General features: G+C 39.3%; 2 protein-coding genes and 1 long non-coding RNA gene across 4 annotated transcripts in view; 2 read left to right on the forward strand and 1 right to left on the reverse strand.

Moving 5' to 3' along the window:
* Nucleotides 1-2043: 2043 nt before the first annotated feature.
* On the reverse strand, nucleotides 2044-3739 carry LOC116253513 (uncharacterized). The gene is made up of 3 exons (XR_004172450.2): nucleotides 3296-3739; nucleotides 2946-3054; nucleotides 2044-2362 (listed from the first exon to the last, which is right to left on the reverse strand). It is a non-coding gene; the product is annotated as an uncharacterized LOC116253513 (long non-coding RNA).
* Nucleotides 3740-12394: 8655 nt separating this feature from the next.
* Nucleotides 12395-48108, forward strand: LOC116252857 (calcium-transporting ATPase 10, plasma membrane-type-like). 2 transcript variants are annotated; one of them, XM_031627453.2, is made up of 7 exons: nucleotides 12395-13056; nucleotides 43697-43751; nucleotides 43839-45790; nucleotides 45910-46068; nucleotides 46682-46853; nucleotides 46946-47244; nucleotides 47569-48108. In XM_031627453.2, exons 1-7 carry the CDS (start codon nucleotides 12880-12882, stop codon nucleotides 47806-47808), a joined length of 3054 nt encoding a protein of 1017 aa, XP_031483313.1. In that variant the 5' UTR covers nucleotides 12395-12879; the 3' UTR covers nucleotides 47809-48108. The 2 variants fall into 2 exon arrangements, with proteins under 2 accessions (XP_031483313.1, XP_031483312.1); XM_031627452.2 differs by lacking the exon at nucleotides 12395-13056 and adding an exon at nucleotides 26188-26844.
* Nucleotides 48109-71563: 23455 nt separating this feature from the next.
* Nucleotides 71564-72089, forward strand: part of LOC116252561 (uncharacterized) — a 2319-nt gene continuing 1793 nt past the window's right edge. The window contains exon 1 of the mRNA XM_031626909.1: nucleotides 71564-72089. This exon is cut by the window's right edge and continues 697 nt beyond it. Within this exon, the coding sequence (XP_031482769.1) occupies nucleotides 71564-72089 (526 nt within the window).

Here is a 72089-nt window from a genome sequence, read left to right on the forward strand (position 1 = left end):
ATGCCATTTGGCTGTTCAACCTAGCTTCTCCCGCATGTAAGTCCTTCATCGTTTCATGCCCTTGAAGTAGTGACACTACACCAAGATATGAAGGAACTAGCGGCTTGAGGATAGAAATAATGAACGACTCATATCCTGGTCTGAGACCATTAACAAGCCAAAAAACTTTGTCGTCATCCTCAAGAGGCTTCCCAATCACTGGAAGTTCATCACATATAGCTTTGAAACCAGTAACATATTCAGTCACAAGTTTATCTTGTTTGCGGTGGAGTTGTAGCTTTCTTTTCAGCATGATTTCTCTGTCCTTTGATTCATGAGTGAATGCTCTTGTCAAGGTTTTCCATACTTGTTCAGAGGTTTCAAGTCTCACGGCAAGTCCAAGGACTTTTTCTGTGAAAGACCAGTGAGCCATCCTCTTAGAAGGCAGTCTGATTTTTTCCAAGCAGAATAATCAAGGTTTGGTTGTCTCACGGTTTCACCATTCTCAAAGGATTCAATGGTAGAATATGGGGTGAAAATCGTTCCATCAATAAACCCAAGCAGATCTTGCCTTTCTTTGAGACCAAGAATTTGTGTTTTCCACAACAAGAAATTCTTGTGTGACAGTTTGATTGAAACAAAATTAGCCACATTCATAGTGGAGGGATTGGGGTACTTAGCTCCCGAATTTGTTGCAAATGTCGACATGTTGAAGACCTGCAACACTTGTAAATTTTGTATCTCTTCACAGGATTGTCCAAAAAATATGCAAATTTGTCCAAAAGTATTAGACACTTGCCCGAATATAACGCCACCTAGCTCGATCTCTCGCAATGGGGGTACAGTAGCTGCGGCACTTGTAAAATGCCGGCTTCTCCGGTGAAAGCTTTTACACCTCTGATCCAATGAAAAAAGAAGAAAGAAGAAAAAGATGACTCAAAAAATTACCGTGGTTTGGAAAAATCCTACTCTACGATTCAGTCATCAATTCTTTTATGATCTGGTTTACAAAATCCTACTCCACGATTCAGTCATCAATTCTTTTATGATCTGGTTTACAAAATCCTACTCCACGATTCAGTCATCAATTCTTTTATGATCTGGTTTCCTTTGTAAATCACTACTTTATACACGGTATTGATGAATTCGAATTTGAATTCGACTCAACAATTTTTATCGATTTACAATGTGTGTCCTTGAGCTTCGCCTCCTTGACTTTCTCTTTTGGTTTTAAACAAGAGAAACCGACGTCATCCTGCTCCATTTTTGTTGCTCGTCTAATTTGATTTGTTTCTATTTTGATTTCTCCTGTTTTGCTTGAATGGTGAGCTGTTGCTTGAGTCTCTCAGCTGATTTGATTTCCCTCTAAATTGGTGGTGCCTGAATTGTTGGAGTTATGAGTCGTTGAAGCTGAGTCGTTGTTTATGCCTGATTTGGTGGAATTGTGAATCGTTGAAGGTGGTGCTGCGTTATCATTAAGCATGTCTGACGATTGAAACAAGCAGCCATTCACATTTGTTATCCATAGTTGGACATCTATGGGCAATGGGCTTTCATATGATCCCTACTTATTATATTGCTTGTGAAATCCTTGTATCTCTACTGTACCTCTCTTCTCTGATGCCAATTTCACCTTGATCCAGAGGTAGCATTGATGGTAAGTGAGTAGATCCAAATACCTTTAGGCTTTAAAACAGGTGATGATTGTGAATGAGCTTCATGTCCTGGCTCATTGTGAGACCTTGGTCATTTGCTTCATCCGCTAGTTAAGGGTAACATCCACAGCCATCGAATGGGCATCGAAGGAAATGGAATGCTTGCAACTGATCATTCAAAAAATAAATGGCTCAACTCCACTACGTGAGAATGACACAGGTGTATTAGGAAACCATGTGGAACCCAAGTTTCCACGTCAGTTAAGAGTTAAAAGGCGTTTTGGGCAATGTAGTGTGTGAATAATGCTGTTGGGTAGCCGTTGCTCATCCAAGGAGCAGGTACGCCTTTGACTCTTAACATTATTAAAACATTATGCTAAATTTTATTTCTCGTAACAATGCATTAGGATTTGCCTCCCACAAGATTCTATCGCTGTTAGTAGAAATGAGAGGGGGGATGCTGATGGTCTTAACCAGCCAACAATACTCATTATAGAGTCCTCACTACCTAAAACATCCTTGACAAAGAGCCAAATTTTACCAAATAACTTGGATTTGCCAGAGATTTCAAGAAATAGAGGATCTCCAACCCATCAATCAGTCCAAAATCAGGTTGCTTCCATCTAACTTTTTGTTTTAGCACCAATCATGCTCGGAGAATTGCTGCCCAGAAGTTCTCTTACCACCTTTGGCCGTCCAATGGAATGCAATAGCTCTTCAAAGGACTTCTGCAAAAGAAGCACACGTATTTAAAGGAAATAGACCTCATTTGCCAACCAAGCAAATAATCAAGGTTCTAGTCTCTTGTGTGGATTGAATAAATAACCTTAGTGGCTTATGATTAGGCAACCAATGGAACACCACACTAATCGTGCAGTCTCATCTTCAATTCGAGCTTCAATCAAGCACGTATAGCTCAAGTGGTTGTTACTTTGGCATGTAGTAACAGCACACATAAAAGTATCAATTCTAGAATATCACCAACAATACGAGAATAAGACCATCTCCATTCACTCGAAGGAATTTCACAATACGAAAATAAGGCCATGCATTCAGTCATAGGAGCTTATAGATTCTTGAATTCATTCTCCAATTCCCAAAATCCGCACAAGCAAAACCAGTTGCATATGGGTCGGGTCCCAAGTCTTCCAACGCATGCATTACATTGAAGCCTTTTCTTGCTCATATGCAAAATAACCAATCCATCCATCTCTTCTAGTAGAATGCATGCAGTATTGGTCATGGCTACATGCGGATAATACCCTTGACCTCTTCAATTCTAACAACTTTGAAATGAGGGAATGGAAATACCTTGTTCGCTATTGTCGCTAACTCTCCCATCTACAGCAGATAGCATAAGGTTTTCCCCCACAATGAAGTGAATGAGAGTCCCTCTTTGATCACCACTGACAAACAGCTCCTGCTCAATTCAAGTAAGAACACAAACAAACAATTCGCCTTCCAAATAAATTTTGCAGTGAAATATGTCTTGCAAACATTTCTGTCAGGAATTGATGGCAAGAATTCAAATATCCACCACATGGACCCAAGAAATCAGATATCCATCATAATTTCGACCTCCTTCTGGAACCATTTGTAAACTTATGTGTAATTGCAGCTAATCTTGCATGGTGAAAAGCATGCCCGTTCACTTTGCTTACCTTGTGAAACCTGTCCATTAAAATGGAGACCATTAGTCACAACTGGATTTGCATTTTCAAACGTTACCCAGTCTGCCACGAGCTCCGAAAGTCTCACTTTGCCTTCATTGGTCACTTTCTTCCCTTTCCTTATGGAGTTCTTTTAGATCTCGAGTTTTTTTGTCCTTTGGCCACTTTTTTCAGATCCTGGTGTTCAACCATTAATCACGATACAAGACACCCATCTTCACAATCAAGTCGAACTTTCTTGATCCCTTCACAGTTTTTTTTTCCTTTTTTTGGTACAAAGCAGGTTCCTCGTGTTCGCAAGATGTCTCTGCGTTTTAGGCTCCTCTTTATGATTCCCTTCTTCGGGAATGATGGTTTGTAAGAAAACGTGGTTTAAGAAATTGAATCTTGTTGGAGTTCAAAAGGAGTTGAACTGTTGAAGAATGGAAAGCTATCTGAACGAGAACTTTGGTGAAGTGAGGTCGAAGAACTCGTCTGAGGAGGTGCTCAGACGATGGAGACGGGTATGCGGGATCGTGAAGAACCGCAAACGGCGATTTCGGTTCACCGCGAACCTGCCCAAGAGATCGGAAGCAGAGGCCATGCGGAGAACCAATCATCTATGCTCTCTCTCTCTCTCTCTCTTTCTCTCCCTCTCTCTTATATGCAGTTCTTGGGCTTCCTTCGATCGTGGAGAATCGTGATGAGAGGAGAGAGGCGAAACTTCTAAATGCTGTTATATTCTGCCACTTTAAAACTCGTTTTCCCTTTCATCATATTCCTCACTTTCTTGGCTGATCAGGGATCATGTACAACTCAAGGATTCGACGACATCGGTATGAATAATAAATACCTTCTTGCTTCAGAATCCCAAATAATCTTCAACATTCTCTGTCTATCAAATTGAACAGAAAATTATCTCATTTGGGAAGATCACTTTACTCCCATATTGATCTCATAGTCTTTGTTGATGGTGGCAGACCTACACCACCAAAGCATAAACTAGGTGGCACTACCCAGCTCAATAAAGTAGTATTGAATGGTTGCCTCGTGACCAACTTTTATCGAGTTGGATCAAATCTTCATCGAAACCCCTTCACATTGGGTTAAAATCTTCTGCTGAACTTTGGAAGGCTCAAAAGCTGCTTACTTAGATGTAGAATGGTGCAACTAAAATCCCAACTTTAAGATTTGAAGGGGACTAGCTCTATGGATGCTTACATTAGCATCAAAGAAATCAGTAGTACCACTACCACTTTTGCGGGGTAAATTTCTCCACGTTTGATGCACTCAACAGCAAACAAGAAAAATTTAACGCGGCCATACGAATTTTAACCGCTCCACCGTTTTTCCCCCTGCAATCAAACGGGGCCTCAAATATCGAGAAATCTCCATGCTGAATTCTCGGCTTTCAACACTAGCATTGAAACTTGGAAGGAGTGAATTTTTGCTTATTCAGACAGCAAATTTCAGAGAAGTTGCATATCAAAATCTTGATCAACTTCAACCAGCTGCCGACATTGCCTCAAATCAAAATAATTTCAATCGATCTCAGAATTTTAGAGGTCATGAAAGTGGAATTATAAGAATAAAAGAGGAGGGCGAAGGAACGACTCTCAAAATGGTGATCAGCCAGTTTGTCAAGTTTGTGAAAAAATTGGCCATATTGACAAGAATTGCCGGTCATATAGTAATCTTTTGAAAGAGAAAAACAAAGGTCCTACAGGCTACAGCCTGTCAGCCAGTTCAAATCAAAGCATAGACAGTGCATGCTGGTGCCCAGATTCAGGTGCTAAGCACCAGGTACCAATTATATCAACAGTCTTTATATTACAACCCATACGAAGGAGACGACAGTTTGAAAATTGGATGCGGGTCAGGTCTGTATATCTCTAATGCTGGATCTGCACAAATTAATTCTTCTTTGAAGTTAAATGTTATTTTAAATGTTCCTGAAATCACTAAAAACTTGATGTCAAGTTCATTGTTTGGCAACAGAAAATGATGTGCGTTTTAGAATTTCATCCTCATACTTTGTGTATCAAGGATTGGATGACAGCGAAAGTTCTTTATCAATGAACAAGCACTTATGGGCTCTACAATATCTTTTTGGATCGTGCAAGCAAGGAAGCATTGACTACTAAGAAGGACTATTTAGAAGATTGACACAAGAGATTGGGGACTTCAACTCTTAACGTTGTTAGGCATATATTAAGTTCTTTTGACATATTCATTACAGGGGTAAAGTTTGCAATATTTGTGAATCTTGTCAAGAAGGAAAAAAAAATCATAGACTCCCTTTTAATTTAAGTATAAGTGATGTTTAGGCACCTCTTGAATTGATTTATTCAGATCTATGGGGCCTAGTATCTATTGAAGGTTTGCATGGACATAGATATTATGTTGTTTTTGTTGATATTTTTTCCAAGTATATATGTGCTTATAATGGATCTAGATCTCGTGAATTGGATTTTAGACTTTCAAATTTGAATTTGGATCTAATTGATTTCGATTTAGAAAATTGACTCTTCATTTGGATAGTGCATTCAGAGCATCTGATTTGAATTTCAAGTAACTTGGATCATGAATTTGGATCTTACATAGAATTGGATTCTGATTTAGATTTTGAACATTATATATATAACTTTGGATCTTAGGTCTTGTAGTTTGGATCATAATTTCAGACCCTATAGGATTAGACCTTAATTTAAATTTTGGATTTCAGATCTTAAATTTTAGATTTCAGAACCACATTATTTGGATCAAGATCTTAGATATTATAAGTTTGGATTTCAGAATCAAACTCAAATCTCCACCTAAGTTGATCCCTTAGATCCAAAACCCCCCAAGTTCAAACCCTCATATTTAGATATATGGATTGGATCATAAAGTATAAATTTAGAATTTTCTTAAATTAGATCATGAATTTACATTTGGATCAAGATATTTTGGATTACAAATTATAGTCCTCTTTAGGTCCATGTCCTAAAACTTCAGAAACCGATCTCAAGTGTATCTGGACTTAGTTTGCATGCATTCATATTAGTTAGAGAAATTGTTACATAGATCTATAATGATACAAATTATCAACTGCATCCTTAAGATCAAAAAGTGTTTTATTTTAGTTCATGCACTCCAATTTTTGATGTTCTGGTTAGCTCTTCGAAAATCTCATGATTTTCAAATTTCTTGTATGACCAGTAATAACAGTTTGCTTATTGCTACTAGCACCTCCACTTAGAATGAACACATATCCTATAGTAGGTTTCTTACTATCGAGGCATCCTACTAAGTTTGCATCTGAGAAACCAATTAATTCAAGGTGGTCCATCTTATAATATCTCAATATCTAGTCTTTGTGCCTTGCAAATATATCATGATTCTCTTGACTATCTTCCAATGAGTCATGCCTTTGTTAAACCACTCCAATAGCAAAGAAACATCTGGCCTAGTAAGTTTGTCATACTACTGGCTACCAAATGTTGATGCATATGAAATGCGTTACTCATCTGTCTTTTCATATTTATCATGTATACAATCATGTTGGTTAATTTATCTCCTTTAGCTCTAGGGGTAAAGTATGAGAGCAATTGTCCATTCAATTTATTTAATATTTTCTTCAGTATTTTTATATTTTCTATCCCACAATTTTTTAAACTCAAGGATTTGCAATGTATTCAACCCAACCAAACCATCTTCAATAAACTTAGCTTTATCTATTTCACAAATATGTAGTGAATGAGATTGATAGTACAATTTATATCCATTGGTTGTTCTAGGATCAAAGGCCTTTATGTATAGAATATATAGTTTAGCTTCAACAGGACATTCTCATATATGCATATAAAATAGAAAAGGTCTCTTACTTGTCCACAATCCTTATAGATTTTTTGGTACAATTTTGGTAAGGATCTTATTCAAAATATGTATTTCTACCTTAAAAGCTTCACTCCACAAATGAACCAAAAAAGCAAAGAAATCTAACATTGCTCTAACCATTTTCGTTTAGCATATGATTTCTCCTTTTTGCTTTGTCATTCTTATAGGTACTAACATGCATAGTATATTAAGGTATAATATCTTATTTTTTGAAAATCACTAGTAGCATTTCATTTGTCTCATCTCAGCAAGTCTACCGTAATAGTCACCACCCTTATTTGATACGACTATCTTGATTACTTCATTGGTTTGTTTATCTACTTTTTTCTTAGACTCTTTTAAAACTGACATATGTCTGATTTCTTATTAAGTAGAGACATATATACCATAAATAGTTATCCATAATGTGACAAAATACTTTTCACCTATATAAAATAGAGTTAAGGGTCAATGAACGTCTATATAGACTACCTTTAATCTCTTATTACTTCTCTTAACACTCTTTATATGTATTGGTTTGTTTTGCCTTTATGCAATCCATACATGAGTAGACCTGGGCATCGGGCGGGGCCGGGCTGGCCCGGCCCGTTTAGTCATTGTCGTTAATGGCCCGTATTTGAATCGGGTCGGCCCGCTACCCGGCCCGACTATTAATGGGCCGGGCCAGGTATCGGGCCGGGCTTCGTTAACCTCGTCCGAGGCCCGACCCGGCCCGTTTTGTTTTCTGCCGGGCTGGGCCGCGATACCTACTGGTGGAGGAGGCGGATGAGGGGTGCGCAAACTGCATCCGTGAGCGGTCAGGAGGCGGAATCCATTGGCGCTGGGGGAGGTTGCAGAAGCTGCTGCTGCTAATGGAGAAGATAATGAAGATAGGGAATAGGAGGAAGAGGATGCGACTGATGACATTGGAATTAGGGGGAGACTCCAAGGTCCCTGAGGCGGTGGAGGAGGGCGATGCTGCTCCATGGTGCCTTTGCATCTGATGATGGAGGCTGCTGCCATCCATTGGCTTTTCCACCGCCGATGATGCTGATGATACGAATCCCTCTCTCACGTTTGCTTATGATGGGGATGGATTGGGCAAAAGGAAAGGAGAACCACCGGATGGGGTTTGGGGCTACCTACTGCAACGAAAAGTGCCTCCCAACGGAAAGGAAAACCATCGGTGGTGGACCGGAGGTCGACTGTGACAAACCAGCAGTGCGATGACGGTGACGGTGCAGACCAGCAGTGCGACGGCGGCGACGACGGTGGATCACATGGTGCAGACCAGCGCAGGCAGCGGCTCTCTCCCTTTCAAATGAAAAGGGAAAGACTCGAGTTATTTCGACCTTGGTCGAAATGGCTATCGGGCTCCAATGGGCCCAACGGGCCCTAACTTCTAACCGGGACCCAGCCCGTTTTAATGTCGGGCCGGGCCGGGCGCAACTGGCGGGAGCCCGAAGAGCGCAAAGCTCTACCCGGACCCGAGCCCATTCCGGGCCGGGTACCGGGTACCCGCCGACGACCCGGCCCGGCGCCCAGGCCTATACATGAGCCATCATCTATAACTTTTAAAGATTTTAAAAGCTCTTTATTGATAAGCTTCTTTACTCTCTTTTCAATTATAAGGCTTAGTATGTGTTGTCAGAGCATATAAAAGTTGTCATTTATGATATCACATTTATTGTAAGTGAAGTGTTAATTTAAAAACCAATGTTTCTTGATCCTTTGCATTTAAGTTATATAAACCATCGTGTAAAAGAGCATAACCAACTTCACAATATATATATATATATATATATATATATATTGGTATTTACAACCTTCAAACAAAATCCAAGTCTATCTAATCCTTGATACAAATTTGAGATTTCTACCATATGATGGTATAAAAATATCATGAAAATTTAAAATAAAACCAATATCAAGTCCAACTTGGCATGTTCCAACAACCTTTACACATAATTGTATCTTGTTCCCTAAAAAGATGATCCTTTCTTGCAATGTTGTTTCCCCTTTTACTAAGGAAGCCCTAAAAGCATTAGCAATATGTATCATAGCACCTGAGTCAATTTACTAGTTATTACAGAAACATGTAATAAATTACATTCATGAGAAATAAATGAGAAATTACCTTTCTTCTATAACTATTTTTTGTATTCATGCAATCCATCTTTCTATGTCTATTCTTCTTACAGAAGATGCGCTTTACATGTTAGTTTGAGAAGTACCTTCTCTTGATGACTTCTTTTTTACATGCTTTTTGATAACTTTTTTTTTATGTCCATACGTGTCAGAGTCCTGGTGAGAAGCCAAATGTGTCCCTTGCACCTTAGTCTCTCATATTGTTCAACACACTTGGATAATAGTTTATTAACTGTCTATTGAGTATCATTGTAGTAGATTTTAAATGGAACACACTTCATAGTAGAGAGGCCAAAATGAAATGCACCAAGAAAGAGATATATTGTCAAAGCCACGTTAGTTGTGTCGCTATATTCTTTATTTCCATAATATGTGGATGAAATATTATTCCAACTGGTGTGTCATAGATATCAATTTAGACATCGGAGTACTGGCTCGGGCTTTATTGGAGCTGAAAAATTGCACCTCTACATTGTGGGATTTCACCTCGTATGCTCTTTATGGCTCTAGATTGCAAAAGCAACAACTAAGTCGATTAGAGCACTCTCACTTTTCAAAGAACACTTTTTCCACATATATACTTTGTTATGTAAGAGTTGTAGGTTCCTTCTTTCAAAATGATAGATCTAGAACTGTATACTTGACAATTTCTTTCCATTCGTTGAAATTTTATCCATAAGGAAAGGGATACCATTAGAGTCATGCACAAAAACTAACAAGGCATGGCAAAAAAAATAAAAGACATTCATAAGTTAACATGCATTATATGAAACAATGAATGGAAAAGTAAACTACAAGGCCCTTTAATGTTCACAATTTCTAAGGCTATGGATATAGGCTAATCAAACCTCGTTTACTTGTCAGAGCTGTTACCAACATAGGAGTAGATTTCATGAAACTTTTTCATCTATTATTTGGTCAAATAACATATCAATCATCATCCTTAATCTTACTACTATCAAACAATAAGATATTCATCAATTTGATGTTAAAAATGTCTTTTTATGTGGAATTTTGTGTGAAGAAGTGTATATGAAACAACCACCTCAATATGAAGATCTACTTTTTCTACATCATGCTTGCAAATTTGTCTTCAATTCTTTATGGTGTAAAGCAAGATTTATGTATTTGGTTCGCTGGTTTTAGTAGATATTTTCTTGACTATGGTTTTAAGGGGATTCAACAGATTCTTCTATATTCACCTTTCATAGTGGGGAATATATTTTGACACTTCTTGTTTATGTTGATGTGAATTTAATAGACAGTGCAAGTTATCGTAGAAAAATATATTTCTCCAATTCAAAATGAATTTCCTTGGAGAACTTCATTATTTCCTTATGATATAGGTAGATTAGAAACATGGCGATCTTTCATGAAGTTACACAAAATATGCATTTGATATACTTGCTAAGGCCAACATACTTGATTGTAAAGCCTTGTCCAATGTCCATGAGTACCAAATTGATGGATGTTGACCTGTAGGCAAGTCACGTGATGGCTGCCAAACCTACATCTTATCATATCATCAGATTGTTGTATCGTTGTCATATTTGACCTTGACTCGTCCAAAGATCTCATTGGCAGTTAACTATGTCAGTCATATCTGTAGCCCCTATTTCTCAATGGCAGTTAACTATGTCAGCCATATCCGTAACCCCTATTTCAACGCAAAAGGTTGACGGCCGCGGCAATCGAACCAAGAACTGACTTGGGCTCAACCAGGCCAATTCTCGGCCTGATTGGGCCTCGGACGGCATAGTTTTCACGCCTGCCGGAATTCCAAAGTTGGGCGGTGGTTCTAGTTACCGCTGCTCTTTTTCGGGCGACCATCCGAGCCAGTTCTGTAACGTCAGTGGTATTCCGGTTTTGTCCTTGGTGGCTACGGCAAACCCTTTTGTAAAAAAGTAAAAAAATAAAAAAAAAATTTGTTTGTAAACTGAACTCAATGTGAATCAATAGTTAAAAAATCATTATTAAGAAATAAATTTGAAAATTTTTCAAAATACTTTAAAAATAGTTAACAATTGTGGAATGCCACTGATCCAACTTAAATGGGTCATCTCGGGCTGACTTCTGTTAGAGTGGACAAAATATCTTAAAAGACTTGGCAATTTAAATTCAATAAGTATGCCACTAGTTGGTTCAATTTAAATTGGTCAGGCCGATTTAGATATACTGGTCAAAATATCTTAAAACGCCTTAGCAATTTCAGACCAATAAACTAGTCATCCAAGGCAAAACGAAAATATAAATAGTTTAGAGTAACCCAATCCAATCGTGTTTAGATTTAGACTCACATCTGACTTTTGCATACCTGAATTCGGAAACAATCAGCACAAGAATTGGCCCTTATAAACAATTGCAGTAGATCTTTATCAAAATTTCAGGTAAATGGCGAACTTGACTCTAAATTCAGTTACTAAACTACATAGCAAATCTCAATGCAATTAATAATCAAACCAAAATATCTTTTATCGTACTAATTGAAAATTAGATCGATAATTAGACATATCAAATCCACATGTGGATTCCTTTTCCTTTTTTCCTAAAAATTCTCTTTTGTTGTTTTAAATGGTTGATTTCTTAGGGAACTTGTTATTAAAAAAAATAGAATTTGCATTGAATATTTGACAACATATTAAAAATGAAGCAACGGAGAAAATTTCGGAAATAATCCAATTTTATTTTTAAATAAATGTAATAAAGTAGACACGGCCAAGCTACCGAAGGATGGGCCGGGCATCGGGCTGCATACTCCGTTCCCAGTTTTGACGCAATTGAGCCTGTAAAATGCAGTTTGAACCCGTTTGAGTTGACTCGATAATATGTCAGACCGACTCGAGTTGGCCGGACCCTACTTGATTTGGGATGGGAAATTATTTAATATTATTTTTATGTTATTAATAATATATATTTTATTATTAAAAATATATTTTTCATTTAAAATTTATTTTATATTAAAAAATATTATTTATTTTAATTAAATGGGATCCAAACCAGGGTTTCGATCGCTTAACCCGAGTTTCAATTGTGTAGCCGACCCGGCCCGACGCTCTGATCCGGTCTAATACGCTGACGACTGCCGAGGGCCATCGGCCTCCCTCCCCGCCTCGTAACTTCTCACTGCGTCCCTTCCTTTCTCCTTCCTCCTGCTCTACCAACGTCGTGGAAACATCGCCTCCTTCGTCTCTCATTCCCCATAAGATATCTTTCCCGGCTTGCCGACGTCCCACCCCAGGAAATTCATTGGTCATTTTCTTCCTTTTCCTGATGGAGTTCCTTCTTAGATCTCGAGTGTTTTTGTCTTTTGGCCTATTTTTTCTGATCCGGGTGTTCAACCGTTAATCGAGATAGAGGATACCCATCTTCAGAATCACGCCGAAGTTTCTTGGTCCCTTCGCAGATTTTTTGAGTACAAAGTAGCTTCCTCTTGTGCGCAAGACCAATCCGCGTTTTAGAAAAAGGCGCTTTTTGGTGATTCCCTTCTTCGAGAAGGATGGTTGGTAAAAAACGTGGTTTGAGACTTTGAGTTAAGGAATTGAATCTTGTTGGAGAGAAGAAGGAGTTGAACTGTTGAAGGAGGGGGAAGAATGGAAAACTATCTGAACGAGAACTTTGGTGGGGTGAGGTCGAAGAACTCGTCTGAGGAGGCGCTCAGACGATGGAGACGGGTATGCGGTGTCGTGAAGAACCGCAAACGGCGATTTCGGTTCACCGCGAACCTGTCCAAGAGATCAGAAGCAGAGGCTATGCGGAGAACCAATCATGTATGCTCTCTCTCTCTCTCTCTCCCTCTCTCTTATATGCAGTTCTTGGGCTTCCTTTGATCGTGGAGAATCATGATGAGAGTTGAGAGGCGAAACTTCTAAATGCTGTTATATTTTGCCACTTTAAAACTCGTTTTCCCTTTCAACATATTCCTCACTTTCTTGGCTGATCACGGATCATGTACAACTCAAGGATTCGACGACATCGGTATGAATAATACCTTCTTGCTTCAGAATCCCAAATAATCTTCAACATTCTCTGTCTATAAAATTGAACAGAAAATTATCTCATTTGGTAAGATCACTTTACTCCATCTCATAGGCTTTGTTGATGGTGGCAGACCTACACCACCAAAGCATAAACTAGGTGGCACTACCCAGCTCAATAAAGAATAGTATTGAATGGTTGCCTGTGACCAACTTTTATCGAGTTGGATCAAATCTTCATCGAAACCCCTTCACATTGGGTTAAAGTCATCTCCTGAACTTTGGAAGGCTCATAAGCTGCTTACTTAGATGTAGAGTGGTGCAACTGAAATCCCAACTTTAGGATTTGAACGCAACGAGCTCTATGGATGCTTACATTAATAAAGCAAAAAAAAAAAAAAATTCCATCAGTTAGCTATAGCATCCAAACCTTTTGTCCTTCAAATATCGAGAAATGTCAGTGCTGCATACTCGGCTTTCCACACTAGCATTGAAACTTAGAAGGAGTATTGTTGTTTATTCAGGCAGCCAATTTCAGAAAAGTTGCAGGCCAAAATCTTGATCAACTTCAACCAGCTGCCAACATTGCCTCAAATCAAAATAATTTCAACTGATCTCAGAATTTTAGAGGTCATGCAAGTGGAGTTATAAGAATAATAGAGGAGGGCGAAGGAACGACTCTCAAAATGGTGATCAGCCAGTTTGTCAAGTTCATAAAAGAATTGGCCATATTGCAAAGAATTGCTGGTCATATAATAGTCTTTTGAAAGAAAAAAACGAAGGTACTACAGGCTATAGCATGTCAGCCAGTTCAAAGACCGTGCATGCTGGTGCCCAGATTCAGGTGCGACGCACCATGTAACCAATTATATCAACAATCTTTATATTTACAACCCATACGAAGGAAACGACACTTTGAAAATTGGATGCGGGTCTGGTCTATATATCTCTAATGCTGGATCTGCACAAATTCATTCTTTTTTGAAGTTAAATGTTATTTTAAATGTTCCAGAAATCACTAAAAACTTGATGTGAAGTTCATTAGTTTGGCAACAGATAATGATGTGCGTTTTAGAATTTCATTCTCATACTTTGTGTATTAATGATTGGATGACAGCGAAAGTTCACAAGCACATATGGACTGTACAATATCTTTTTGGATCGTGCAAGCAAGGAAGCATTGACTACTAAGAAGGACTCTTTAGAAGATTGACACAAGAGATTGGGGCATTCAGCTCTTAACGTTGTTAGGCATATATTAAGTTCTTTTGATATATTCATTACAGTGGTACAGTTTGCAATATTTGTGAATCTTGTCAAAAAGGAAAAAAATCATAGACTCCCTTTTAATTTAAGTATAAGTGGTGTTTAGGCACCTCTTGAATTGATTTATTCAGATCTATGGGGCCTAGTATCTATTGAAGGTTTGCATGGACATAGATATTATGTTGTTTTTGTTAATATTTTTTCCAAGTATATATGTGCTTATATTGGATCTACATCTCGTGAATTGGATTTTGGACCTTTAAATTTGAATTTAGATCTAATTGATTTCGATTTAGAAAATTGACTCTTCATTTGGATAGTGCATTCAGAGCATCTGATTTGAATTTCAAGTAACTTGGATCATGAATTTGGATCTTACATAGAATTGGATTTTGATTTAGATTTTGAATATTATATCTATAATTTTGGATCTTAGGTTTTATAGTTTGGATCATAATTTCAAACCTTATAGGATCAGACCTTAATTTAAATTTTGGATTTCAGATCTTAAACTTTAGATTTCAGAACGACATTATTTGGATCAAGATCTTAGATTTTATAAGTTTGGATTTCAGAATCAAACTCAAAACTCCACCTAAGTTGATCCCTTAGATCCAAAACCCCCCAAGTTCAAACCCTCATATTTAGATATATGGATTGGATCATAAAGTATAAATTTAGAATTTTCTTGAATTAGATCATGAATTTAGATTTGAAACAAGATATTTTGGATTACAAATTATAGTCCTCTTTAGGTCTATGTCCTAAAACTTCAGAAACCAGATCTCAAGTGTGTCTGGACCTAGTTTGCAGGTCTTCATATTAGCTAGAGAAATTGTTACATAGATCTATAATGATACAAATCATCAACTAGTTCCTCAAGATCCAAAAGTGTTCTATTTTAATTCATGCACTCCAATTTTCGATGATCTGGTTATCTCTTCGAAAATCTCATCTTTTTCAAATTTGTTGTATGAGCAATAATAACAGTTTGCTTATTGCTACTAGCACCTCTAGTTAGAATGAAGACATATCCTATAGTAGGTTTCTTACTATCTAGACATCCTACTGAGTTAGCATTTGAGAAACCAACTAATTAAAGGTCGTCCATCTTACAATATCTCAATATCTAGTCTTTGTGCCTTGCAAATATATCATGATTCTCTTTACTATCTTCCAATGCGTCATGCTTACGTTAAACCACTCCAATAGCAAAGAAACATCCGGCCTAGTGCAAGTTTGCCATATAGTAGCTACCAACTATTGATGCATATGGAATGCATTACTCATCTTTTTCTTTTCATATTTATCATGTATACAATCATGTAGGTTGAATTTTTCTCCTTTAGCTATAGGGGTAAAGTATGAGAGAAATTCTCCATTCTGTATTTTTTAAGCACTTTATTGATATCTGCAGTTTGAAAGAGACTTAAAACTTTTTTACTTTTGTTTTGATAGATCTTAGTGCTGAGAACATAGTATGTCTCACCCATATTCTCATTTCAAAATGATATGCAAGAAATCTCCTTTTTTCTATTAGCATTTGTTTATCATTCATCAACATATAACATCAAAACTAAAAGCTTGTTCCCACTATTCTTAAGTATATATATCAATGAATGATGTTTTTTGTATAGCCAAAAGCCATAATGGCATTGAAAAACTTGATATGTCATTGTCATGATGCTTTTTTAAATTTTTTAATTGACTTATTAAGTTTGCAAACTAAATGATCTTTGTTGCTCTCAATCGACCCTTGAGATTGTTTCACATATATTCTTACATTTAGATCCTCATTCAGGAAAATTGTTTTAACATTCATCAGTATGATTATAAGTCAAACTGTGCTACTAAGGCAAGAACTAATTTCATCGACTCTTTAGTAGAGACAAGAGAATACATCTCTTTATAGTCTATGCACTCTATTTGGGTGAACGACTTAAGAACTAGTCTTGTTCTATACCTTTCAGTTTTGTCTTTAGAGTCTCTTTTCGTCTTATAGACCTATTTACATCTTATGAGTTTTACTCTTTCAAGAAACTCAACATGATTGCACATCTAGTCATAAAGTCAAACTATTCTTTCATGACATTTATCTAGTATGTGTATTACTTATTTTTTATAGCTTCTATAAATGTCCGAGCATTTTCATCGATACCAATGAATTATCAGACTCCTATAGATACATTATATGGTCAAGTGTAATAACAAGTTTCATTATTTTAGTGGATCTTTGAACAAACAATTGTACAATCTTAATCTAAAAATGTATATTTATTCTTGCTCATAAATGTGGTCCACAATTGGTTTATTTTGGGTTTGGTATATTACATACTGGATCAACTTTTGTATTATCATAAAAGTTAATAAAGTCAAATGCTTTAGTATCTTCTTCAATATGATTATATTTTATATCCTACAATTTTTCAAACTCAAGGTTTTGTAATGTATTCAACCTGTAGAAATACGCAATGGAAGAGAGAAACAGAGAAGAAACACATGATATACGTGGAAAACCTCAAGAAGAGGTGAAAACCTAGGGGCAAAACCGCAACCCTAGGAGAGAGAAAATCTTTTCCACTTAATCAACTCAATTACAATAAGTGGAGATTATATACGGGAGAGGTAGAGAGTCCCACCTAGGGTTACCGAGCCAACCTCGGTACCCGCGCCCATGGGACCGGGTCCATATCCGAACCCGGTTCCCTATTACAAGATATTCTAACACTCCCCTCAAGCTTGGCATACATGTCGAACATGTCAAGCTTGCTAACATTCTTCTCAAATTGAGATGTACATAAGGCTTTGGTTAAAACATCTGCAACTTGATCTTCAGACTTCATATACGGCAGGATCAATTCCTTTGAATCTATGCGTTCCCGTATGAAATGGCGACCTATCTCCATATGTTTCGTTATGTCATGAAGGACTGGATTATTAGCTAGGTTAATAGCAGACTTGTTGTCACAATACATCTTCATCTTCTCTTTCATTTCAACCTCAATATCTATTAGAAGAATCTTTATCCATAACATTTCTGTAACCCCCATAGCAACTGCCCTGTATTCAGCCTCAGCACTGGATCTAGAACAGACTTCCTGCCTTTTACTCCTCCACACCACCAGGTTACCTCCCAGAAAGATACAGTACCCTATGGTGGACCTCCTAGTATCTGTGCACCCTGCCCAATCGGCGTCAGAGTATCCTTCAATATTCAGTTGGTCCTGCTGAGTGTACAGTAATCCTTTCCCTGGATCATTCTTTAGGTACCCCAACACTCTCTCTGCACTCTTCTAGTGACAATCAGTAGGAGCATGCATAAACTGACTCAACACATTTACAGCATAGGTAATATCAGGGCGAGTAAGAGTAAAATAAATAAGCTTACCAACCAACCTCTGATATCTTCCTTTTCCTTCCTCATCCAGGATGTTACCAGTTTTGATACTTATCTTTGTACCTGACTCCATTGGGGTTAGAAAAGGCCTGCATCCCAGTTTACTTGTCTTCTTTAGAAGATTCAGAGTGTACTTCCTTTGCTTCATAACAAGTCCTGTCTCTGATCGAGCAATCTGTATCCCCAGAAAGTACTTTAGTTTACCCAGATCTTTCAGATCAAATTCAGCAGCTAACATCTTCTTCTTTTTCTTTTTCTCTTCTTCATCGTCACCTGTGACAATCATATCATCAACATATACAAGAAGAAGACTCACCAGACCATTTCTCTTCTTAATGAATAGGGTGTGATCATCATTTCCCTGTTTGTATCCATTAGTCTTCATCACTATCTTCAGTCTTTCAAACCATGCTCTAGGAGACTGCTTTAGTCCATACAAGGCTTTCTTGAAATGACAACATTTTCTGCTTTGGGCATATCTAGGAGGCATGCTCATATAAACCTCTTCTTCTAAATGGCCGTTCAAGAATGCATTCTTGACATCAAGCTGATCCATGCTCCACTTCTTTTGCACAACAAGTGCTAAAATAACCCTCACGGTTTTCAGTTTAGCAATAGGGGCAAAAGTTTCAAGATAATCAATACCATATTTTTGACTGAACCCCTTTGCAACAAGGTGAGCCTTATACCGTTCCACCGTACCATCAGGTTTATACTTCACACTAAACACCCACTTAGAACCAACTAAATGAGTGCCCTTGGGAATATCAACTACTTCCCACGTGTTGTTCTTTGCCAAGGCATTCATCTCCTTTGTCATGGCCTGTAGCCATTTAGGATCCTCTCTGGCGTCTTCCACACACCTGGGAATCACAGACTTAGACAAGGATGTAATAAAGCATTTGTAATCCTTACTAAGTTTCGCATAAGAAACAAATCTCTGAATAGGATGAGAAGTACATGACCTGGTTCCCTTGCGCAAGGCTATGGGAAGCTCTTCATCTATTGGACTTGGGTCATCCGGGGAACTCACAGGATTGGGATTGGTTACATCAACATCTTCAACCACATCAGTCTTCTTTCTGGTGTACACCTGGCCGAACAGATGATCACGGGCTGTGGGCTGATCATCCACAGAGTTTCCTCCCACATGGCTGTCGCTATCACCTCTGACTGTCTCTGCCACACTGTGACTAACCTTGTATTCCAAAAAATCCATAAACTGAATCAGCTGATCTGAGGAATACTCTTCCACATTGTTTCCTATACACTCCCCCTGAAGAGGATTCACAGGAAAATACGTCTCATGTTCATGAAAGGTAACATCCCGAGAGACATAAATCTTGGATGTAGTAGGGTCAAGACACTTATATCCCTTCTGAGTTGAAGAATACCCCAAGAAGACAGCTTTGACAGACCGAGCATCAAGTTTCTTAAGGGTTGGACTATGGTCATGAACAAAGCAAGTACACCCAAACACCCGAGGAGTAAGAGGCCAAGGGTTCTGAGTGGGCCTGAGGACAGAGTAGGGAGAACGATCATTCAATACACGAGTAGGCATACGGTTAATCAGATGGGCACTAGTGAGAAGAGCATCACCCGAGTAGCGCTTAGGAACATGCCTATGGAACATAATGGCACGGGTGACATCTAATAAATGGTGATTTTCACGTTCGGCGACGCCATTTTGAGGAGGTGTGTAACTACAGGATGTCTCATGAATAATACCCTTGCTCCTCAAGAAGTCGTCTAAAGATTGGGAGACATACTCTCAGGCATTATCAGTGCGGAAAGCTTGAACAGAGGTCTGAAATTGAGTCTCAACAAAAGCAACAAAATTTTTGACAATGATGGGAACTTCACTACATTCTTTCAACAGGTACACGAACGTACAACGGGAGTAGTCATCAATAAGAGTCATAAAATAATGAAAACCACGACAAGTGGGTACTCCCGAAGGACCCCAAACATCAGAGTGAACCAAAGCAAACAGACGAGTGGTTTTATTGAGAGAAATATGGTACGAAGCCCTGACATGTTTAGCCAACTGGCAAACTTCACATGAGAAAGAATCAATAGAAACAGAAGTAAAAAGCCTTGGAAACAACTTCTTGATCAATTGAAAAGGGAGATGCCTAAGACGCTCGTGCCATCGCATAATGGTAGATATGTCTTCCATGCCTGACAACCGTCCACTAGTGGCTGAGATCAAGGCAGACGCAACTTGCACGGGCAGTCTGTAGAGTCCATTAATAACCGAACCAATCCCAATCTTCTTCCCCGTCACCAAGTCCTGCAAGGAACAATGATCAGTAGAAAAGATTAGATTACAATTGAGTTCTCTGGTAATACTGCTGACAGATAACAAGTTCACAGGAATATTGGGAATATGGAGAGCATTATGAAAATGATATTTATTCAACAAGGACAAACTCCCTTTTCCAGCCACAGAAATAGAAGACCCGTCAGTCATAGACACGCGTTGCTGCCCTGAGGACAATTGGTATTCTTGAAACAGCTTAGGATTCCCTGTCATATGATGCGTAGCCCCACTATCAACAATCCAATCACCAAGAGAGAGATTACCTTGATCGCTTGTGGCAACAAGAGCTTGAGCTAACTTAGCTCCCTCGGACGTGGACGTTTCCTCTTGCGTAGTAGATAGCCGGCTGATATAAGCTTGCAATTCCTTGATTTGATCGGAGGAAAGCTTTGATTTTTCAACAGTTGACGAACTACCCTGACTAGAGTCAGGCACAGAAGAACCCTGCCGACTAGAAGAAGGACGACCACGAACAAGTCTCTTCTCAGGTTGAATATCCCAACAGAAATCCACTGAATGCCCCAACTTGTTACAATGACTACAACGTCAAACAGGACGCTGTCCAGTCCCTGAGGCACGGCTAACAAACGCTGAAGGGGAACTCCCATGGCTGGAGTCAATATGCATAACTTGGCGACGTTGTTCCTCAGATTCCACCCGAGCATACACCTCCTCAATCCCAGGGATCTCGTCACAATTTAGAATTTGGCTCCTAATGGATTCAAATTCATCACGTAAGCCTCCAAGGAAAATAAAGGTCTGGTCCATCCATTCTTTTTCCCAGTACAAGGCATGATCAGAACCATAATGCCAGTCATCATTCACATGGTAATCAAGTTCCTCCCATTTAGTCTTGAGGGCGGCAAAATAAGATGCTACAGACAAGTCACCCTGTGTAAGAGAGTAGATGCTACGTTTGATTTGATACGTACGCAATACTCTCTTCTTACGGCCATATATCCGTGCAAGCACAGTCCACATGTCATATGCAGTCGACTTACGCAAGATCAGAGGCTGAATATCGGCGGAAACAGAACTAATGATCCAGACTTTAACTTGGCTATCTTCCAATGCCCAAGTCGCCACCGCGGCTAGTTATCCCGATTTCTAGGGCAGCAGACCAAGAGAGGTAGTTGTCTTTGTTCAGCCGGATGGAGGTGACTTGAATAGGCAAGTTCTCACTCTTGGTATTACTGCCCGTGTCAAAGGCAACATCAATCTTGGGAGTCATCTCTTCGGCCATCACAATCACCAGAGAGACACAATACCAAGAAGACGTCACGAAGAATCACTGGCGGCGGCGGGAAATCGCTGGCAACGACGGCGATGGCGACGTTGGAACAGACGACGACAACGACGCCGCAAGGAGAAACAACGGTGGGAAAAACGGCAGTGGCGGCGAAAAAGAACACAGCGATAGCGACGCTGGATGAAAAACGACGGCGGCGGCAATAGAAACACACCAGCAGCGGCGGAAACACACGATCACAGAACAAATCCCACACGCGCTGGCTCTGATACCATGTATAAATATGCAATGGAAGAGAGAAACATAGAAGAAACACACGATATACGTGGAAAACCTCAAGAAGAGGTGAAAAACCACGGAGAAGCTCTAACCTAGGGGCAAAACCGCAACCCTAGGAGAGAGAAAATCTTTTCCACTTAATCAACTCAATTACAATAAGTGGAGATTATATAAGGGAGAGGTAGAGAGCCCCGCCTAGGGTATCGAGCCAGCCTCGGTACCCACGCCCATGGGACCGGGTCCATATCCGGACCCGGTTCCCTATTACAAGATATTCTAACACAACCAAACCAAACCATCTTCAATAAACATAGCTTTATCTATTTCACAAATATGTGGTGAATGAGATTGATAGTATAATCTATATCCCTTTGATTTTTCTAGATAACCAAAGAAAAAAAATTGTTTGGTCTAGGATCAAAGGTCTTTATGTATAAAATATATAGTTTATGTTCAGTAGGACATTCTCATATGTGCATATAAAATAGAAAAGGTATCCTACTTGTACACAATCTTTATAGAGTTTTAAGTACAAATTTAGTGAAGATCTTATTCAAAATATGTGTCGCTAACGTAAAAGCTTCACTCCACAAATGAACCAAAAAAGCAAAGAAATTTAACATAGCTCTAACTATTTTCTTAAGCATATGATTTCTCCTTTTTGCTTTGTCATTCTAATGAGTACTACCAAGCATAGTATATTAAGGTATAATATCTTATTTTTTGAAAATCACTAGTAGCCCTTTATTTGTCTCATCTCAACAAGTCTACAATAATAGTCACCACCCTTATTTGATATATCTATCTTGATTACTTCATTGTTTTGTTTATCTACTTTTTTCTTAGACTCTTTGAAAGCCTGACATATGTCTGATTTCTCACAGATTACGTAGAGACATGTACCGTAAATAGTCATCCATAAATGTTCACAAAATAATTTTCACCCATATAAAATAGAGTTAAGATTCAACCAATGTTTATATAGACTATCTTTAATCTATTATTACTTCTCTTAACACTCTTTATATTATATGTATTGTTTGTTTTGCCTTTATGCAATTCGAACATGAACCATCATCTATAACTTATAGAGATTTTGAAAACTCTTTATTTATAAGCCTCTTTACTTTCTTTTCAAATATAAGGCTTAGTATGTGTTGCTGTTAATTTAAAAATCAATGTTTCATGAACCTTTGCATTTAATTTATATAAACTATTCACACAAAAGAACATAACCAACTTCATATATATATATATATATATATATATATATATATATATAAACCTTCAAACAAATCCAAGTCTATCTAATCCTTCATACAAATTTGAGATTTCTACTATATGATGGTATAAAAATATATCATGAAAGTTCAAAATAAAACTAATGTCAAGTCTAACTTGGCATGTCCCAACAACCTTTACACATAAATGCATCTTGTTCCCTAAAAAGATGATCCTTTCATGCAATGTTGGTTCCCCTTCTACTCAGGAAGTCCTAAAAGCATTAGCAATATGTACCATAGCACCTGAGTCAATTTACTAGTTATTACAAAAACATGTAATAAATTACATTCATGATAAATAAATGAGAAATTACCTTTCTTCTATAACCATTTTTTGTTTTCATGCAATCCATCTTTTTATGTCTATTCTTCTTACAAAAGAAGTACTTTACATGAGCCAGATTGAACTGCTTAGTTTGAGAAGTACCTTCTCTTGATGACTTCTTTTTGACACACTTTTTGATAACTTTTCTTTTTTGGTCCATACATGTCGGAGTCCTCGTGAGAAGCCAAATGTGTGCCTTGCACCTTAGCCTCTCATATTGTTCAACACACTTGGATAATAGTTCATTAGCTGTCTATTGAGTATCGTTGTATTTTAAATGGGACACACTTTGTAGTAGAGAGGCCAAAATGAAATGCACCAAGAAAGAGAGATATTGGGAAAGCCACTTGGATATGAAGATCTACTTTTTCCAAATCATGCTTGCAAATTTGTCCTCAATTCTTTAGGGTCTAAAGCAAGATTTATGTGTTTGGTTTGTTGGTTTTAGTAGCTTTTTTCTTGACTAAGGTTTTAAGGGGATTCAACAGATTCTTCTATATTCACCTTTCACAGTGGGGAATATATTTTGATACTTATTGTTTATGTTGATGTGAATTTAATAAACAGTGCAAGTTATCATAGAAAAATATATTTCTCAAATTCAAAATGAATTTCCTTGAAGAACTTCATTATTTCCTTCGGATAGAGGTAGATTAGAAACATGGTGATCTTTCATTAAATCTGCTTTTGATATACTTGCTAAGGCCAAGATGCTTGATTGTAATTTGTAAAGCCTTGTCCAAAGTCCATGAGTGCCAAATTTATGGATTTTGACCAGTGGACGAGTCACATGATGGCGGTTGTGGGCAATACTTATTTTTATATTAATATTTTCATATATTTGGTTGTTTTCATATACTAGTGCCCTTTAAAGTTAAGGTTATTAAATTGGTGCCCCCACCAGCCAAATTTTTTGGCTACGCTGGTGATGTGATGACGGAAGTACTTTTCAAACCTTCATTTTACCATCAGATTGCTGTATCGTTGCAATATTTGACCTTGATTCGTCCAAAGATCTCATTGGCAGTTAACTATATCAGCCATATCCGTAACCCCTATTTCAACTTAAAAGGTTGACGGCCGCAGCAATTGAACGAAGAACTGGCTTGGGCTCAACCAGCTAGGGCAAACCGTTTGGTAAAAAATAAAAAAATTCAATATTGTAAAAATCTGTTTGTAAACTGAATTCAATGTAAATCAACTGTTAAAAAATAAATTTGAAATTTTTTCAAAATACTTTAAAAATAGTTAACAGTTGTGGAATGCCACTGATTCAACTTAAATGGGTCATCTCGGGTTGATTTTTGTAAGAGTGGTCAAAATATCTAGAAAGACTTAGCAATTTAAATTCCCACTGGTTGGTTCAATTTAAATTGGTCAGGCCGATTTAGATGTACAGGTCAAAATATCTTAAAACGCTTGAGCAATTTCAGACCAATAAACTAGCCATCCAAGGCAAAAAGAAAATCTAAATGGTTTAGAGTAACCCAATCCAATCGTGTTTAGATTTAGACTCACATCTGACTTTTGCATACCTGAATTCGGAAACAAGCAGCACAAGAATTGCACAAGAATTGGCCTTTATGAACGATTGAAGTAGATCTTTATTAAAATTTTAGGTAATCGGCCCGTTAAAAATGTAAAAAACTAGGCCCGACATTATAAACGGGTCAGCCCGAAGCCCGGGCTGTTTAGAAACGGGTCGGGCCGGGCCCACCTAATATCGGGCCTCGGGTTTCAACTTATGCCCGAGGCTCGGCCCGGCCCGATTATTAACGGGTCGGGCTGGGCTTTTTCGGGTTAAAGGAGTTGAAGAACATGGGAAGGGAGACAAGTGAGCTTGGCACCGGCGGACTCATAGAAACGGAGGCTTAAGTTGTAGCGGTTTTCAGATGACAGGGGTGGAGAGATATAGGGGAGTGGTCATGTTCTGGCAGACCTCGGGCAATACGCGTCGCTCGGCTACCTCAACATTCAGTTTTTTGAAAAAAAAAAATAATGATGTCAGGTTTTTCGGGCCGCCGATGATCACAACGGCAGGCCCGAGCTCGACCCGTTAACCTCAACCCGAAAATCATTATTTCAAGGCCCGGGCTCAAGCCCGTAACGGGCCGAGTACCGGGTACCCGGCGGTGGCCCGGCCCGGCCCGTTGGTCAGGCTTATATATCTATTGTAAATCCTTTTACCTTTTTCCTTTTTATCAAATTCATTGTAGATTCCTTTTACCTTTTTTCTTAAATTCTCAATTGTTGTTTTATATGGTTGATTTCTTCAAGGAGCTTGTTATTTAGAAAAAATACAATTTGCATTGAATATTTGACAAGAAGCTACAGAGACAATTTGGGGAAGAATCCAATTTTATTTTTAAATAAACGTAATAAAGAAGACATGGCCAACCTACGGAAACGGCTCAAGGGTAGGGCTGGGCATCCTTGGGTACTTGACATCCAATTCTGACCCAATTGAGTTTGTAAAATGCGGTTCGAGCCTGTTGAGTCGTATCGATATTGTATCGGATCGGCCTGAGTTGGCCTGATGAGGCTTGATTCGGCTCTGTAATTATTTGATATTATTTTTATTTTATTAAATATATATGTTTTATTACTATAACTATATTTTATATTTTAAAAAATTATTTTATATAAAAAATAATTTTTATTTAAACCGACTCGCATTTAAAATTTCGGTTTTAATTATCGAATAGAACCAAACTCAGGTTTCGAGTGTCTAGCCGACTCGGCCCGATGCTCTGCTCCGATCTAATACGCTGCCGACTGCCGAGTATAGAATCGGATAGGCCACCGCTGACCGAGGGGCCTCCCCGCCTCGTAACTTCTCACTTCGTCCCTTCCCTTCTCCTTCCTCCTGCTCTACCAACGTCGTGGAAACATCGCCTCCTTCGTCTCTCATTCCCCATAAGATATCTTTCCCAGCTTGCCGACGTCCCACCCCAGGACATTCATTGGTCAGTTTCTTCCTTTTCCTGATGGAGTTCCTTTTTAGATCTCGAGTGTCTTTGTCTTTTGGCCTATTTTTTCTGATCCGGGTGTTCAACCGTTAATCGAGATAGAGGATACCCATCTTCAGAATCACGCCGAAGTTGCAGATTTTTTGGGTACAAAGTAGTTTCCTCTTGTTGCGCAAGACCTCTCCAAAAAAAGGCGCTTTTTGATGATTCCCTTCTTCGGGAATGATGGTTGGTAAAAAAAACGTGGTTTGAGTTAAGGAATTGAATCTTGTTGGAGTTCAAAAGGAGTTGAACTGTTGAAGGAGGGGGAAGAATGGAAAGCTATCTGAACGAGAACTTTGGTGGGGTGAGGTCGAAGAACTCGTCTGAGGAGGCGCTCAGACGATGGAGGCGGGTGTGCGGGATCGTGAAGAACCGCAAACGGCGATTTCGATTCACCGCAAACCTGTCCAAGAGATCAGAAGCAGAGGCTATGCGGAGAACCAATCATGTATGCTCTCTCTCTCTCTCGCATATGAAGTTCTTTCTCTTTCGTTGATCGTAGAGAATAATGATGAGAAGGGAGGCCAAAACTTCTAAATGCTGGTCTACTTTTCTATTTTTTGTGGCTAGAACAACAAAATCATGATCTTGGTGGAACTGTGACGGATCCATTAATATTTTTCATTTCAGTAATGTATTCGCGGAAACCATTTTGATGAGAATGAAATGGCCATAGGGAATTATTGGTTTGGCCCCTTCTGTCTTTTCTGGTGATATCCATCAGTAATGTTATTATACTTACTCTCAAGTTATTGTATTTCATTGTCAATTTGCAGGTAGCTTTTTGAACTTACGAACGTCCAAAGTACGGATAAACTTATGATATAAAACTTCACCATTTCTGCTTTTCTTGCCACTATCTTTATCTGGACATGGCAATCACCATATTTAGTATAAGTGTACAATGAACCAGTACTCTGCCACTGGTTGTGTTACCGATAGAGGCACAACCGATGGTGGAGATAAATCCCATAATCAATGCAAGAGCATCGGTGAAAAATCTGGCGCTGGTGAAGGAGCAGATCCAATGTGACTATAGAAAGCTTATTTGCTATCTTCTTGTTAAGAGAAAATAATGGAAGCAAAATTGAGTGTAATCCTAATCTCTCGCATGTATCTCTATCTAAATGTATAAATGTTGATGGAGATAATAAGAAAGACAAGAAAGCGGGAGCGAGAGCTCATCATACGTGGGTGTTTGATTATTAACGACTGAACCACGTTAATACTGGTTTTCCCTTTCTTCTTTATCTTCCTTAATATCTTGCATCATATGAGGGCCACGCAAAGGAGAGAAGACATTATTTTGTGCCTAGTCGGATGCTTACTCATGTAGTTGTCATGGCTGATCAGGGATCAGGCACAACTCAAGGATTTAACAAAATCGGTATGAGTCTGAGTTCCTTCTTCCTTCAGAATCCCAATAATCTTCAACATGTTCTGCCTATAAAATGGACGACAGAAAATGATCTCATTTGAGAAGATCAGTTCACTCTCATATTTGATCTCATGGGCTTTGTTAATCTTCAACATGTTCTGCCTATAAAATGGACGACAGAAAATGATCTCATTTGAGAAGATCAGTTTACTCTCTTATTTGATCTCATGGGCTTTGTTGATGGTAGCAGACCTGCACCACCAAAGTAAGACAGCACTACCAAGCACAATAAAGAGTATACTGAATGGTTGCACCATGACCAACTTTTATTGAGTTGGATCAAATCTTCGTTTTCAAAACCCCTTCACACCCAAACGATGGGTTTGAAGCCTTCTGTTGAAGTTTGGAAGGCTTTTAAAGGTTCCTATGCTGCTTACTCTAGATCTAAAGTGATGCAATTGGAATCCCAACTTCAAGATTTGAAGAAGGGGAGGAGCTCTATGGATGCTTACATTAATAAAGCAAAAAATGTTGCCCATTAGTTAGCCATAGCATGCAAACCTACTGATGAAGACGATCTTGTTCTTCAAATCTTGAGAGGTCTCCCTACTGAAACTTGGCTTTCCACATTAGCATTGGAACTTGGAAGGACCTTCTCTCCCTGGCCGAGCTTTGTGGACTGTTGCTAATTCAGAAGGTCAATCTCAAAGATGTTGAAGATCAAAATCTTGATCAACTTCAACCAGCTACCAACATGCTTCAAACCAAAATAGTTTTAATCCATCTCCTAATTTTAGAGTTTGTGCTAGAAGAAATTATAAGAATAATAGAGGAGGGCGAAGAAATGAGTCTCAAAATGGTGATCAGCCAGTCTATCAAATCTGTGAAAGAATTGGCCATATTGCCAAGAATTGTTGGTCATTAACGACTGAACCCAGTGTTGTACGATACATACGATACGGGGCCGATATGTACGATACGATACATATCTTTTACAAAATAAGATACGATATATGCCCCGTATCTACGATACGATACATATCTTTTACAAAATAAGATACGATATACGCCCCGTATCGTACGATACGGGGCTGATTTCAAAAAAGTGGGGGTTGGAACCCCCCTTTTCGAGTTTTTTTTATAAAAACCCGGCCCTTATTCATTTTTAACCTAGAGATTGTGCCGCCGTGGAAGGAAATTATCGATTTCCATTGTTAAATCATCGATTTTCAAAATGAAATCATCGATTAAACCATGGATTTGTGCGTGGGTGACTGATTCTCGTTGGGAGGAAAGAGGTTTTTTTAAATCGTGAAGATGAAAATGAAGAAGAAGATGGAGATGAAGATGAGAATGAATATGATGAAGATTATGAATGAGAGTCGAGAGTGCTTTCATTTTATATGTATTGACATTGAACATTTTCACAATTTCATTATCATCTTGTGATGTAATACATAACATCTAAAACTTGTTTTTTGATGTGGTATCTCATAGACTTATGGACCTTATGACTTATAAATCTATGTGTTTTTTATGAAGAACATATTATTCTTGTTTTTTACTGATTTTTTATGAATTTTTTGAATTTTTTTCCTATTTTTTCTGATTTATTAAAGAAAAAAACGATACGGTTACGATATTTTACGATACAGCGTATCTTAAAGCCAGACCGATACGGCTTATGATACGCATTTTGCAACATTGACTGAACCACTTCAAAACTGGTTTTCCCTTTCATCATCTTCCTCATTTTCTTGCATGGTGTTACAGTCGGCAGTCTTAGAGAGAGAAAAACATCGTATTTACTAACCCTAATCTCAATAATAAATAGATTAGGGCAGAGGTAGAGACTTACAAATAACATCAACCAAAATAGAGAAATATTTAAAAAGAACTCCAACTATTAAATATTGCAAAGGACAACCTAGAAACTTAAAGTCTAAAGACATCTACAGTTTGATCTTCAAATGATACATGAATAGTCGCTATGGTTCCTCCTTGAACAATGTCCCGAATGTAATGGCAGTCTACTTCAATATGTTTAGTTCTCTCATGAAAAACTGAATTGTTTGCAATGTATGTGGCTGCTCTATTGTCACAATACATCCTCATGGGAAGAAAAATTGACACACTTAGGCTAGGCTAGATAGCATGGATTACGCCCAAGTCATTTCAGCAGTAGTCTGAGTCATAGCTTTGTACTCAGATTCTACACTAGATCTTGACACTACACTTTGCTTTTTGCTTCTCCAGGTTATAAGGTTGCCTCCCACAAATACACAAAATTTTGTGGTAGACTTCATGTCTTCGACTGGGCCAGCATAGTCAGCATCACTTTAGGCTTCTACTTTCAAGGTATTGCCTTTTGTGAACAAAAGTCCTTTACCTGAAGACAATTTTAAATATTTGACCACCATTAAAGCTGCATCCTAATGAACTTTCTTGGGTCTTTCCATAAATTGACTTAGCTTCTCCGTTGCAAAGCTAATGTTTGGTCTAGTCACAGTAACATAGATGAGCTTCCCAATAAGAGATCTGTATGATCCAGAATCCATTAATTTTGATTGATCATCATGAAGATGTATGTGTGGATTCATAGGTAGAGTGACCGGTTTAGTTCATAGCATCCCAGTGTCCTGCAATAAATCAAGAACATACTTCTGTTGGGTCCGTAGAACGATTCAAAATTCGTCTTGTTGCTAAAGGCTATTCGCCTAATTATATTTATCACAGTTCAGCAAGATTGGCCTTTTTTTCAACTCGATGTAAAAAATGCATTTCTATATGGTGATTTCTCAGAAACAGTCTATATGCAACAACCACCTGGTTTTGAACGAAATGGGGAGTGTTCCAAGGTATGCAAACTCAAAAAGGCTATCTATGGACTTAAACATAGTCCCCGTGCATGGTTTCATAAGCTAAGTGAGGTTGTCTCTAAATGTGGATTTCGAAGATCCCAGCTTGATCACTCGTTGTTTATCAAGCTTGAGACTTCTGGTATAGTGATATTGATTTTATATGTTGATGGTATTGTCCTCACTGGAGAAAGTACTCGAGAGATAGCTCAGACAAAGGAGTTTTTACAGAAACACTTTGTCACAAAAGATCTTGGTCAACTTTATTATTTCCTTGGTATTGAAGTGGCTCGTAGTAGTAAAGGGATTGTGATGTCTCAAAAGAAATATGTTCTTAACCTTCTGCAGGAAACATGGTTATTGGGAGCCAAACCTGCTACACTTCCTATGAATCCTCGAATTGATATGCACGATGATGAATCAGATGCTTTTGACTCTTGTTCTTACAGATCTCTGATAGGAAAACTTTTATATTCGACCATCACTCGTCCAGACATTAGCTTTGTTGTAAATAAGCTTACTCAATTTATGGAGAAACCTCGGAAAGTTCATTGGGAGGCTGCTTTAATGGTGATAAAATACTTGAAATCAGCCCCGGGAAAGGGGTTATGGTTCAAAAGAGGAGAATGTTTGGACAGAGAAGCATATAGTGATGTTGATTATGCAAGGTCAGTAAATGACAGGAGATCTACTACAGATTTTTGCATCTTTATTGGCAGGAATCTTATTTCTTAGATGAGCAAGAAACAAAATGTGGTTGCTAGATCGAGTGCTGAGTCTGAATATAGGGTGATGTCTCAAAAGAAATATGTTCTTAACCTTCTGCAGGAAACATGGTTATTGGGAGCCAAACCTGCTACACTTCCTATGAATCCTCAAATTGATATGCACGATGATGAATCAGAGGCTTTTGACTCTTGTTCTTACAGATCTCTGATAGGAAAACTTTTATATTTGACGATCACTCGTCCAGACATTAGCTTTGTTGTAAATAAGCTTACTCAATTTATGGAGAAACCTCGAAAAGTTCATTGGGAGGCTGCTTTAATGGTGATAAAATACTTGAAATCAGCCCTGGGAAAGGGGTTAAGGTTCAAAAGAGGAGAATGTTTGGACATAAAAGCATATAGTGATGTTGATTATGCAAGGTCAGTAAATGATAGGAGATCTACTACAGATTTTTGCATCTTTATTGGCAGGAATCTTATTTCTTAGATGAGCAAGAAACAGAATGTGGTTGCTAGATCGAGTGCTGAGTTTGAATATAGGGCGATGGCTCAAATAGTGGCTGAAATGTCATGGGTCAAATCAATGCTTCTAGAATTGGGAATGTCAGTGAAACTTCTTATGAAGATGTATTGTGATAACAGAGGTGCTACATACATTGTAAATAACCGTCTTTCATGAGAGGACGAAACACATTGAAGTGGATTGCCATTTTGTTCGGGACTTAGTACAAGAAGGAGTCATTAGCACGATTCATGTTTCCTCTGAAGATCAAGCATTTGATATGTTTACTAAGGCTCTTCCCATTGGAGATTTCTTGAGAGGATGTAACAAGCTTAGCATGATTGATATCTATGCTCCAGCCTGAGGGGGAGTGTTAAAGTTTTCTAGAGTCTATTTGAGTCTTTCTGAAATATTAGAAAGTGGACAAGGGTCTACTTATTGTTTTAGTACACTTTAGTGGACTGAAATTATAAATATGTTGTCAACACCCTAATCTCTTTAAATATGAGATTAGGGTTACGTGAGAAATAACATAAACCTTTTCTCTCTCTCTCTCTCTCGTGCAACAGTCCACTTGCAGCCACTCTTTTGCGAGCCCAGATCTGACTTGGAACTTTCCAACACAACTCCCATGCAGTTGGTCACGCTCCACTACATCCATGTTGAGAACTTAATATCACATACCTCTCACGTGTGATTTAGGTTTCCCTTCCACGCTGCTCCACTATCTCTCGATCAGCATAGAGAAGAGAGAAAGGAAGGGTAGAGGAAGAAAAATGGTGGGAAGAGATGGGAGAGAGAAGAGGTCGCTGGAAAGTCACATCAGTCGCAGGCGAAGAAGGGTGGATATCTGGCTCCGATACCATGTTACAGCCAGCAGTCTTAGAGGGAGAATAACATCTCTTATTTGCTAACCCTAATCTCAATAATAAATAGAGTAGGGCAGGTAGAGACTTACAAATAATATCAACCAAAATAGAGAAATGTTTAAAGAGAACTCCTAACTATTAAATATTGCAAAGGACCACTTGGAAACTTAAAGTCTTCTAATTCAACACATGGTATCAGAGCTACGCAAAGGAGAGAAGTCATTAATTTCTTGCCCTGTCAGAAGCTTGTTTGTGCAGTCATCATGGCTGATCAGGGATCATGTACAACTCAAGGATTCGACGACATCAGTATGAATCTTAATACCTTCTTGCTTCAGAATCCCAAATAATCTTCAACATTTTTTGTCTATAAAATTGACTACAGAAAATGATCTCATTTGGGATGATCATTTTACTCCCATATTGTTCTCATATGATCTCATAGGCTTTGTTGATGGTGGCAGACCTACACCACCAAAGTATAAACCATTGTCACAAAAAACGTGTCTTATTAAAAAAAAGAACGAGTATAATGCGCAAAAAACAAGGCAGCTGTATAAAACGTGAAAAAACACGTCTTTTTAAAAAAACGCCAGAAAATAAAAAACACAAAAAAAGGGGATAATACACGTTTTTTTCGTGTTTTCTATTTTTTATTAATTTTTATTTTTTTAATTTTCAGGATTTATTAAATGTTTTAATTTTTTAAAAATTTGCCGAGATTTTCCCGAGATATGCAACTTTGCTGTATTATACCGGAGAAATTCCTCCGCGTATAATACCCATATGCGATATATGTGACAAACTATAAACTAGGTAGCACTACCCAGCTCAACAAAGAATAGTATTGAATGGTTGCGTCATGAACAGCTTTATTGAGTTGGATAAAATGTTCATTGTCGGAACCCCTTTACACCCAAACCATTGGGTTAAAGGCTTCTGCTGAACTTTGGAAGACTCTTAAAGGCTCATATGCTGCTTACTTAGATGTAGAGTGGTACAGCTGAAATCCCAACTTTAAGATTTGAAGGGGACTCTATGGATGCTTACATTAATAAAGCAAAAAATATTGCCCATCAGTTAGCTATAGCATCCAAACCTATTGATGAAGATGATGTCCTTCAAATCTTGAGAGATCTCCCTGCTGAATACTCGTCTTTCCACACTACCATTGAAACTTGGAAGGACCCTGTCTCCTTGGCCGAGCTTTATGGATCGTTGCTTATTCATGCAGCCAATCCCAGAGACATTGGAGATCAAAATCTTGATCAACTTCAACCAGCTGCCAACATTGCCTCAAATCAAAATAATTTTAATTGATCTCAGAATTTTAGAGGTCATGAAAGAGGAAATTGTAAGAATAATAGAGGAGAGCGAAGGAAGGACTCTCAAAATAGTGATCAGCCTGTTTGTAAAGTTTGTGAAAAAATTGGCCATATTGCCAAGAATTGCTGGTCATATACTAATCTTTTGAAGGAGAAAAACGATGGTTCTGCAGCATATCATGCCAGTTCAAATCAAAGCATAGACAGTGAATGCTGGTGCCCAGATTCAGGTTTTACGCACCATGTAACCAATGATATCAACAATCTTTCTATTTGCAGTGCACACCAAGGCGGCGACACCTTGAAGATTGGAGATGGCTCATGTCTGTATACTCTAATGTTAGATCTGCTCAAATTAATTCTTCTTTGAAGTTAAATGATATTTTAGTTGTTCCTGAAATTACTAAAAACTTGATGTCAATTTCAGCGTTTGGCAACAGATAATGATGTGTGTTTTTGAATTTCATCCTCATACTTGTGTTATAAAGGATTGGATGACTTGGAGATCAAGGAACAAGCAGTGATGGGCTCTACAAGATCTATTTGGATTGTGCAAGCAAGAAGGCATCAACTACTAAGAACAACTCTTTAGAAGATTAGCACAAGAGATTGATTCATCCAGCTCTTACCATTGTTAGGCATATATTAAGTTACTTTGATATTCCTTACAACAATAAAGGTTTCAGTATTTGCGAATCTTGCCAAAAAGGAAAAAATCATAGACTCCCTTTTAATACAAGGATGAGTGATGTTCAAGCACCTCTTGAATTGACTTATTCAGATCTATGGGGCCCAGCACCGATTGAAGGTTTGCATGGACATAGATATTATGTTGTTTTTGTTGATGCCTTTTCCAAATATATATGGTTTTATTTGATTAGGCAAAAGTTTGATATTTTCCATGTGTATAAAGCTTTCAAGTCTCTTGTAGAGAACACAATGGGGCTTGAGATAAAATATTTGCACTTAAATTGGTGTGGCGAGTTCCAAAGTCTTATTCGATATCTGATTGAGTGTGTGATTGGACATAGAGTGTCATGTCCATACATGTTGCAGCAAATCGGTGCTGCTGAAAAGCGTCATAGATTCATTGTCGAGTCCAGTTTGGCTCTCATGGCTGAAGTAAATTTATTCAAAAATCTATGGAGCTATGCCTTTTAGCATGGCGGTCTACCTCTTCAATCAGACTCCTTCTAAGGTGCTAGATTTCAAATCCCCTATTGAAAAACATTTTAGAAAATGCCTAAGTACAAGTGCTTGAAAATATTTGGATGTGAATGCTTTCCATACTTGTGTGACTATCAGACTAAAAAACTGGACTTTAAATCAGAAAGATGCTTTTTTCTTGGATACACCCTATAAGATAAAGGATACACTTGTATGAGTATGAGCAGCAGAAAGACATATACCTCACGACGTCCGGTGGTGTTTGATGAGGCCAGTTTTCCATTCCAAAACAAACAAGAGACTTCCAAAAGAGAAACTAGAGATACCGAAAGTCAGCACTTTGCTATAACAATCCCATTCATTGAACCCATTGACAACAATGACCCAGTTGAATAGGTCAATCCTATTGAAGAGAACAAACCTGACTCCCATCAAGATAATGATGACCTAAACTACCATGATCTACCTATTGAACATGACCAACAAGCTGTAGAATCTCTTTGCACACACCAAATGACCCAAGTAGGAATACATCAACCTAACCCTACATACCTAGATTAGCAATTGTATGCGGTCCACAAAACACCCAATACCTATGGCTCTTCACAACCAGTTCAATGTAGAAGTCGAACCTAGTACTTTTAAGGAAGCTCTCGAGAATGAAAATTGGAGAAATGCAATGAAATGTGAGTATAATGCTCTTGTTGAAAACAACACATGGAAACTGGTTCCAAAAGACTCTAATAAACATGTCATGTGGTGGAGGTGGGTGTTTAAAATCAAGAGAAAAGCTGATGGGAGCCTAGAGAGATAGAAGGCTGGACTTGTAGCCAAAGGCTACAGTAAAATTGAAGGAGTTGATTATATGGAAACCTTTTGCCCTGTGGTCAAAACGACTACAATTAGGACTGTGTTAGCTATTGCTGTTAGTCACAGATGGGCTGTGCGGAAACTAGATGTTCAAAATTCCTTTTTTACTTGGACACCTCCCCGAAGAAATGTATATGGTCTAGCCTCTTGCATTTGATGATAAGATTTTCCCTAACCATGTTTTCAGGCTTCAGAAGGCTCTCTATGGATTGAAACAGGCTCCTTGAGCATGGTTTGCTCGAATGAGTAGTTTTCTCTTAAAGTTGGTATTTACTAGCACCAAGACTGACACTTCCCTTTTTGTTTAAGTAAAGAACAGAAGGTAATATATGTGCTGGTGTATGTCAATGATATAATTGCTACAGGAAACTCCACCATTCAAATTTAGGGTCTCAATTTAGAAGTTTAGACAAGAGTTTGCTATAAAGGACCTTGGGCAACTTCATTTCTTCTTAGGCATTGAAGCCAAGTTCTTAGAAAAGGGGTTAGAATTTTCTCAACAAAAGTATATATTTATGATTTGCTCAAGAAGACACATATGATAGGTTGCAAACCTGTTGCTACTCCATGACCAGCACTCCTCCAATGAAATATAGGAGTGTTGTTGGGGAACGTCAATACACCACCATAACAAGGCCAGACCTGACATACCTTGTCGACAGAGTGTGCCAATTTATGCATCGTCTAACTAAATAAGTATTGAGATGCCGTGAAAAGGATCCTATGATATCTGAGCATACTAGGAACTACAGATTGATTATCAAGCCTTGCTCCTCTGTCTTTGTCAGCCTATAGTGATGCCGACTGGGTATGTTGCCTAGACGACCGGAAACCTATAGGAGGCTATGCTCTATTTCTTGGACACAACCTCATTTCATGGAGCTCGAAAAAGCAAAGCATTGTCTCCCGATCCAGCAGGGAGACTGAATATCCTTGCAAAGGCCACTGCAGAAATGATGTGGATTAAGTTGTTAAAAGAGTTGAGAGTCAAAGAGCACCAAAGCCATACTATGGTGCGATCACATCGAAGCCACTCATCCTGTCTATTATAGTCACTGAAAACATGTAGAATTGATATACATTTTGTGAGAGAAAAGAATCTTGCGGATACATTTCATCCAAAGATCAGATTGGAGACATTTTTATTAAGCACTTGGGACACCTTTTGTGATAAAAGCTATGTCACATGGGTGTGGTTGCCGGTCTGGGATGCGTCAAGTTCCAAAAAAAAATTTGGGTGCGGGTGCAGAGAGAGCATATATATATATATATGTATGTATGTATGTATGTATACATATGTATGTTATTTGTTATATAAGTAATTTTATTTGTCTATATTTTTAAACTTTTTTTATCAAGGTTACCTTGAATTGATATCTCAATGAAAACTCGGCCAAAACCTATGTCACATGGGTACGGGTACGGGTACGGACCATTTTTAAAAAACTTGGGTACGGGGGTACGGCCGTACACACACATACATATGTCAAAAAATTTCAAAAAGAATAACATATTCGCACATATATATATCAAAAATCACAAACAGATTAACATATTGTCATATTCATAAATCATAATTCAAAATTTATCAGTCTTGATTCTTGATTCTCATTATACTCAGTCTCAAAATTAACATTCAAAATACATTAGCTTTGTTGATTTTCATTCTCCTCACTCCTCAGATGCATCATCAAGATTAGAAGGAACAACAGGTTCTTTAAGATCCATATTAAGAGCATGCAATTCATGTTCTCCTTCAAGTTCTACGTCAATGTCCTCTGGATTAACATCCCAATACTTGGATGATCCTGAACTGCAAGTTGCAAGAAAATCAAAATATGATTTAAGTTAATATTAACTTTAATTAAACAACCAACATAATATACATATGTATACATATCAGAGATAAAAAAAAGAAAGAAATACCTGTAATCATTTGAAGTACGTGAAAGTAAGCGTAGGTTGGAGTGGACATAAACTAAATCTTCTGCTCGCTTACTAGTTAGCTTGTTTCTCTTGATGTTGTGAATTTAAGAATAAGTGCTCCAATTTCTTTCACAACATGAAGAGGTTGCAGGTTGAGATAATAACTTCAATGCAAGATGTTGGAGATTTGGTGTTGATGCTCCAAAACATAACCACCAATTAATAGGATCTTCTTCATCTCTTGCCATTGCAGCTTGTATTGAATCATTTCTTCCACCAGAGAAGCTCGCAAACTCATTATTTATTTTCTTCAACCGATGAGAATCAGAATACAGTCTTCCCAAACATATCTCCCTATTTTTTGATATTTCTGGATCTTGATTAGGAGGAACACGACCAGTACCTCCTGCCAACCATGTTTGTCCATAATATTTGAGATTTAAGGAGTGTGCCATACAATGCAAAGGGTTATTGCTTCTGTTCCATCTTCTTACTAAAATTCTATGCACATGATCGAAAAACTCAGACTCATCAAGTGCAACATTCTTCTTCTCATGTCTGAAAATGATGTTTTGAATTTTTTCAATCATGTTATCCCACATATCATAAACTTTATGAAGCATGGGCCCTTATTTATCAACTTCTCTCAGCATCTGCCAAATAGGCTCTGTAAACTGCAGAAAATATGTAACTTTATCCCACCATTCATCTTTTAAAATGCATTTTTTAATTTCTTGAGCCTTCACAGTGTCATCATTCCGATAAAACTCCCAATCATTGTCAGTCACCATAAGTGTTAATGCATGTTTCACCTGCTTTATTCTTTTTATCATTACAATAATGGATGCAAAACGAGTCTCTGCTACCTTCAACAATTTCAAATCAGAATGTCTATTAAATATAGAAAGAGCATTGTTGTGGTTTACAACAAAATTTTTGATGTTTGTGACATCGTGCTCAAGCTCCTCAATCCATGAACACAAGAAACCGGCATTTGGATCATCTTTTGATGGGTTGCAAATACTTTTAAGTGCTAGATTTATACTGTGTGCCACACAAGGAGTCCAGAATATGTGACTGTACTTGGGATCACTTGCCAAATTCATTCCTGCTCGTTGGCAAACTGGAGCATTATCAGTAATAATTTGCACAAGGTTATCTTCACCCACTTCTTTGATGACTTCTATAAATAACCCTTTCAAATACTCAGTATCTTTATACTCCCAGATGCATCAACACATTTCAAGAAGATTGGTCCATCAAACGAATAAGCAATAAAATTTATCAGGGGCCGCCTTTGTATATCAGTCCACCCATCAGAAACAATGGATACTCCATATTGTTTCCATGAAAATTTCTTCTTCTCTAATAATTTTTCAATGTTTGCCTTCTCTTCTGCAAGAATTATTGTTCTCAACTTCTCTGAACTTGGGGGTACATAACCACTCAAACTGCAATTAGCCAAACCTGTAACAACATCTTTCCAATAAAGACTTCTGGCTACATTAAAAGGAAGTGAACTTGCAAAAAAGAACCTTCCAATCCTTCTATCCATCTCTGCCCTTCCCATATTATTGAATGCTTGTGCTAATGTTTTTCTTTTCTTTGAAGCATCTTCAACTTCTTCAGTAGCATAAAGAGGAACAGACACACTTGACTTGGATGAAGATTTCTTCGTCTCAGCTGCATCCTGTTCTTTTTTGAATATCTTAATCTCCTTGTTGGTAACTTTTGGGCATGGTCTAATTCCTACGCCTGAAATGTGCAACAAATGTGCCTTGCAACGTGTATAAGAGCCCGTGAACATCATATCACAAAATTTGCAAGAAAACATTACATTCCCACCACCACCTGGTCCTTTTCCTACTTTCTTCACATAACGCCAAAGTGGCTGAGATGGATTATCCTTCTCTACTGCAGCGGTATTAACACTACTACTGCTGCTTTCTACATTCCCACTTGCAGTAGGCATCATTTCTTTCCCTTTATCAGCCATTACAAGTTACAACTTATGTCTGAAAAGAACCTAGCAAAAGAGCTGCAAGCCCTGCAAGCCTGCAACACGTAACCAATAGAAGCAACCAAACATAATGAATGAGCATATATGCTGCCAATTGCCATAGTTTGAAGATTATGCCTTCAAGAGCATACAAGAAATCCACACACAAAAATTGTATGAAAACATTAAATTTAAAGAACTAGCATTATTTTGTCGTATTTTGCATAATGTCATCTTCAAGTTCAGAGAAGAACATCAGACACAAAAATGACAGAGATAATAAAAGTGACAACAAAGATAATAAAAGAAGGAAGCACGCAATGACAGAGACGAAAGAGTAGGCTCTGGTTGAGCTTTACAGTTCTAAAATTGGCAGGAGGAAACAAAAGAGGCATGACTGATGACACGTATTGCATAAGCAAACAGGGAGACACAGAGACAGAGAAGGTCGATCGAAAGGTGAGAGAGGCGACTACTGTGAGGGTTTCGAGCAGTAGGAGAGGAAGACTGGCTGCTTCTGGAAAAGGGGTGGAGCCGATGAAAACGAAAAGAAAAATGAAAAAAGGAAAAAAATTACCGTCACAGTCGCCTTCGTCTGCTATCGGCGGTCGCCGCTGCCGTCGCTGGTCGCAATCGCCGTTGCCATCGTTAGTCGCCGCTGCCGTCGCTAGTCGCCGCTGCCGCTGCTGTTGCCGGACGCCGCTGCCGTCGGTCAATGAGAGGTAAGGTAAGAACAGACAGAACGAAGGACGGATTAAGGGTTTCGTTTATTTTTGTTTAACGTTAGAATGGTTTTAAAAACTAAAATCAAATAATCGTTAAAAATAAAAAAGGACGGATTTAGACTCGGTCAAAGTTGACTGTGTCAAAAAATGGACGGATACGGCCTCCGATGCGTTGACCGTACCCGGTACGGTCAACGCCGCACCATCGGCGTACCCAAGCCCATACCCGTACCCGTACCGGTGTCGTACCGGACGGGTACTTCGCCTTCACAGGCGTACCCGTGTATCATAGGCCAAAACATTTTTCAGAACTGCCAAAACTCATTTGACGCTGTGTTGGGCCACACCCGCATCGATGCGGGTGCGCCACCATAATTGGCGAACCTGTGTGACTTAGGATAAAAGCAAGCTTCCATTGGTAGAGACCACCATCGGCTTGATGGAGGTTGTTAGCAGAAGTACTGGTAGAGGCACAACTGATTGTGGAGATAAATCCCATAACCAAAGCAAGAGAATCAGTGAAAATCTGATGCTGGCGAATGAGCTAAAAATAATGGCACAAAATTGAGTGTAATCCTGATCCCTTGCATGTGTCTCTATCTAAATGTAAGGGCTGTATAAATATTGATAGAGATAATAAGAAAGACAAGAGAGAATGAGAGGGAGCTCTTCATCCGTGGATGTAGGTCATTAATGACGGAACCATATCTAAACTGGTTTTCCCTTTCTTATTGTTCTTCCTTACTTTCTTGCACTGGTCTCTTTTTTAGCTGTGGGTTGCGTTTGCTTACTCTGAGCTCCTTTTTGTCCTACTTTTTTTCCCCATAGAATTGCTGATTGTAGGCATTTCTTGAGGGCAATTTGCCCAGAAATCGAACTGCTTTAATGCGGGGATATATAAGAATAAATGCAGGATTTACAGAAGCTACTACTGTTCTCTTGAGGAACGAACTGAGAACCATCATCTAACAATTTATCTCAACTCTCAACTCCCCAACAATGTCAAGCCCACTATTCAGTTTGCGGTCTGAAGTTTCCAGCCATCTGCAGCTGTAAAACTGCTGGAACAGAGAAGCAAGTACGTAGAGGAGAGAAGAAGAAAGGTAGCCCATCCTGGTAAACGAGGGACGGAACTATTTCTCTCTCTGCCTTTTGACTAAAGTTGTTCTGCACGATAAACTAACATTTTTAACATGTAATTCTTATAAATTTATCTGAAAAGTCGTAGATAGAATGTGCTATTACTATTTTGAGATGTATTATGAGCGATTCACATCCAGATCTGAACCTAACTAAAGTGTGGCTCTGGTGCAGTCTCGGTGTGGCAACCAACAAATTGCTTTCTTTTCCATTGAATCATCAATAAAATCATGGTGCATCCGCACCTTGCACCTGTGTGACATAGATTGGACAAGGACAAGGTTCTCAATGCTTGAATAGCTTTAAGAAATGTGGTTCATGAACTGGATCTGGGTCTTGACATGGGTTTGTCCCCCAGCTCATACATTAGTGCACGATACAATGCTGTATATGAAAACAAACAACCTTTTGCATCAGAGGTATTTGTCGGGATGATGCCTATAAGATTCTAAGGCTCATCTGACTATAATTACTTGAGATGTTGATTGACCAAAAGTAGTGTGCTTTTTGAATTTTTGGCAGTCGATTAGATTGATTCTGAGAATATCGTCTATTTGTCAGATATGAAAAAGTAATTATCTCGTGATAGGGAAGGAGAGAGCACCGCCTGTGCACATGCACATGCATATATAACCTATATATGATCCCACGTGTAACTTCCTAAACAATTCACTGTTTTACTACCCACTGTTTCCTTTTCCTTAAACCGGCACCAATGTGACGTGAGGTGTAGAAGGACTATACATTTATATGAATGAACCTGGTCAACCTGTGGATGGCAGTAATCCTAAATGTGAATATCATTATGTTGCTTGTAAGAGCAATGCAATGTTGTAAACTCCTACCAGTAAACCGTTAGCATCTTAGTGATGATATTGTTAACTTCTCTCCCGGTTTCATTTCTCTTTATATATCCCTGCTGAATGGATACCAGATTCTTCATTTTTTTGAGCCTCAAACATTTTTTATCCATCACGGACTTGTAATTTCAAAGTAAATACTAGTAAACTTTGGATACATGAACCTTTAGTATGTGGAGAGAAGGTGACTTTGGGAGATGGGGTATTCAGGAACATCAAAGAGAGCACATTTCTCCCCATTTCCTCCTTTGTTCCTCACTTTCTTTCGTTTCCTATACTTCTCTCTTGTTTCGCTAAATTAGAAGCAGATTTTAGTATCTTAATTATATAAAATTAAACCCTGTTATTTTTAATTTCAAAAGTAACTAGTTGTTGACAGTGTCATTTATTGGTCATTGGAATTTACAAGTTCCTTTCTTATTTTGTGATGTCCTTACATGCTAAATTGGATATTAAAATGGCATTATTTTCATATATCGGTAGTTATTAATGAATATATTAAATGTGAACAATCATTCTGTTTGCTGGATGCGTATATAATTTGACAGCTGCAAATTTATAACTTTTCATGTATTACATTTATTGGACATATGTGTACTTATGTTAATATGAAAAGATGCATATACATTTGCCTTTTTGTTTATCACTTAGTTATGTGTCACTTTCAGTTCACCTTTTGCTGGGTTCTTTTGTTCCCCATTCAATTCTCTTTCTGCTTTTTTTTTTTTGGTTCCATTCATGTCTGCTTCTAATATGGTTCATGCTTTCCTGCTTCTTTCTTTTCCTGTTTCCTTTATCATTTGTCTCTAAAACTTTATAGTCTGGCATTCTTGTGATAAACTGATGTTCATATAAAGGTGACCTTTTTCTTTGCCGCTCCAATGCTCTTCTGTCTGCTTCATACACGATCAAATAATCTTGCTGCTCCTCTTCCATGTCGTTTCAATTTTTAGGAGAAGTTAAGAGTTGCTGTTTTGGTTTCAAAAGCAGCTCTTCAATTCATCCATGGTGAGTTTCCTGTTTTTAAAATATGTTAATGCTTCTTTTTTGTAGTTTTAGGAAATAATAGCTGATGGTCACTTTCTTTTGTTGCAGCTGTTACACCTGCTCCTAGTGAATATACAATTCCCAGTGAAGTAAAAAATGCAGGGTTTGGGATATGTGCTGATGAGTTGGGTAGCATTGTTGAAGGGCATGATATAAAAAAGTTGAAAGGCCATGGTGGTATTGAAGGGATAGCAAACATGCTCAATGCATCAATCACTGATGGGATTAATGCGACAAGTGATACACTAAAAGTCAGGCAAGACATCTATGGCCTTAACAGATTTACTGAGAGCCCACCTCGTGGATTCTGGGGTTTTGTATGGGAAGCACTTCAAGACATGACTCTCATCATTCTTGGTATCTGTGCAATTATGTCTCTGCTTGTTGGTATCACCATGGAAGGATGGCCCACAGGTGCCCAAGATGGGCTAGGAATCGTGGCAAGTATCTTGTTGGTTGTATTTGTGACTGCAACAAGTGACTATCGCCAATCCTTGCAGTTTAAGGATTTGGACAGAGAGAAAAAGAAGATTTCAGTTCAGGTTACTAGAAATGGATACAGGCAAAAAATCTCAATATATGCTTTGCTTCCAGGTGACATAGTTCACCTGTCGATTGGTGATCAGGTTCCTGCAGATGGACTTTTCATCTCTGGGTTTTCTTTACTAATAGATGAATCAAGTTTAACAGGTGAAAGTGAGCCGATAACTATAAATTCAGATTATCCTTTTCTTCTATCTGGGACTAAGGTCCAAGATGGATCCTGCAAGATGCTTGTGACAACAGTTGGAATGAGGACTCAATGGGGTAAGTTGATGGCAACACTCAGTGAGGGAGGGGACGATGAAACACCTTTACAGGTCAAGCTCAATGGAGTGGCTACTATCATTGGGAAAATTGGGCTGTTCTTTGCTGTTGTTACATTTGCTGTGCTAACACAGGGGCTTTTTAACCGGAAGCTTCAGGAAGGTACTCACTTAAACTGGTCTGGAGATGATGCTCTGGAATTGTTAGAATATTTTGCTGTGGCAGTTACAATTGTTGTAGTTGCAGTTCCTGAGGGGTTACCCCTGGCTGTGACACTTAGCCTTGCTTTTGCAATGAAGAAGATGATGAATGATAAAGCACTTGTTCGCCATCTTGCTGCTTGTGAAACTATGGGTTCTGGAACATGCATTTGTAGTGACAAAACAGGGACTCTGACCACCAATCACATGACTGTCATAAAGTCCTGCATTTGTGGTAACATTAAGGAAGTGAGCAACTCGCATGAGAAAGAGAGCATCTGCACTGAAATTTCAGATTCTGTTCTAAAAATTCTTTTTCAGTCAATATTCAACAACACTGGTGGTGAAGTGGTAAGAGACAAGGATGGGAAAGTTGAGATTCTAGGAACACCAACTGAGACTGCTTTGTTGGAGTTTGGTTTGTCCTTGGGTGGAGATTTCCAATTGGTACGCAAAGAATGTAAATTGATAAAAGTTGAACCTTTCAATTCTGCTAAGAAGAGAATGGGTGTGGTACTGCATCTCCCATGGGGAGGCTTTCGTGCTCACTGCAAAGGTGCTTCTGAAATTGTTCTGGCTTCTTGTGATAAATACATAGATTCAACCGGCAAGGTTGTTCCCCTTGATGAAACATCTACTAACCATCTCAATAATACAATTGAGAGATTTGCTAGTGAAGCACTTCGAACGTTGTGCCTTGCATACCTTGAACTGGATGATTTCTCTTCAGACAGCCAAATTCCAACTACTGGCTATACTTGCATTGGTATTGTGGGCATCAAAGATCCAGTACGTCCTGGTGTAAAGGAGTCTGTTGAGATTTGCAGGAGAGCTGGTATTACTGTAAGGATGGTCACTGGGGACAACATAACCACTGCAAAGGCAATTGCAAGGGAATGTGGTATCCTTACTGATGATGGGGTTGCTATTGAAGGACCACAGTTTCGAGAGAAGAGCCTGGAAGAAATGACTGAACTAATTCCAAAAATTCAGGCAAGGCTAATATCTTTACTTTTCAAGCCAAGTTAATACAATTTCCCCCACTATCATTTCTTTCTTTAAAGATCTTAAGTTCTCCAAATTAGCATATGGTCTATTATTCATGTCTCCAGGTGATGGCCAGATCCTCACCTCTAGATAAACACACTTTGGTAACAAAGCTGCGAACTTTGTTTGGTGAAGTTGTTGCTGTGACTGGTGATGGAACAAATGATGCACCAGCTCTTCATGAAGCTGATATTGGCCTTGCAATGGGTATATCCGGAACTGAGGTATGGCAGCTGTCCAATTCATCGACTTGTAATCTCTAAAAATTGACTTTGGTTGAGCAAAGTATACATAGTTTTAACATGGTTATAAGATCTTAGCTACCACTGGCAAGGCATGCAGATGATTAGAGTCTTCTTGCTGATCAACCATGCCTTTCTGCAACTGAATGAGGTTTTCTTTCAAGTATGGTGTCTCACTGAAAATGGAAACATGGTTTAGGTGGATATATAGCGAACAAGGAATATATCCTCTTAGGTACCTGCTAGACGACCATGATTTCAAGGATGAACATGAAACCGGGTGTCCTGTTTTAGGAAGTTATGAAAAACCTGTATCGCAAATCACCCAAACCTGGGCAAAAACCATTTTTGACTGATTTGAAAATTTTCTTTATAGCCTGCTAGTTTAAAGTTTGCTGTCTTTGTTCTCCACTCAGTCCTTTCAACGGCAGTCCTTCTGTTGCAAGCTCTTTCTATTGTATCAATTTTTATATGCATCTTCCTCCATTCTTTTGATAACGATGTGCCAGATATCTTCTTGGATACAGTTAGTATCGCACATCATAAGCATTCTGTCCTTGAACACGTGTTGATAATGGCCTTATTTGTGGTGCAGGTTGCAAAGGAGAGTGCCGATGTTATTATATTGGATGATAACTTTTCTACAATAGTCACTGTTGCTAAGTGGGGGCGTTCTGTATATGTCAATATCCAAAAATTTGTGCAGTTCCAGTTGACAGTTAATGTAGTTGCCCTTGTTGTTAATTTCTCATCTGCATGCTTAACTGGTATGGCTTTTTAGTGTTTTATAAGCAGATTTACGTTTCAGAAAAATTTCCTTATCTGTTTGCAGTTCCTCATTTGTTAATGCTTATTTCAGGCAATGCTCCCCTCACTGCTGTTCAGCTTCTTTGGGTTAACATGATCATGGATACACTAGGAGCACTGGCATTAGCTACTGAACCTCCAAATGATGAGCTCATGAAACAAGCACCAGTTGGAAGAAAGGGAAACTTCATAAGCAATATTATGTGGAGAAATGTTCTGGGACAGGCTATTTATCAATTTATTATAATCTGGTGTCTCCAAGCACGTGGGAGGAAATTATTTCAGCTTGATGGACCAGATAGAGACCTTACATTGAATACACTGATTTTCAATTCTTTTGTCTTTTGTCAGGTAAGTTTAGATACTATTCCTTTGCTTATGATTCATAATACTTACTAAACTACTATTTGGGGCATAATGCAACCTAAATCACAATAAAGGGCTTTCTCAGAATGCAATTTGTTCTACAATTGTCTAGGTTATTATGTTTAACATGTATATATTTTAACTATTGCTGAAATAGTTTGTTTGGTTATGTTATTGCTCGATTTCATACTGTGTGTGTTGACAGGATGGTTCTATGTCGACCACTATATATAATAAGTTCACTTTCCGCAGAATTTACTGCATACATGTTGGCATTATCTTACGAAATTTGCTTCACTATTTTTGCAGATTTTCAATGAAATCAACTCTAGAGAGATGGAAAAAATAAATGTATTCAAAGGAATACTGGGGAATTATGTCTTCCTGGGTGTCCTTTTATGCACTGTGATTTTCCAAATTATAATTATCGAGTATCTTGGTACCTTTGCAAATACAATTCCACTCACTTTACCCCAGTGGATTATGTGCATCCTTTTTGGATTCCTTGGTATGCCAATTGCTGCTCTAATTAAGATGCTTCCCGTTTGAGTTTAAACCAAGGCAAGAAGCTGCTAGAGACCAAAGAATTATTGCCAAAGAAGACGTACATTCGTGACTCAAGCGAAAGCTATTTGTATCTTCCTTCTGTGAATCAAGATTCATACTGTTTATTTTCAAGGCCTACAAGAATAGAAAGGTTTGACTTTTTGACAGCTTTTTAGCTGGCGTACCCAAAAAAAATCCTAATGGTACTGGTTTTTCTTGTATTATTCAAGTTTGGTAAAGAGTTTGACTGTCGAAGATATAACATTTTTCTTTTCAGCTCTAAATCTTGATATATTCTGTTAACCTTGGTTGCTGCACCAGCACGGATACTATCCTGAGGACGACTCATGTTATCTGCAAAGTGTTTTCCTTGCGTCATTCATGTCAAGCGTGAGTCTTCATGTCCGATGTTGTTGGACTTCTCTGAATAACTGTACAAAGCTCTTGATGTCCATCTATTTCTATTCATGACCTGGTCATAAAGAGCATCGAAAGGAAAAAATGTCAAGCATCTCATTTAAGACAGACCTGAAGAAATCATCCTGCCCTTCGATATTTAGATACTGAGGTTGCGAAGCCATTAACTCTATGAAGAAATTGTTTTTGAAGGGAAAGCAGTGCTGCTTAGTCATGATAATTTGGTGATCGCATACGTAGCACTACAGGAAAAGGGCTTACCGCTGACGCTGGAACCACGTCAATAAAATATCAGTATGTGAATTCAGTGTCAGTAGAGACCTGTAATAAGGCAAGATAACTTAAATCCAGAGGACATCCAATAATATAACAAAGGCCTACCTAGCCAAACCTCCTGCGTTTAAGTGAGCACGTAAGTATATTATAGTGTTATATGCTATCATGGAAAACTTTTTTCCACTTATTTTGGCTCATCTTGTCTTACAATTTGAGAACATAAATAATTGAAAAACCCATGCAGTCATGCAAAACTGCACTAGCTGTTTCGAGTAAAGTTACCTTCAAAGTTGAGAAAGATATTATTACATGAGTATATAAGAATCATGATTTTTCAAACTTAAGCCACATTGTTTGAAACTTTGCGACCTTTTGACCATTTTTAAAAGAATATTTTCTCTTTCATCCTGAACAAGTATGAAACAAGGCAACAAAAATTTTCGTTAGTTGTATTAGGAATGAAAAACATCATTTATATTTATACCTTCTAGGTCCACCCAAATATCTAAATGGTCTTTTTACTTTTTTCCCATATTTAACAATGCCTTCAAAATATTATCACATATATTATCTATATAATTATATTCTAATTGCAATTCAGCCCCAAATAGTAAGTTGAAAAATAAGTTTTTCTTTCATTCAATTGAATGACAATTAATCATGTTACTAGTCAATATCATTTACTTTGCAATTACCGTACTGAACCTATACGTCAAATAATTTAATATAGACAATCTCTATTTCAGTATTGTCATGAAGTGAAATTCTACTAAGGATGAACATATGACCTACAAAAAAAATTGTTAATGCTTCATATACTACATCTTTTTGTTGTCTTAGGCGAACAAGATGAGTACCTTTGTGGCATTAATGCTGTCCCTATGTAAAACTTTCAAAAGCTGAAAAATCATTTATTATCCATAACAAAATGTCATTATATATATATATATATATATATATATATATATATATATATTATATATATTTCTTTATGCATCATATTACCTTGACCCCGCAACGTTTTCAGTTTGTTAATAAATGGGTAGAAAAGTACATTTATCTTCTTCTTTTTTCAAAAGATATTTGTTTACAAGTGAATAATATAAACATGATTGAAGTTTACTTTATATACATTAAGATAAACAAATTACATGCACATAGTAGCACTAGTTATATGATGTACTAATCTTTATAAATAAACTGAAATAATCACTTACCTACTCTAACATTGTGGCTTTGAAGCAAAAATTAGATGAAGTTTTGTCATGCAAGCTTGTGCATCTATTAGATGCTTATAAGAACATTACTTGTGCAATCTTTATCATCCCGTCCCATTCTACTAGCATTTTTCAATATGAATTATTTTTTAAGGCTTATTATCTTGATGAACCAAAAAAATTATATTTCCTCCTTTCAATAAGCCACATACGTGACATCTATTATTCTTTATATAGTTTTATGATACAATTATTTAAAAAAAATATCTATCTTACTACAACTGAGTCCTAATTAAGACATTTTTTCCCTTCGTAATATCACCTGGGCAACTACTTATTTTGAAAGTTTTAAATAACATGTCAAATCACTGTTCACTAATGTCATTAACAGCTTCACATATGCATCATAAATTGAGCTTGACCCTCTTATCATTAACTATGTCAGCCTGAACAATATTAGTTATGCATTTTATATGCTATTGCAATAAACTTTGGCATTTAAAAAATATGGCCATTACAATTATTACCATTTAGGACATCCTTCTCTCGTATTTTTACGTTATGAAACTACTACTTGTGTTTGTGAAATTTGCCACATGCTCAGAAAGCATTGTTTCCTTTTCCTCTTGGTTCATTAAAAGTGTATTTATCTTTGAATTGATAAATATTGATATACGGGGGGCCATCATCATCTGCTTATATTAATGGAGCACATTATTTTCTAAGTATTTTACTGTAGATGACTACTCTAGATGTACATGGATTTATTTGATGTGTCACAACCCTGAACCTGAATATTTGCTTAAATCTTTTTCCGTATGGTCTGAACTCAATTCCAAAAACTATAAAGAATATTGGATCTAACAATGGATATGCATTTTTCGCCCATGGTATGCATTTTTTTTTTGAAAAATGGCATTATTCATCAAAACCCATGTGTTACCATTCCTCTATAAAATGTAGTAGAATGAAAGCGCAAGCATATACTTGAAGTTGCTTGGACACTCATTTTTCAAGTTCATCTTCCAATCATTCTTGGACTGATTGCACTCTCACTACTATTTATTTAATCAATTGGATGCCCTTCTCCAAACTCGAGAGACCATTTCAAAAATGGCTTAATCACAAACCCTTTTATTGTCATCTTAACATCTTTGGCTGTCCTCATTATGCTGCCAATTTTGATCCAAAAGAAGAGTAAATTTGATTCTAGTGCAAAAAAAAAATGTATTCTTGTTAGTTATTCTTTTAGACAACATGATCACAAAATGTATGACTTGGAGCCAAAAGAGTTTTTTTTTTAACATCCTGAAGTAACTTTTCATGAACATATTTTCCGTTCTCTAGAAATAAAAAAGTTCTAGGAAACATGTCTATTCCTACCTTACTTATCGCATCACGCCCTCCTTCACTATCTCTCTCAAAAGTCCCTCTCTCAATTCATATTTGACATTGCATCATTATATCCAAATCTTATCTCACATAATCTCTCAACTACCATTGAAAAAATCCAAAGGACGATGTGAGAAAAATTTTATGTCCTAGTTCGATATCTCTATTGTACAACTGCTTAGGCTTAACTAGCTCCACATAAATTCACACATCTCCACTAACTCCAGATAAGCTCCAACATGGCAAGGTACTTGGTTTTTTACTCTAATTACTTTTGTTAATTTTCAAAAGCTTTTGCCACCTCATCAAAAGTTCGTGATCTTAGTGTTATCAACTTTAAAGCCCAAAACCTATAAGTTGTCCAAGGCAAATGCGAGAGAGAACATGGTCTCGTAAATACAAGCTACAAAAAAGAAAGACAAACATACAATCACTAAGATTCCATGTGGGTAAAACCCATAAGGTGCAAGTGGGTTTATTGGATTGAATACCAGTCAAACTATATTAAACACTACAAAGTTAGAACGTACTAATGGGATTTTAGTCACAGGAGGAATTTGACTACTACGAAACTTTTGCTCCTCTAATCAAAATTGTCATGTGAAGGTGTTTACTAGCACCTACCTCAATTTGTAACTGGATACTATATCATATAGATGTTCACAATGCCTTCCTTTGTGGTGATCAAATGAAACTATGCATATAGGTACTTACAAGAGTTCAATATTTAGGCAATGATATGTTATGCAAAACCAATTTATTTTTGGGTTAAACCAAGTTCCAAATAATTGGTTCACTAAGCTTTCACATGCATTTTTGACATATGGGTTCATTCAATGAAAGGTTGATTATTTTTTATTTACTTTGTCAAAGGGGAGCTCATTTCCACTATGAATCTTAGTGTAGTCTGTAAGAAGAAAAGGCCTATACTAGTGACCAAATTCATCTACATGGGTACCATTATAGGTGTTACCAGCAATCTTTATCACCACTAAGGTCATAGCCTTCCAGTGAATTTCGCTTCCTGTCATAGTCTACATTGGTGCACTGATATCAGCCTATAGATGAAGGTTTCCCTACAATAATTTATATATTGGTGCTAGCACTCATTAATTTAGACCTTGATGAATGCTCATAAGAATTTGTGCAATCATATTTCCCCTTAGCTATAGAGTTCACTAATTTCAAAAACCCAACAATACTACTGGCATACACGTATATGATAATTTCATAAAAGACAGGTAATCATGGTTTCAAAAACCAACAAGAGGATATAATCCAATTCCAAAACCAACAAAATAATATAAATGATGCATCGAGTCATGTACATAATTGATAATACAAGATCCACAGAAAATACTACTCAAGTTCCTAGCAGTTCTTGAGAACTCTATTATTAACTAAATATGGGTTGTGAATGTACAATTGTACTTTGTCAAAGCATATCCATGCACCAGTTATCTTATTGGGCAGCATGCGGTATCTCGAGAGGCCTTCATGTATAGCTACAACTAACTCTTTGTAATGGAAATTGTGAAGTAATTAAATGTTGGCATAAGAATAGATAAATATAGAACACCACCAACTATTTTGTAATTTTTCAAATTATGCAACAAAGTAATGGGATTGTAAATTTCTTCTAAACAAAACCGGTTACGTATAATATTATATAGCCAAATTCCATAATCATCACAACTTCTTGCATGGTATTGCCTGTTACTGAAAAGGGAACTTTTTAATTAGATTGTATGAACAAGAGTAGCATGCAGGATGCAGGAAATATATTCTTTAGTAATTATAATTAGCTACTAAAATAGTAAGGCTTAATTACCACCTAATATCTATACATTGTGGCCCTCTCAAACAATTTTTCATTTAGTTGGTTGCATACCTATCTTGGTCACAAGATTCCTTTTTACATGCACCCAAATCCACCTTTTCCTACAAATTTTCATTATTGAATCATATGCATGATATGGTAGCTTCTTCAATTTCGTTGAAAATAAACATCTTCTACAAGCACATTTTAGCCCATTGTAATATTGTATGTTTATGGAAAATTCTTTAAATCAGAACCATATAGGCCAAATGCAATAATTTTTCCAAATATTTACAATCTAGTGGCACTTAATTTAGATACCACCAAACTAAGAAAGGGACCTTTTGTCCAACGTCATGTCAAATAAATAAAATACAATGGCATGCAACATAATGTGAACACCCAAAATTTTTAGGACCTTTTGTCCAACATCATGTCAAATAGATAAAATACAATGTCATGCAACATAATGTGAACACCCAAAATTTTTACAAGTCCAAACAACAATTTTACGTTTCACCATGAGATTTCCAAATTGATTTTCAAAGGCCAAATTTCAAGAACAAATTATCATTTTTGAGCCAAACAAGCACCTTTTACAATAACATTTAGCACCTAGACATAGATCACATAGGTTGTTCAAGCTAAAATTTTCCATTTGCCCCTACATCCTAGCATTCTGAACAGAAAGGGATTTTACCAAATTCTAAAGAATTGCATCACATTTGAGCAATTAAGCCATTTTTCAACTTTATATGACCCTACAAGTCACTAGAGTTAGCTCACTAGAGTTATTCTAGTCTGAAGCCCGCTCCCCTAGCTCAAATCAGATCCCAGAACTCAAAAATTATGATATTTGGCTCAACCAAGTCGAAACAAGTTCACTTTAATGAAGACAAGTTTTTGTTTCACTTATTTTGATTGACCTTGCCAAAGTATAAGTCCTACGCTAGCTTGGAAGTTGTCATTAGGTCTTTCTCTCTCCTATTTTTTGGGTTTGAGCTGAGTTTGTGTTTAACCCAAAAAAAGTAAGCTAAAACAGAGGTAGAACCATGTTTACCATGTATAAATCAAGCTTCTTATAGTTCAGTTTGAGTTCATTCATCTTAGTTTGAGTTCAATTCAGTTTCGAGCACTTTCTCTCTCATATTTTTAAGGGTTTGACTGAATTTGAACTCAACCTAGAAGAATGAGTTAAAACTGAGCTAGGGCTGTGTTTATCATGTATAAATCAAGCTTCTTTTAGTTTGATTTGAGTTCATTCATCTTGGTTTGAGTTCAATTCAAGCCCAAATGTTTTCGCTATCATGTTTTCAGGGGTTTAAGCTGAATTTGAGCTCAAGATGAGCTGAAATTGATTGCAATTATGTTTATCATGTATAAATCAATGCTTCCTTAGTTCGGTTTGAGTTCATTCCTTTTGGTTCGAGTTCAATTTAGTTTCAAAAGCCATGGAGCTTATTCTTAGTACTTACCACACTCTTGAAATTGTTGTTGAGCTTAATTTTACAAAATTAAAGCGATTTTTTCTAATTTTCAGCATGTCCTTATAGGTAAATAATTTTTGCAGCTCCATCAGTGAAAATTTAGATAAAATCAAATTTTATGGCCTTCCTCGACTTTCCTTTATAAATGTGTCACATACGGCTTGGCAAGAAATCATTTCTGATTTTTAGAGCAATCTAGGAGGAATTTTTCAGCAAGATTTTAACCAAATCCTATTCAGGAGCTTGGCTACAAGCTGGTTTAGTCAAGTAAAAAAAGTTCATCCAAAACATCAAGAATACACATAGGGGCAAAACGATCATTTCCTTTTTGAGCTATATTCTTCTACATAAACATAGAGTATATGACACTATATTTTGGTTTATGTTTTTCTTTGATTCTAGAACCTTAGTTAAAGACAATCCCTTTGTTGGACCCATGTCACCCCAAAATTACATACCCTCACTTTGGCCTTTTGTCATCATGCACTATGTTGCATAAAACTAAGTTAGGAATCACATGAGCCCCAAGTTAGCTTTTCATATGCATTTAGTGGAACTGGTAGACCTGAGCCCATGCTCAGCCTACCTCAATTTCCCATTGAAACTGGATTTTCAAAAAAAAAAAATCCTAGGCAAAACCCAGTAAACTAGCTTCCCACATAGACCTGAACCCCATTTTTCAAAGCTAAACCTAGCCTAAGTCCAATCCATGTCATGCAGCTTGAACCCATCCAGCTGAGCTCGAGCTAGGTCTAGGTCCATTTCATATTTCTGAACTAGATCATGTATCCAAGTTTTATTTCCATATTTGGACCTCATATCCAAGTCCTGGATTTGAGATCTATATTTACAGATCCAGATCCATTATTCTCATTTCTAATCTTGAAATCAAATCATGATCCAAGCTTTCATACCATATTTGGATCCATCTTTTAGAATTTTCTGATCTAGACCCAGATCTAGGTCTCAACATCAAACGCATATGCAGGATCCACATGTGACCTTAATTCACATTATATCTCAAATGCACTTCTAGAATTCTTTGTTGAGGGCTCCTACATAGACAAAATTGAAATTGGTATCTGTATGTGGTTGAAATGAACATTTTTCTGATTTATATCAAATTTTTTAGTAAGGTTTGAAAGTTTGTTTTCTCTTCCTCATATTCTCGCATCATATCCTCTACACTCGAGGTCAATCCAAATACTTTTATAAAGAATTGATCAGCAATTATTTATGTACAGGTGGATTTTCTCACAATCATATTGGAGTCCAAACGAGATCACAACAAGCAAAATTCGATTGAAAACTTAGTTTTAGCCTATGGTTTTGAGTGTAGAGAGAGAGAGAGAGAGATGTTTAGTCCAATATATTAAGGGAGAGCCCCCCTCTTCCTCCTATAAACAAAGGTTCACCCCTATCTCACTTTACACACTTGAACTTTCCTTGAAAAACCCATAAAAGTTGGTAAAATTTCAATTGCATAAAAAAAAGGATTAACTCAAAACAAGTTAAATTTTTACGAGTCTTGGTCTAAATCTTGGTTTTGGCTGCATTTTTATTGTGCATTGGATCACATTGCATACACATGCACCTTTATCTGAACCAGATCAGGTCAGCCTAGTAGCATACATTGTGGCATTAGCCTATGTATTTGAAAACCTGAATCAAGTTTGGCTTTTGGACAAGAACCGTTTAAAAATAATAGTTTCCAGAACATTTTCAGAGGCCCTCTAGACATGGAGTCCAAGTCTAACTCAATTCTCTAAGACCTAGTTTAGATGCGTCTTAGAGCTTACTACGTATTAACTTCCTTCCATAACCTAGGTCTAGTCAAACTTTTTTAAATGCTCATTCATATGAAATGACTGAAATTTATATCATACATTCCATGGTTAGACTAAGACCAAACACACTTATGACAGCCAAATTTATATCATACATTCCATGGTTAGACTAAGACCAAACACACTTATGACAGCCAAACCTGTCCCAAGTAGGTTCAAATCTAATATTAGGCAAGACTGACCTAGTCATTTTCATCACCTTACCCCTAGTCCATGTGGATCTTGGATCTCAAGTCAAAGCATTGGATTCGAATCATCAAATCATAAACCTCAAATACGAACGCCGTTGCCAAGGAGATGCCGGGTACACCAAGGGGATTCGGTAGAGGGGAGAGCACCATGCGGGAAAGGGAGTGCGAAGGGGGAAGGGGAACACACCTCGGGATTGGGGAGTGCGAGAGAGAGAGAGAGGGAGAGCACGAGAGGAGAGAGAGTGGAAACGTGAAAATGAATTCCTTTACTCAAAATTGCATCCGCTGTACATGGATCCAAAAGAATATATACAAAGCCTAAATGGATGTGGTTCACAAGATCCGAACCGGTTCCTACTACTCAAGTCCAAATCAAATCGGAGCACAAACCCGCTCCGTATTTACAATGCTAAAAACTCAAATCCAAATACTAAAGCAAAATGCGTTAAATGAAATACGGGCCTAGTGCCCAACTCAAACTGAACCGCCCTTGAGCCTTTTGAGCCCTATGTGGGGACCTCGTTCGGGGTACCCGCTCGAACATCGGATTTAGTGTAAGGCTAGACCTGAGTGACCTAGCAATTTGCCTAGGATTCGTGGTCCTAGACTACCTACCTCAAGGGCTGCGGGTGTAGGACTCGCAATGGGTTCACTCTGGCCTAACTCGGTGAGTCCTTCAATTAGCTCAGGACGACCTTGAGACTTATCCGTTTCAAACACGCACTCAGTCCTTGTTGCTCCTCCCACTCCTCCCACTGCAACTTGTTCGAGCGATGCCTTAACCTCCTTGAGCGTCTCTGTGCTATCTTGTAGAGCCTAAGCCATCATGACCGTGGGTCTGCCCACGGTGACTGGGATCTACGTGCTCGGACTCATCTGGGTTTAGACCTAGAGATTGGTCTGTAACAAATCCCCCCTCCTTAAATTGAGCTTGTCCCCAAGCTCTTTTGGGGAAGCGGTGTGGAAGCAGTGTGCGACCGACCCATATTCTTCCCAAGAGGTTCCACGGTCGGGACCTTCCCATTCAATCAATACTTCATGCCTCATCCTACCTTGCCTCTGCACGTACCGGTGTTTAAGAATTCTGTATGGCATAGGCATCTGGTTAGGCACTGGCTCCATGATGGTGGGCAAATCCCCGTGATGTGGCTTCAACCTAGTAACATGAAATACGGGATGTACTTGCGCCTCTCTTGGCGCGGTATGCCGCTTTACCCACTTTCTGCAAGACCGGGTATGGTCCATAGTAGCAAGGTAGAAGTTTTGAATATGGCTGTCCCATCAAAGACTTCTGCTTCAGAAGAAGTCTCTTCAACCAAACATACTGCCCTACCTAAAATTCACGGTCCTTTCTACCCTACCTAAAATTCACGGTCCTTTCTACCCTTATCATAAACCTGCTTCATCCGATTTTGCGCCTTGGCAATGCTTTGTTTAAGGGAGGTTAAAACTTCCTCTCTGGTGTGCAGTTCGCAGTCCATGTTGTCTTCAATGGCAGTGCCTCCCTCATGTATTTGGGAAGGAGGAAATTTGTAGACTGCCTCATAAGGTGTCATTCCCATGGAAGAGTGCCAACTGGTGTTGTATGACCACTCTGCCCAAGGTAAGAACTTAACCCATGAAGCAGGCCTTTCGCCTGCAAAGCACCGAAGGTATGTCTCAAGGGACCGATTGACGATTTCACTCTGCATCAGTGGGTGGTGAGCAGTGCTAAACTGAATGTTTGTACCCAAGGCCTTCATGTATTTTTTCCAGAATGCGCTCATAAATATGGAGTCTTTGTCACAAACGATGGACTGAGGCATCCCGTGTAGCTTGCTGATGTATTCCTGGAAAATGTTGGCTACCATAGGCCCTTGGTTCATTCGTGGCAGGGGTGCAAAGTGACTGTATTTTGTCAGTCTATCTACCACAACCAGAACAACCACCTTTCCTTCAAAGCAGGGCATAGCATGAAGTCCATGGTAATATCGGTCCATGGCTTGGTCGGGATCGGGAGTGGATTGAGGTGTCCGGAAGGCTTGATTGCCTCATATTTTTCCCGTTGACGGACTGAACATTGGCGGATGTATCTCTGCACATCGTTCTTCAATCCTTGCAACCAGAATTGGGCCTTAATTCTACTGACGGTCTTAGCGACCCCTTCATGTCCTGTTGCAGGTGAGTCATGAAAGTGCTGCAGGAGTTCCTTTTTCAACTCTGACTCAAGAGGAACCACCGCCCGGTTCTTCCTGTACAATAAGCTCCCTTAACCGAATAAAGGGGGATGGACCCTGGGTTCTGGGAGACCGATGTTCTAATTAGCCGCAGGTTCTGATTTGTTTGTTGTTCCTCTGCCAATCGTTCCCACAGATCGGTGTTCACCACCGATCTTCACCACTGACAATGTCATAAACTGCTTCGTTAGGCGAGACAAAGCATCAACTGCCGTATTTTCAGGACCTTTCTTGTACTCTATCTCAAAGTCGTACCCAAGTAGCTTGGCCAACCAACGTTGTTGGGTGGGCATGGATACTCTCTGTTTAGCATATACTTGAGATTGTTTTGGTCCATCTTTACCACGAATTTGTGCCCAATCAAGTACGACTACCATTTCTCCACATCACGATTGCAAGTAGTTCCTTCTCATAGGTAGAGAAAGGTTTTGCCTTACTGGTTAGGGCCTTGGACATGTAAGCAATCGGATGTCCATCTTGGCCTAGCATGGCCCCGATTCCAACATCACAGGTGTCCGTTTCTACCATGAATTTCTTGTTGAAATCTGGCAAGGTGAGCACGGGCGCAGACATAAGGGCTGCTTTAAGTTTGTCGAAGGCTGCCCTTGTCTTCTCATTCCACTGAAAAGGTCCTTTTTTAAGCATTTGGGTTAGAGGTTGGGTGATTATTCCATAGCCCTGGATAAACCTCATGTAATAACCTGTTAATCCGAGGAAGCCTCTCAGTCCTTTCAAGTCTTTGGGTAGTGGTCATTTGTCCATGGCGATCAACTTTTCAGGGTCTGCCTGAACCCCTCTCGAGACACAATATGCCCGAGATAGCCGATGGAAGATTGTCCAAAACTGCACTTGGACATCTTCGCGTATAACTTATGTTCCCTTAACGCTTGTAGAGCTGTGGCCAGGTGAACCGCATGCTGCTCTTCATCCGTGCTATAGATTAGGATATCGTCAAAGAAGACTAGGATGAAGTCGCGAAGGTACTTCCTGAAGACATCATTCATGCACCTTTGAAAGGTTGCAGGTGCATTTGTCAGTCCAAAAGGCATGACAATGAACTCATAATGCCCGTCGTGAGTTCTAAAAGTAGTCTTGGATATGTCTTCCTTATGCATCCAGATCTGGTGGTAACCGGCTCTCAAATCAATTTTACAGAAGATGGTAGCACCGGTTAGCTCATCCAAGAGTTCGTCAATGACTGGTATCAGGTGTCTATCCTTGATGGTGGCTTCATTCAATGCTCGATAATCAACACAGAAACGCCAGGTGTTGTCCTTCTTCTTAACCAAGAGGACTGGGGAAGAGAAAGGACTGCTACTAGGGCAAATTATTCCTCCTTCGAGCATCTCTTTAACAAGTTTCTCGATTTCCACCTTCTAGCTATACCCGTACATATAAGGTCTAACATTCACAGGTTCTGCACCCTGTGACAGGATGATCCAGTGGACATATGCCTGTTGTGGGGGCAATCCTTTTGGCTCAGTGAAGATATCTGTGAACTCCTCTAAAACTGACTGTACCTTGGCCGGAACTGGCTCTTCCTTTGTTTCTTCTACTGCGGGAATGTCAATTGCCAACGTGACAACCCAGTATGTTGGCTGCTCCAATGTAAGCGCCTTTAACGCAGCCTTGGGACTGACAGTGCTGCTCAAACCCGTGTGAGTAACATGCTCACTATCTCCTTCTTGAGTGAAAGTCATTCGTAGGTTTTTGAAATCCCACGAAACGACTCATAATGCTGCGAGCCAAGTCACTCCAAGGACGAGATCAACTCCATCTATAGGTAACACCAATAAATCGATCTTGAATGGTTTTCTCTTGATAACCACTTCAACTCCATTACCCTTGTAAGCACACAAGATTCTTTGCCCATTTCCCACTATGACTGTCAGAGGTTTTGATGGAGCCAATAGAATTTCACATCTTTGAGAGGCCTCTACACTTAGGAAGTTCTGAGTCTTGATGGAGCCAACAGAATTTCACATCTTTGGGAGGCCTCTACACTTAGGAAGTTGTGAGTCGCCACTGAGTCAAGTAAAATCAACATTTTATGCCTGTTTATGGTACCAATCATCTTCATAGAATTGGGCTTGAAAGGGTCCATCATCGAATGGAAAGCCCCTTCTATCTCATCCTTAATCTCGGTTATGGTGATTTTCGATTTGGGAGCCTCTTCTTTCTCTTCCTCTTTCTTTTCCTCCTCATCTGAGGAACTTGAATCCGGCTCACTCTCACTGGTGTCACTGTAGTTGTAGACCAATTGTAACCTAGAAAATGACTTACACTTTGTCTCATTTTCCTTTACATTTGAAGCACAACTTTTTGCACCTCAGTTCCTCCATTTCTTCTCTGGAGGTTTCCGGCCCTGGCTGGGCCTAGTTTCTCTCATCTTGGGGTAAGGAGCCTTGTCGATTCTTTTGTATTGAGAACCAGAAGGATACGACGATTTCCTCTTCTGGCTGTCAAATTTACGAGCCTTCTTGAGTGCTCGTTTCTTTTCCATCTCTCCTCATAGATTCATGCCATGGCAAAGCACTCATCCAGACTGTCATATTTCTGCGTCTTCATATCAATTTTAATTTCATTTTTGAGATCTCCTTTAAAAGCGCCAATGCGGGAATGCTCTGTCCACTGGACCATGCTGGCAAGCCTTTCAAACTATTTTTGGTACGCTTGAACCATTGTGGTTTGGACCAGATTTTTAAGATCCTCATCGTAGCCAATGTATGTAGAGTCTTCAAATCTGAGCTGAGACAAGCCTTGAACTGTTCCCAAGTGAGATTTTCATGTTTGTGATCGAACCACATATACTAGGAAGTGGTGTCTCCTGACATATAAGCTGTGGCCGTCTCTATCCACTCTTCTCTAGGAACATGCTGACAAATAAAATATCTCTCTTCCATGAACATCCATTCACGTAATCCTTCCACATTGAACTTAGGGAACTCATATCGAACTGTGGGTGTCCGTTCGGGCTCATGCCTCTGAAGTGCTCTGGAGCGGCGAGGAGGGGACTCATCTTCTTCTCCATCAGACTCAATAGTATGTCCGGTTTTGGCTGCTATGGGGGAACCGTGGAGTACGAGTGGAATGTCCTTGATGCTCACCATCGGTTTCATGAGATGTACAGGGTGGAGGTCCAAGACGTAGAGAGGGGTCTTCGGGACCATTTTTGTTCAATTGGGCCCCATCACGACTAGTGGCCACATGAGACAGGTTGGGATCAACTTCATGTATCACTGGCGAGTTAGGATGTCCACCTAAGACTCCTTTTCCTTTGTCGACGCCTGTAGGGTTGGGACCTTAGGTATAGTCCTTTCGCCTTGAAGGTTGATGGAGGAGGAAAGAGCTTGGAACATTGCTCTAAACTTGTCCATTTCCTTTCTACGGGTGGCTTCTTGCCGTTCCATCTCGTTCCGCCTGTAGGACTCCTGTCTCCCTATATCACGCCTCATCTTTACCATTTCACACTCGATATGCTGCATTTTGGCCCAAGTTACGTCCTGGATTTCTATGGAATTCGTTTGCTGAGGCTCTTCTTGCCCTTGAGGTATTTCCTTAGTGATGGGCTCTTCCTGGACGACTTGCTTTTTTGACTTACCCATTTGGAGGGTGTAAGTCGACCAGCGCCAAGGAAACACGACTAACTAGAACCGAAAGTCCAATTTGCGAAATCAAGTTGCCACTCTAAAAGAAATCCAAATCTAATCTGGTCAACTGTTGTACCAATTGCAATACTACTGAAAACTAAACCCCAACACTTCTACGCTAACACTGACCCTGCGCCGACCACACTGTCGCTGCGCTGCCCGTGTGTCCGTAGGCAAGGGAGATGGGTTGGCCCGCCTACTGCCGCACTCTCCTAGTGCCTCGGCAATCACACCTCGCTCTCGGTCGGGCTCAAAAAGCCTAAATCACCCAGGCTCAAAGAGCCTAAATCACCGCGCCCGGCTTGGCGCCTCGGTGACGCACCTCGAGCTTGGCTACCCTCGGGTGTACGATATGCACAACCCTATACTTGCTAAAAATGAGCAAGCCTAGCCGTGAACAACACTAAGGAAAACCGTAGATGGCCCTAAGAAATCCGACACTCTGAACTCAAGAAAACCACTCGTCGATACTAATACTAAGAAATCCGACTGCTACACTGCCCTCTGAACTGCGTCTTCGAAGGTCTGAGTGCTTGCTCTGAAGGATAATTCCTCAAGATAGCTCTAATACCAATTGTTAGACTCCCAACGAAGGCTACACCTCTCCCCGCGGTCCCATCCAATGGCCAGCTTCAGCCAAAGTCCTTCCCACCTTGTAGCTACATTGCCCGAGGAGTGGACTTCACCTCGTGGCCCCTTGCTGATCATAGCCAAGCTCGGCTTGGCCGGTAAACACCTCTAATCCCCCTATAGTCATGAGGGCAGGGCTCTATTGCTTTTCGCATTTGCTTTAGCCTGGTCTTGGCCAATCGTTGAACTCAGTGGTACCTCGACGGCCCTTGGCCTAGACACGACCACTAGTCAACAATCCTACCTAGGGGAAATTGGGTGTGGTTTGTTTCGACTAGGTATGGTTTGATGGTTTGTTGAGAGAGATGTGAGTGCATTCATGCGTGCTTGTACGGCCTCACACCCCTCTAGTCAACTTGTCGTAGGAGTTACCTTAGTTAGATTTTCTAGGTTATCCGCTCTTGTACATCCCGTTCTACTGGGGGGTGTAAGTCGACCAGCGCCAAGGAAACACGTTTTGCGCCGGGGTCCTGTCCGGTCGGATAGCTTCTTGCATTAATTTGTTTAGGTTTTTGGTTTATGGTTACCTCAGGAGATCTTGGGATCTCATTCAATCTCAACAAATTTTGTTATAAGCACCACCACAGGAAGGGGGTGAGCAGGTGGTAAGAGGAGAGTGTAAAGGGTGTCAAGTAGAAGATGTCCTTAAGATCTCAACCCTTCTGTTCAGCCCACTTCAACTCAAAAGAGGGATTCCACAACCCAAGTAGAAGGACATGATACATGTATCAATGGAATGAGGAAGAATGACTGTGTGAAAAGGGATCCCACAACCCCTTATTCCAGAAGAGGGGAAAGGTTGTCGAGACGGCAGCCGTTGTCGGAACAAAAAATGAACGGCAGATTTCTTTGGACAACCTCAGAACGTTGGCTCTCACAAAGGACTAACCCTTGGGACCAAATTTACGTTGATAAGCCCCACATTTGAGAAAACAACATAAAATATACATCAATTCAACAAAGTAACCCAACCATAGAAGGCTATGCCCGAAGTTGTAACAAGATATTCTGTAAAATAGACCAACAGCAGTCGGTAAAGTATACCAACAATAGGAACAACACAAAGAGAAGGCTGCCTTGTGCAACAGATGATGCAGAAACAAAGGCAACACTATGAGAAAGCAGGCACGCAGGAGGAAGTAAACCAGTTTACTTGAGCTTTTTGTGATGGAGTAACACGACAACAAACAGGAGTTCTTGATAAAACAGCCAATTCAGCAAACGATGCACGTCTATGTTTGTGTAGTCTCTAGACCCCAACCATCAATAACAAAAGCAACATCCTGGATGTAGAAAACACCAATTCTAAGTCCTTTTAGGGAACCCAAAGCATCCACTGGCACTTTTAACTGGACAAAATTATACCATTTTCTATTTCTACTGTGTGCCTAGTGACAATACATTAGCAGCAAAAGGATACTTCAAAGTGTTCGGATATCTATGAGTTACAGATAAGGTAGTGATACCCTGAGAGGGAGAAAAAAAAACTTGGTGAATTTGACAACATGAAAACAGATTTCTTGAAATGGCTCCTCACATTCATAAATTTTGTATTATACAATTTATGCAATTACTTGAAATATAAAATGACAAAGTTTGCACCTTAGGCTTTGAGGTGCTTATTCGCATTGTAAGCAACACCCTTTCCAAGCTCCTTGCAACTTCATCTTTTGTCCTCCCATTTATTAACAGAAGTTGTGCTTTTGGCTCTGCATGATCTAAGTGAGATAAGTTCTACTACCATTTGATAGCTTATGCATGACTAAGTAGTTTGTAATAGAAAGTGCAAGAAATAAGCAGGATCATGTCCAACAGAAACAACATCAGCAAGTTTATCAAAAGGAACCATACCATTAGATCTGGATGCTAGCAGTCTTCCTATTAGCTTTCTCACGTATGCCTACACCATCTGTGCAGGCCTGAGTCTCCACCAACAGCAGCACAAAACAAGATCAAGGGTGTCTTCCCTTCATCCACATACTGAAGATCTTGCACGAAGGAAGAAAAGAGAACTAAGACCACAATCTGATCACATCCACATACAGCTTGCACACAGAAGAAAGTTTATGATCTTATATACTAAAAGATTATTAATTTTCTTTACAAAAGTTATCAAATGCCAAAAAAGAAAACATTTCAGCTTTTTGTGACAATCTTCCTTGATGAGACAATGAAGCATGACTAACCAGGAGAAATTAGGTTGCAAGGGAGTGTTATCTGAATGGCTGTATTTTGTTTACCACCAGTAAGCATCCAAAAGTTGATTCCAGCCTTCTGAAGCATATCAATTGTTTCTAGAACACCTTCCTGCAATGGCATCCAAAAGAAAATGGGATTAATTGAACAACAAAATTTGACTCCAGTAATTAGATGTAATGGCGCAAACAACGTATAAAAGACCACTTCACTATATTTGTCAACTGACAAAGATCCTTTTATATAAAAAGGCAAACTCTTCATCCACTTGAACATTTTTATGGTACAATAATATAAGGAGATATTTGCACGTTACTCGTTTGTGATTCTCCTTTTCTTCAAAGAAGCTTTTGCTTAGTAAAAATTAAATATCTACCCAGAATAACCATCGTACATATGCATAGATATGTACATAAAAAGGGGGGGGTGGGGAGAGTTACATAAAAGGGGGGGGGGGGGGGGGGAGAGTCCCAAGTACATTTCTACCTTCTACTGACATTTAACAGTTTTTCTATTCTCTATGGATTAATTATGCACACGCGAATATTCTGAAATAGCTATAAAATTATAAATGGAGAAGAACCAAAATCATGCAAAGTGATCACTTATATGTCATTTGATGTTTACCTCCATTTAAAAGCCTATACCAATTGTGCTAATTTCATCATCATTGGATACAAATGGTAAGCAACTGAGAACAGGCAACATTCATCATATTTCAAGAGTAAAATGTGAGAGAAGCAGCAAAGAAATAAGACGTACATGTGCTTGCATTTTCTGAATTCATATTCTATTTTGCCTTCTGTCATCTTCATGGGTCCAGATCTAACCATGGTCCTTTCAGAGTGAGAGACCAATCCCTTTGTGTTTCAGTCTCAAACAACCAATTCTTGGAAAAGCTTCTATCAAATATCAAATTGAACAGCAAAACCAAGAATCAACTAAATTGATGTATCAACGTATATCCAAAACAAAAAAGCTTATAGAGAAAATAAATATACTGGAACACTCCAATGGAGAACCGCACACATAACCATGTGCATATGCAATGACTCCTTCAACACCATCTTCTTGCAACTTTTGCATGCTTCAAACACCACTTCTTGCATGATTTTATTTTCCAGACGTCCATCAAAAACATGAAAGAATTTCCCTCCCTCAAATATTACCCAATATAATGAACTGTTACCTGAGCCATGTGAGCGGCTTCATAAAAAAGAGGCAAGAATTTGGCTGGGTTCCAGAAGATCAGATACGCCAAGGATGGGCTCAATGATTGATCACTACAACAAATAAGATTTTTTGCCATGGCCCATACCATGGAAAACTAAGTAGGCCAAAGTGTCCAATCATTAGCTAATGCAATATCAATGTGGTAGCACATTCGAACACAAGAGTAATGCCATAATTTTTCAGAAAAAGGTAAGCCCAAGGAGTTGGCTAACTAACACGATCAATGTGCACATAACTCAACCATGTAACAGCAGACTGCTGCTAGACTCAAGTGGGATCACTATCTTTGGCCCTATTTCTCATTTTTATTGACTTCTTCATTCTCATTTTTGTCATTATGTTTATAATTTTCCACATTTTCTCAATTTTTTCCATCAGAAATTTGTAGGTCAAGAACATATGGGATCTTGCAAAAGCAGACATTGAAATATTTAGAGAGAGAGAGAGAGAGAGAGAGAGAGAGAGAGAGAAGAATTACCTCTTCTCGACTCATCTACAAGGGTCTCAACATGAAAAAAAGAAGAAACAAAGAGAATAAGGGCTTTGATGAAATCTTCAAGACACTCATTGTCTAACTGCTTGCCAATTGATGGAGCATTTGCAAGATTGATCACCTATCAAGAATATATATAGTTAATAAATAATACAGCACAACTGAAACTTAAATGCAACAACACATGCCAACTAGAAAGAATGCATGCATAATACTCTAGGGAGACCAAAAGCATGGCCAATAGACAAGCCATTGCTAAGTAGCTACATGTTGGTCCATTCATTGGAACATTCAAGCTTGACAACAACCTCATCTATAGAGCTCTATTTTGGCCCCCAGTGCCTACGCTTCACGTACATCCAAAATGCCAATGATTTATGATTAGGCAAAACAAGACATTTGACAATCATAACCTACAATAAGGAGATTCCTACAAATCTTGCTTTCAACCCTGTCAACAACCAAATCTAGTACTCTTGGAGGATAACCTCATCTTATGTTCCCTCCCCAAGGGACACACTTAATGGAAACAAGCTTGTAGTTGTTTCTATTTATTAATGGCTGCCGGTAGCCATTGACGAGGAAGATCTACAACGTACCCGAACCAAGGAGTCCTTGGATCGGCAGCCGTGCCTTCTCCTTGATCACGAAGGAGTTGAGAGGCGACTGCACTAGAGGGTGTTGAAGGAGGTGCCACCCGTGGTTCTGGCCCGTCTTTTTCAACCTTGACATCCGGCGAGATCTCAGCCATATCCAAGCGTGCCGACTTCCTAACGCTTGGTGGAGGAGTTCTCGGTTTCACCTTGTTCACAACATCAACGGTTCTCCATTCCTTGCATTCAAGGTATCTTGTCTAACTGGGATTTGGAGTAATGGGTATCGCGTGGAGAAGAAGATCTATCCTTGAAGACACTAAGAAGAAGGGCGGGAGCATCTGGCTGGAAGCTTTTCCAGCAACCTAAGTCCTGTCCTTTGCTTGGTGGATCCGAGTTAGATAAGGCACTCCTAGTCCCCAATGCATCTCAGATTCATAAGGAAAGGATTAGGGCGAGGAGGAAGAAAACCCACGGAAATAAGAAAAATACACCTAGAAGGAAAGAAGAGCAAACGCGGAGGAGGCGTCCTTCAGATTCCTGAAGAAGAAGACAGGCGGTCTCTCTGATTCGAGGGCTGTTCCAGAAGATTTACTGGGAGTTTTGAGGCAATCTATAGTTTGTTGGAAAGCTCTCATCATCAGCTACATCATACTAAAATTTCCGCCTGATCGGACCAGGGCGCACTGGTCATATCCTCCACGAAAGTTCGCTGTCTCCGCCGCCACCACTCAGAGGCAGTCCGCCGCAGAACCGCCACTTCCAGAGGCTGTTTCAGGCGAGCCATATACCGTTGGAATTGTAATTAAAAGTTCTACAACATATCCAAAATTCAATGTATTTGAACTTCAATTGACTGGAGAACCATCGACTGCAAGTTATGGGCGTTCGAAGGACTGCTTGCCGGTTTTCATGGAGTAGGGCCGAATTCCGGTTAATTTCCCGGCCAGATCCGGCGACTACCGGTCAGATCCGACCATTGGGTAAATAGTTCCCAGTTTGCCCTTGCCATATCTTGATTTTACTTGAATTAATTTACATTTACCATGGGCAATTCGGTCAAAAGAGACGAGCTCAACCCGAGCACCTAAAGTGTGCCAAAAAGGTAACATTTGGGCACCGCAAGCTCCCTCTCCACATTTGGCGATGCTTTTGGCAAGAAATCAGCAGCGGGTCCTCGAGGAGGACAGGTGGCATCACGTGGAAGAAGGCGCCAACCCATTTGGTCAAATATTTGGCGACGGATTTAGAAGATCTCGCGAGGCTTTTGGAACGGGTGCCAAGTGTCCCGCGCGCCAAAAGGGAAGGCGATCTCCTTCAAGATCCGTCCCTATAATTTTGGGAAGGAGATCCCGGCGCCTTAGGTACATTGAATCTGGACTCTTCTCAACTAAGGCAGGTGCTAGGTGGTGCCACCGGTTGAGGACACGTGGCAAGAGGCAGCTCGCAAGATCCCTCTTCCCGATTTGATCTCCAACAATCAAGGAAAGAGTTCTACCAGCCGATTAGGAGCATTGTACCTAGTCCTAATCCAGCTAAGGCAAGAGATCGACAACATGCTTGGAGATTCTCACGCACGATTGAAGGGGATTTCCTCCACGATACTAGGAGGTGACTTGCGCCACATTTGGGAATCCTTCCAAACCGACCTCGTGTGAAGAGGAAGGTGTTCATTTGGGAATCCCGTGAGCCAATCTAGGAGTCGAGAAGGACAAGGAAGGGCCGGCCGTACTCCGATCAACATCACTCGCCGGAGCTCCTATACTCGCCGGAAAAGAAGGAAGACACGCGTGTGTTGGCGCTTCCAACACTTGCATCCCCCTAACTACGTCGCTTCCTAGGGGTTATTCGATTCTCCGGTGAAGTGCAATTGGCCTTAACCCCCTTGTTTCATTTGATTAGTTCTTGATTGCTCTCTCTCTCATACGATTTGTGCAAGTGGGGTGGACGATCCGTGACTTAGGAGAGGACGTACAAGGAGGAGAGGAGCGTAACTTGAGGATTGCCTCAACGTCCGCCGGCGCTCCAGCGACCGCTTCCTCCTTTCCATACAAAAGACCGGGGTTAAATTGTTCTTACGGGTGAAGGCTTTCCTTTACTGGAAGTTGATTTCCTTTTCACTTCTATACTTGATACTTGCTGCTCTTGCTTCTCAAATCTTAATTTCCAGCAAGAGGAATGTGTGGCTCAACCTCTACCTGTGGTAGATTGCAGCCCAAGGAGAGAAGGAACCGCGTCCGCCAAGCGCCATTGGCGATTGCCTCCCCCTTCATCACACAAATCAACAATGGGTCCGATTTCTATCGGGTGACTAGATCCACCTACTCTTCTCTCCTTATTCTAACGAGTAGAACTTGATTCCTTCTTGTCTAATTCTGCCCAAGGAGGAGTTCTACTCGGCGAAAGGTGGACGTAGCTGAAAATATCAAAGGGAGCAGCCTTCTTGCTGCCGGTTATCCCCTTTGGTGAAGCTCGAGGAGTCCCCAAGCGAGGCCTTGGGAGGTAAAAATCGGATCACCCTATAGATCCGGGGAAATGGTGTATTTGCTTTCTATCCCGCCATTGGCATTGACAACCGGCTGGAATCCCTCCAAGGCACCTTGCCGAGGACACGATTTCCGAGTTGTAGACCACCTAGGGGTAAGGGTGTGGTTTGCTTCGCATAGGGATTGCATGACATGGTGGTTTGAATGGTTTGGTGCATGTTGAGTGAGATGAGTGCTTGATGTATCGCTCCGCTTTGTATTAAGCCTCACATCCATTCTAGATTCTTGCAGTAGGTTCAAGCTGGGATTGGGGAAGCCATACTTGTAAAACCTTGACCTACTATCCGGCGGGAACCACTCTTGTAATTAAATTTTAAACCTTATATCGGCAACCACCTCCTAGATCTTGGAGAGGGTCTCGACGGCTTTTTGGAGATTTTCGTGGCCGCATTCGGGCAGACCCTACCAGTTGGTATCAGAGCGGTTGGAGGATACTTTGTGCTGAATTTGTTGCTTGGAAGCCATTGGTGATGCCCGAGGTGCAGCTTGGTAGATTCGGCCAGCGCAAGGAGTAGACAGGGCAGATTTGAGGCTAGTTTTGGGGATTCGGTTTCTGGCAGATTTTGGGCAGTTTGGGCACTTGGTTTTCTAGCAACTATAGCAGAGTTTATTTCAGTTTGCTTCAGTTTTCCGTTCGGCACTTAGCAGCCTTTGTTGCTTCCGTTTTGCTTGAAGTTGAGTTGTGATGGCTCCACGTAAGGCTAAGACTATCGAGCCCGAAACCCTTGTGGTGGAGGGTGAACAAGTCGTGGTTGAAGAGACTCGTGTAGTAGAGAGAGGAGAGTCCTTGGGCACCAATTCCAAGCTAGATCTCATCCTTAGCCAATTAGCCGGTGTAAACCGAACCATTGCAAACATAGATGGTCGGTTGAACACCCTTGAACAAAGGAGAGACCCAACCCGTTCACACACTTCTTCCTATTACCGTAGGAATGACCCCATAGGAGCGGTGAGCGAGGCATTTTTGGTGGATGCTAGGAGAGCTAGCTTAAGGGGACAAGGGGTAGAACAACCACCGAGAGCCCATACTCATGTTCCCCAAAATGAACCTATACAACCTCCTATCCAACGCCAAGTTATCCATCCTCAACTCACTAATGGTACCAACCAAAATGGGGCACCCATACATGTGGGGGAAAGAACCAGACGAGGGGGTGAGAGACCTACACCAGAGGAGATAAGGAGAGCCTTCCTAGAGCAAAGGCAAAACCAAGAAAGGCAGCACCACGACGAGCCTTACCAAAATCTGGGTCCACATCATGAGGGGCCAAGGAGACATTACGAGAATCGTTCCATGCAATCCATGACTTTTGGCGAGTTTGAAGAGGAATTGGATAGGGAAATCGAGATGATGAATGGCCAAGGTAGAGGCCAGGACCATGCTGGTTTCAACCATGGAAGGAGAGCCCGACCAAATGAGGAGCCAAGGCTCCCTATGCCAAAAATGGATTTTCCTAAATTCAATGGGAAGAGGCAAAAAGAATGAGTCTACAAAGCCGAACAATACTTCATTTGCCAAGAAATCGCAGAACAACACAAGATTCATTTGGCAAAGATGTATCTAGAAGAAGAGGCTATGCAATGGCATTGCTTTTGGGAAGAGGACTATCCAAACACCACTTGGGACCTCTTCAAGGACGAGCTTTTACTTCGGTTTGGAGAGACCATGTATGTTAACCACGAGATTGAATTGAGAAATCTCAAACAAACTTCTACCGTCCAAGACTATCAAAGCAAGTTTGAGAGACTATGTAGCATGGTTAAGAATCGACCAGAGGATTCCAAGATCGCCCACTTCATAGGGGGTCTTGATGAGGACATTCAAATTGAGATGCTTAGGGATCCTCCTACCGAATTAAGGAGATGTTTTGCATTGGCCAAGACAATTGAGGAGCAACTTAGAAGAAGAGAGGCACGTAAGAAAGTTTACAAACCGGGGCTTGTATCCAAACCCAAGCCTAACTTTGTGAAACCAGCTCCACCACAGAAAAAGTTTGAAAATCGGCCAGCCTTTCGCAATAACATTCCCATTAAATACATTTCACGTCAAGAAAGAGAGGAAAGGATTAAGAAGGGGCTAT

Source organism: Nymphaea colorata, chromosome 4, assembly GCF_008831285.2.
Source record: "Nymphaea colorata isolate Beijing-Zhang1983 chromosome 4, ASM883128v2, whole genome shotgun sequence".
In the NCBI taxonomy this organism is placed as follows: domain Eukaryota; kingdom Viridiplantae; phylum Streptophyta; class Magnoliopsida; order Nymphaeales; family Nymphaeaceae; genus Nymphaea; species Nymphaea colorata.

Coding starts and splice junctions, on each gene's coding strand:
- LOC116252857 (XM_031627453.2), top strand. CDS start 12,880: ATGGAAAACTATCTGAACGAGAACTTTGGTGGGGTGAGGTCGAAGAAC. Junction 43,752..43,838: donor AGCTCTTCAATTCATCCATG/GTGAGTTTCCTG, acceptor CTTTTGTTGCAG/CTGTTACACCTGCTCCTAGT. Junction 46,854..46,945: donor CTCATCTGCATGCTTAACTG/GTATGGCTTTTT, acceptor TGCTTATTTCAG/GCAATGCTCCCCTCACTGCT.